The sequence below is a fragment of the Stegodyphus dumicola genome, chromosome 3 (assembly GCF_044657685.1).
Source record: "Stegodyphus dumicola isolate Sdum_Otavi_A_Nest chromosome 3, ASM4465768v1".
NCBI lineage: Eukaryota > Metazoa > Arthropoda > Arachnida > Araneae > Eresidae > Stegodyphus > Stegodyphus dumicola.
Genome location: NC_140770.1, coordinates 152039097 through 152100502, shown reverse-complemented (window position 1 = coordinate 152100502; position 61406 = coordinate 152039097). Strand labels below are relative to the sequence as shown.

Genomic DNA, 61406 nt, shown 5'->3' with positions numbered 1-61406 from the left:
CCGGGAAAAGAACATTGGCATGCTGCGAAAAGAATACTTCGATATCTAAAGGGAACACAAGATCAAGGATTAATTTATACGAAAACAGGAAAACCACTCATCGCCTTTGTGGATGCAGATTGGGCATCAAATGTCGATGATAGAAAATGCTACACCGGTTTTGTATATATATTAAGTGGTTCAGCTATAACCTGGGAATCACGAAAACAACGCAGTGTAGCTCTATCTGCAACGGAGGCGGAATATATGGCTCTGTCTGAGGCCGCCAAAGAAACCGTCTACCTACGTCGTTTCCTGAAGGAGCTGGGTTACAACATAGAGCACCCAACAACAATATACTGCGACAATCAAGGGGCTCAGAAAATTACGAAGAACTCTGTGTTTCACTGCCGTACAAAGCACATAGACATTCGCCATCATTTTGTGCGTGAAGTGTATGAACGCGGTGAATTAGATGTGAAGTACATACCTACCAGTGAAATGGGAGCTGATGTGTTAAACATCAAAACTGTTGTACAATTATAGGATTGAATACTGTTTAATACGAGGGCCATCCAGGAAGTAGATTACGTTTCTGTCTGTGTCCGCTAGGGGCGGGGCTAGCGCGGCCATCTTGGGGTCAGAGCGTTGCGCAGCTCAGTCTGCATCTAGCCGTGCTAGTGAGAGGTTCGTGCTGTGCTCCGTTCAGATATTGTGACGGTTTGAAATGTCTGCGTTAATTGAAAATCCCGCGAGCTGCGAGGTGCGCTCAGTAATAAGGTTTCTGACTGCAAAAAACTGTAAACCGATAGAAATCTATCGGCAGCTTCGTGAAGTGTATGGGGACAACATTATCACTGAAGGTGGAGTGCGTCAGTGGGTCATAAGATTTCAAAATGGCCGAACCAATGTTCACGACGAAGATCGAAGTGGGAGACCCAGCATAGTGACCGCCGAACTTCTCGAAAAAGTCGATGCTAAAGTCCGTGAAAATCGAAATTTCACAATAACGGAACTTTCTTTGAGTTTTCCACAAATTTCGCGAAGTTTGTTGCACGAAATCATCAGCGAAAAGCTTGGTTACCACAAGTTTTGTGCAAGATGGATTCCAAAAATCTTGACAGAGGACCACAAAAATCAGCGAATGGCTGCAGCGTTGAACTTTTTGGACGCTTACCATAAGGATGGTGACTCTTTACTCGATCGCATCGTTACTGGTGACGAAACATGGGTGAAACATGTGAACTGTGAAACGAAATTGCAATCAATGCAGTGGGGGCACACAAGTTCTCCCCAAAAACCCAAGAAATGCATGCAAACAATGTCGGCAAGGAAGATGATGGCGACTGTTTTTTGGGACAGAAAAGGTGTAATTTTGGTGGACTTCCTGGAAAGAGGCACTACAATAAACTCTCAAAGGTATTGCCAAACTCTCCAAAAACTCAGAAGAGCAATTCAAAACAAGCGCAGAGGAATGTTGAGCTCTAAGATCTTGTTGATTCACGACAACGCCCGGCCCCACACGGCAAATGTCACTCGTAAAGTTCTTGAATCTTTTAAGTGGGAGTTGTTTCCTCATCCGCCGTACAGTCCCGACCTGGCACCGAGCGACTTCCACCTATTCCCAGCAATGAAGAAGTGGCTGGCTATGCAGCGTTTTGATGACGACGCACAGCTGCAAGAAGAGGTAACGAAGTGGTTGAAGGCGCAGGCGGCCGAATTTTTCGACGAAGGAATTTCCAAGCTCGTACATCGCTACGATAAATGCCTTAATTTGTATGGTGACTATGTAGAAAAGTAGTATTTGAGTGTGGCTTTCATCTGTATATAATAAAATTTGTTTCCTATACTTTGTTTATTTTTTTATTCCAAAACGTAATCTACTTTCTGGATAGCCCTCGTATGTATTTTGTTTTACTTTTCAGGAATGGGAGAATCAACGTCGAAAGGGGGTATGTTGGCAACCGCCGTCGATTTCCCTAGCGCATGCGCGTGATAAGCAAGTTCTCTGCCGCGTAATACTTATATTTAGTTACATGTAGTTAGCCAAAGTCAATGGTGAGTATTGCATGTAAGAGAGAAGTGCAAAGCGCTGTGTAATATTATGTTTCTACTCTGCTGTTCAACGTCTTCATAGTTAAATTAAATGTTTGTTATGTAGACGTCATTTTTATTCTTCAGAAAGTCAGACAGGATACTCTTCAGGCAGGATAATTTGAGATTCAGAATAGTGTTCTTACCTTCCACAGTCATCAAAATATTCCTTAGTTATTCGAGATCTGTATCATGATTTCTTAAAGTTGATATTCGAAAATGAGGATTTAGAAAAAAAAAAAAAAAGAAAAAGAAAAAAAAAAACTTTATTCAATATAGCGCACTTTTTATGGTCGATGTCAGAAATTAGAATTAACGTTAAGCTTTCATCTTCATTTCATGCTTTACTAAGCATTCTGTGTTAAAAATTAAGAAGTTCTTTCAGAAACTCATGCAGGATATATATAATTTGAGGAACAGAATTCTGTTCCTCAGCTTAAACATTCATCGAAATATTCCTGTCATTCAAGATCTGTATTATGATTTCCTAAAATTTATAGTCGAAAATAATGATTCAGATAAAGAAAACGCAATCAAAAAACGATTTTTTTTAAATATGGCCTTGCGTTGACTTAAACAAATTTTTCATCTTGTAGGGTTTATATTTATTTTAACTAACATTTATTTTAAGTTTAAACTATCTTTCCTGTCAAGCCTTACTTTCCCCTGGAACTGCCAATGCCAGAATATGTAAATTTTAGTAGAACGCGCAAGCATTCAAATTATCAGCGGAAGTATTCTGATTTAAATAGAAGGAAACAAGTTCGGTGTGTGATATTCTTACTTCACGAGCGCGGAGGTAGTGAGCGAGAAATTGAAGAACCCCGCGTTTCGGCCTATGTGCTTGGCGGGAAGTAGTGTTAATCGTTCAAGCGAGCTTCAAGTCTGCTGAATTAGCAGCGGTGTTGTAAAACGCGGTGAGTTAGTTATTTTAGAGAGCCTCGTAGTTGGAGTCTTGAATTTAAGTTCTTTTCAGGTTATTATTTTTATTTGACCGCCGAGTTGGTGCCGTTTGTAAGCGTCAAGAGCACGCAATTGTAATTTATTACGTTGAATAAAAAGGGACTTAAACCCTTTACAAGACTCTGTGTTTTATCCTGTTTTCACAGTGACCCCTTGGTTGCGTGCAAGTTGGAGGCACACAACGTTACATTGGCGCCCGAACACTTATCGAACTGAAATGGCCGAAAATTGGATGGAAGCCGCTGGACAACACCAAGAAATGACAAGCCAGTTAGAAGGATTTGGATACCTGGTCCAGACTTTGAGAGCATGAATCAAGCCAAACGTCCATTTCGACGGAAAAAATTCGGTGGCGGTATTTCTAGAAGGTCTGGAAAAACACTTTCAGCTCTACCCTGTGCCTGAAAGACAAAAAGTTGCCATCGCCACATCAACACTAAGAGGACAGGCCGCGCTATGGTGGAAAAACATAGGCAAATTTTTATTAGGGGAATTTGGAAGCCAGACATATATTTCAAAAAATCGTTAGTAAAGGCCTTCCCCATAGTGAAAGATCGCGCACGGCTGGAAGCCGAGCTATATAGTTTCTATCAACGGGATACAGCAGAATTGACGGACTTTATTCTACGAAAAATCAAGCTAACGGATATGCTGTATGGAAAGAAACCCGATGCGGAGATTATTGAAATAATATTACCAAGATTGTTACCCGCTGTTCAAGACTACTTTGAAATTAGAAACCCAAGCACATTGCAGGAACTCTTCGAATTGGCGGTGAAGTTTCAAAATCGCAGAATAGCGGAAAAAGCGAGAGGGGAAACATATTCTCAAAGTACCCGAAGGAAATCTTCAAAGGAGGAAACCAGAAATGGAAATCGCTCTTATGGGGGAAAACGCTATCAAGCTAACGCATCGAAACTCGAAGGTCAAGGCCCAAAAAGAAAATTTGAAAATAAACATCCGCGTACCCAGAAGACACAGATTGAAAGGAAAGCTTTAAACGAATAGAGGGGCCTGTGAAAGGGAGGGTCCAGACCCCGGAAGTTTTAAAAAAACCCTCAAATAGACATTTAAATACGGTCATCGTAAAAAACTCACAGCTACCAATTATACAAGTCCTGGTTGGCGATGTACCAGTAGAAGCCCTCATCGATACAGGAGCAGAAGGAAATTTTATGAGTGAAAATTTCTTCAAAAAGAATTTTTATAGGGTACGATTATTTAAAACCAAAAATACGGAAATTATAGCGGCGCAAGGAAAAACATGTCACTGCATCGGGAAATTATCATTAAACTTACAGGTAAAAGAGGAAAGTCTCAAAGTATTAATTTTTGTGGTGAAAGATCTGCAACATTCTCTTATTTTAGGTATGGAGTTTTTAAGGGCCGTGAGGGCCAAATTAAATTTTGAAGATAGTTCCGTGGTGTTGGAGATGGAACAGAGGGTGGTGGAACCTGTGGAGACACCGCAATTGGACCTTAGCCATCTGAATGACCATGAAAGTAAAGCAATACAGCAAGTGGTGAGTAATTTTTCTCATTTGTTTTCAGAAAAACCAGGAAACTGCCAAATAGTAACGCATAAGATTCAATTAAATGCCGAAAAACCTTGTAGGACTAAACCTTATCGCTATGACAAACAAAAAGATGTAATCATCGAGGAACATATTCAGGAGATGTTAAAGAATAAAATAATAACGCCCATAAATAGTGAGTACGCGAGTCCAGTCGTAGTATGTAGGAAAAAGAACGAGTTTCCTCCTTCGGATAAAAGGGCTTGGAGGTTTGCTATTGATTACAGAAAACTAAATAGTATTACCAAATTTCCAGTTTACCCTTTGCCGGTTATATATAGACGAGATCATTAGACAGATCAAATCGACAAGATATATGTCTACTTTGGACTTAACGTCTGGCTACTATCAAATAGCTATGAGACCCGAAGATATACATAAAACCGCGTTTATAACAAAATCGGGCACTTATGCATTTTTACGCATGCCTTTTGGGTTGTGTGGGGCCCCATCAACATTCCAGAGAGCTATGGACATTGTTCTAAAGCCTGTCCTAGGAAAATCAACTTTAATTTATCTAGATGATATAAGTATAACGAGTAGTACGTTGGAACAACACATTAATGATATAGAACAAGTTTTTAAATTATTAAAATAGGCCGGTCTTACAATTAACGCCTCAAAATGCAAGTTCGCAACTAAAGAACTTAAATATCTCGGTTATAAAATTTCGCAAAAGGTTATAGAAACGCAAGATTCAAAAATAAAAGCTATTAAGAATTTCCCACCGCCCAACACCGCGAAGAAACTTTCTTCTTTCTTTGGATTATGTTCTTACTATCGATCTTTCATAAAAGATTTCGCTAATATTGTTGAACCACTCTTAGTAATCAAAAGAAAAAGGGCTAAATTTACGTGGACAGCGGAAGCTAACACAGCTTTTGAAAGATTAAAAGAAGCGCTTATTAATGCCCCTGTTTTAAAATTCCCGGAGGGGGACGAAAACCTGGAAATTGCAGCAGATGCGTCAGACTATGCGGTGGGTGTGGTTCTTATGCAAAATAACCATCCGCTGGCATTTTTTAGTAAAACGTTGAATCAGACACAAAGGAATTATACAGCTGCAGAAAGAGAAACATTAGCCGTATTAATGGCTGTACACAAATTTCGAGTTTATTTCGGCAAATCGCCAGTAACAGTCTTTTCGGATCATGCGGCTGTTGGTAGACTTTACTCGGGGAAAAACCTAACGCCCAGGTTAATAAGATGGGCTTTAAAACTCCAAGAATATAATATAACAATAAAATATAAACCGGGTAAGGAAAACAATGTAGCTGACGCACTTTCTCGTATAAAACTGGACGATGAAGGAAATGAACTTAAATGCGCTGTGTTGACTTCAAAAATTTTAGATTCTAGAGATACGGTTATTACTGAACTCAAAGCTGATCCTGAATTTGGAAATATCTATGCTTATTTGAAAGACCCCGAAAGCTTTGAGCACACAGATATCGATGCGATAAGAAATAGAGCAAAAAACTATGAAATAATAGATAATTTATTATTCTATATGAAAACAACAAACGAAAATCTTGAGTATAAGCCAGTCATCCCAGCCTCGCTTCGATTAAGCATTTTGAAGGAGTTGCACGAAGCAAAAACAGCGGGCCACCTAGGGGTCAGAAAGACTTTAAAAAGGGTACGCGAGGCGGTATATTTCCCGCAATTATACAAAATAATAACGGCGTATGTCAGGTCCTGCAATCAATGTCAGTTAATAAATGATATTAATTACAGCCCGGCCGGGTACTTAAATAGCATTCGCGCTACATTTTCGAATGAAATTTTAGGCATAGATCTTCTTGGTCCCTTCCCCCAGAGCGAGTTAAATAAAAATCGTTTTCTTTTAGTAATAGTAGATCATTTTTCAAAATGGATAGAAATTGTTCCTCTTAAACGCGCGTCAGCCAAAACAGTCGCAGATGCATTCTTACACAGATACATTTTAAAATACGGTGCACCGATAAAAGTCATTAGCGATAACGGAAAACAATTCATTAGTCAAGTATTTGAAAACATATGCAATGGACTTGGCATACGCCATATCAAAATGGTTCCGTATAGACCACAGGCTAACATAGCAGAAAGAGTTAATAAAAACATAGTAAAAATAATTCGCAGTTACGTGAGCACACATCACAAGCGCTGGGATGGCTACATAAATGAATTAGCTTATGCTTTAAGAACGGCACATCATGATACTACGGGAAAAACTCCAGCAGAATTATTTTTAGGCAGAAAGTTAATTACGCCTTTAGATAAATTATTCTTTGTGCAACAAAGAGAGCAGGAATTTAGACAAAAGGACGTGCAAAAACTAATTGATCAGGCGCTTAAAACCTCGGATACGGCAAGAAATAGGCAGAAAATTTATTATGATAAAAAACGCCGTGAAGCAGATTTTAAAGTTGGGGATAAAGTATTGAAACGGAAATTTTCTTTATCAAGTGCCCCAGACAATTTTATGGCAAAGCTAGCTCCAAAGTTTGAAGGCCCCTATGTAATTCAGGAAATCAAAGGAGTAGTCTTATATCTTAAAAATGAGAGAGGGGAAATCTGTAAAGCAAGTCCCGACCAGGTGAAAAAATACTATAATCCAAATGATTTTGAAATCCTTAAAAGTTTCCTGCAGGACTCAAGTCTAAACGAAATAGAAGGTCCAGAGACAACAACTATTCCACCACCCAAGAAACAGAGAACTGAAGAGAGACCTAGCACTTCTACAACCCGGACGTCGGTATCAAAAAGAAAAAATAATTTTCAAACTCCAGCGTTTAAGAAAAACAAAAATACAGATGCACCGGGTAAAGAAACCGTGGTAAAGAGAAAAACACCACCTACAAAGGATTGCAGGAAAAATTATACATCAAGGAGAACGCGCACACGGCCACAGAGTCAGGTGCCAGCAAGGCCGCCGTTCCGGAAATTGAAACGGCAACAGGAGGCACAAAAATACGAGGAACAGAAGAAATTCAAGAAGGACTCCAGACCGGAGGACGTCAAGACCAGCCGTCCCAGGGAGAAACGGAAATGCCAACAACCAGACGATTACTCCGCCAAGAGGCCAGCATGTAGAGGACGCAAAAGAAAAAGTCAGGTGGACGACACTCGGAGGGCAGTAAGGAGAAGATTAACATCCATGAAACCGCTAACTTGGGACCAATTCTGCCAAAAACGAATGACTGAGTTTCAAGCATCGAAAACTCATAGATAAGTTAAAACCTTCTATAATTTTTTTTTTTCTCTTTTGTTCCGAAATGTTATGCATAAGTACGAAGTTCTATGTTTTGACGAAAGTCAATATGTCTCGGTTGAGACTTAGTTTTGTTTTACTTTATTTAGCTAAGGCAAAAGTATTATTTTCATTAAGTGTAAAAGCTAAAAACAAGCATTTTCTGTTGGTCTAAAGACTAATTCTGTTATGTTAAAGCCAAAATTTGGCCGAAGATAAAAATAACTTCGTATTCTTGTATTAATAAGAATTTTACTTTCAGTGCCGCCAGCTTGGCGAAAATGAGTAAAGTAAAAATTTATTTTCTCTTATTCATTTTATGGTAAATTGTAAAAAGCATATGTATTAAAATTTTGTAAATGTATGTAAATACTTGAATGTTATGTAAAAGTAGAATTTAGTCTAGAAGCATAAAATTGTAGATGCTAAAAGTGAATGCTTAAAAGCAATGAAGTCAAAATTTAAGTATTAAATTGTAGATAAAGTCATGCTTTAGAGCGAAAGCCTGCATGTTTAAAGATGAATGAGGGGGAAGTTAGAATGAATGTGTTTTGTAGGGTTCTCCACCTACATTTGAATTTTTTAAGACTATTAAAGTAGCTCATGGAGGTGTAGAATGTCGAGTAAGGTGTGTCTATTTGGTCGTTGAATTCTAACAAATCATGGTGGTTAGGGGAAGTGTTGTAAGACTAAAACACGAATATTCCCGGTTGACACCACACATGGTGGAGAGCCAGGGTAAAGTTAAATTAATGCTTGAAAAATTGAATGAATGTGAAGTAAGCAATAACTAAGAAAAACGAATCGTTAAAAACAAAAATTTATTGTGTCAAGAATGTGTAAATTATAATGTATGTAGAAAGATACTGATACTTATTCCTTCCAGATGCTGGAAGGAAAGACCAAGATTGATTGATGAAGTCCAGGAAAAGTTGCTGTAAGAAGAGAGCTTTATAACGATCAACAGAATTTTAGTATACAATTGATTACATAAGATTTTTTTTTGTGTAAACGAGGTTCTCGCCAGTTAGTTCAGAATTAGAGAAACTTACAACAGGTCGTTTGTAGGACCTGCTTCCAAGTTTTCCAAATTCTGGTAGCGGCAAATGTAGGGTTTATATTTATTTTAACTAACATTTATTTTAAGTTTAAACTATCCTTCCTGTCAAGCCTTACTTTCCCCTGGAACTGCCAATGCCAGAATATGTAAATTTTAGTAGAACGCGCAAGCATTCAAATTATCAGCGGAAGTATTCTGATTTAAATAGAAGGAAACAAGTTCGGTGTGTGATATTCTTACTTCACGAGCGCGGAGGTAGTGAGCGAGAAATTGAAGAACCCCGCGTTTCGGCCTATGTGCTTGGCGGGAAGTAGTGTTAATCGTTCAAGCGAGCTTCAAGTATGCTGAATTAGCAGCGGTGTTGTAAAACGCGGTGAGGTAGTTATTTTAGAGAGCCTCGTAGTTAGAGTCTTGTCTTTAAGTTCTTTTCAGGTTATTATTTTTATTTGACCGCCGAGTTGGCGCCGTCTGTAAGCGTCAAGAGCACGCAATTGTAATTTATTACGTTGAATAAAAAGGGACTTAAACCCTTTACAAGACTCTGTGTTTTATCCTGTTTTCACAGTCACCCATTGGTTGCGTGCAAGTTGGAGGCACACAACGTTACAATCTATTTTTGCAAAATTGAAAGGAATTATTATTAAAAATTACATGCAATAACAAGTGCATGGAAGCATTTGAGAGTCTGTTGGAATGGAGACCGTTGCCATGCGAGAGTTATATGCAACGTTAGTCCTAACCCACGGTCTTAAGACTGTTTACAAAAAATTCTGCCCCATATTTTAAGAAAAATCTGTTACTGAAAACATATATCTAGGATCAATATTTAAGGAAATACAGTCTGATTGTATCGTAATTGTGAATATATGTCTAGGTTAATAAAAGAAATAATGCTTGGAGACAATGTAATTGAAAGCATACTTCTGTTATCAATATTTACGAAAGTAAAGACCGGAGGGATTATAATTGCCATTATGCATCATGAAGAGAACAAGATAGCGATTGAAGATGTTCGTACGAATCATCTAAGACGATCTTTCTTTTCATGCAACCCAAAACTTATCAGATTTATTAACACATTAACTTTTTTTCTTTCTTTTTCTTGTAAAGAGGTTTTCGGACATGCTGCTTAAGACTTTGGAGCATTTAAGATGATCTGGAGAAGAGGTTTTTCCTTTTCTTTATTTAAAAATGTATATATGTAAAAATACACGAGTCTGAGAGAGAGTAGAATGATTTTTCTTCTTTTTTGTTTTTTACTTCCTTGTACCAAGTAAAGGAAGCAGTGTAATCGCAAAAACATTCAGGCATCATTTACACCGAAATATATAAAAAAAAAAAAAAAAAAAAAAAAAAAAAAAAATTTTTTTTGCTTGATTTCTATACGTACGGAAAGAATAAAGGGTTCTTTTTCTCTAAACGATTTGTAAAATTCATTTAAAATAGATTCAGAAAGGAATTTTTTATGACGTCTATACCTACGTGCGGGCGTATGTAGTATGTATGTATGAATCTCGCATACCTCAAAAACGATTAACCGTAGAATATTGAAATTTTGTATGTGGGACTGCTATAAAATCTAGTTGAACCTTAATTTGAACCCTGAGCAATTATCGCCTTGGATTTGTGTGGAGGGTAGTAATTACCGCATCTGATACTAAATGACCTATTGGTGATGAATGAATAAATAAGGATTAACATCTGTGATGTTGAGAGGGAGAATTTTATATACGATTCCGTTATGCCAGACGCGGGCAAAAGCTTTGGCAATGCCTAGCATAAGAAACGCCGTCGTTTGATTTTATGAATTGCAGCACTTATGAAATTCACTATCTGACCAGCTGCATGGATGTGGAAAGCCCCTTTCGAAAACCGTACTGCTGCTCAGGCAACGTGGTTAGTACTGAATCCAGGCGTTTGTAAATGATATTTTCGAAGATTTTGCCTAGCGTTGGTAGTAGGCTTATCGGACGGTGGTTTTCTACCCGAGTATAATCTTTTCCTGGTTTGGAGATGAGCGTATTTCCGTGCTTTTGGGAAATGGCGATGATACTAAGATACTAAGTTTGTATGCTGTGTTTCTATTACACTGTGGTAGTACTTCCCAGTAGCAAAGAGAGAACTCCCGAAGGAAATGATAATGATAACATATATCTAGGATCAATATTTAAGGAAATACAGTCTGATTATATCGTAATTGTGAATATATGTCTAGGTTAATAAAAGAAATAAAGCTTGGAGACAATGTAATTGAAAGCATACTTCTGTTATCAATATTTACGAAAGTAAAGACCGGAGGGATTATAATTGCCATTATGCATCATGTAGAGAACAAGATAGCGATTGAAGATGTTCGTACGAATCATCTAAGACGATTTTTCTTTTCATGCAACCCAAAATTTACCAGATTTATTAACACATTATTTTTTTTCTTTCTTTTTCTTGTAAAGAGGTTTGTAAAGAACTCAAGTGGATCCTGTAGCAGAGGTATGCAGGATTAAGCAAAAAGAGAAAAGAGAAGGAAAATGCTGAACTGGTCGCCCTCTGATGGCGGTAGAAGTGAAGATGAGCAGTGGAAAAGATGAGAAAGCTTCTTGAAAGTGCATGTGGAAACTGAAGTCGCTTGGGTGTCGTGGAAAGTAAGCCCAAAATCGAGATTTAGGGTTAGTTGGGGTTGAACGTGGTGCCATCTGGTGCTGGTTTCTGGAACTGATCTTGAAATTGAGATTTAGGGTTAGCTGTGGGCCTAACTTGTCGCCATCTGGTGTTGGTTTCTGGAGCTGAACTATTTTGCTTTAGCGAAGTTGTTTATCAACATGGCTGCCTGGAATCTAAGTTTGAACTTGTCTGCTGGTGTTTTTGCTGCCTGTATTTTTCCGATAATGGAGATAGTATTTTTTAGAAACTTTGCCATGTTCTCATCTTGAAGCCAGGCTATTGCTTCTTGTATGTCATTCGGTGGAGGTGAAATTTTATTTTGCAGTTTCTGACTGTAGGAAATCTTCCGAAGATTTTGCTTTTCTGGGTTGGTATCATTTTTTGTCATTTCAGGGAAGTTGATATCACGAAGTTCTGGAGCTTTTGGCTCTGGTCTTTGAGTTTTCTTTTCGAAACATCGTCGATATTCGCTACATGCACCATAGCTACTAACATGTTCTGAATTACAAAAAATGCACTTGGGTTTTTCATCCTTTTTCAATTGACATTGATTATTGCGATGGTTTTTGCCGCATTTTCAGCACCGCATTTACTGTACCAGAGCGGTTACAGTAAGATTGTGAATGTCCCCACTCTTGACAGCGATAACATTGTATCGGTGTCCGCCGATAACATCGCGGCAAAATCATCGAGGGCGAAAACACTGCGGAGAAAACAACGCAAGGCGAAAACGTCGTGCTACAAAACATCGTGGGAGAAAACATCGCAAACAGAAAACGTCGCAGTTCTAAAACATCGTGGTACAAAATATCGTCGTCGAAAATAAAGCGGTTCAAAAACTTCGCAGTTCAAAAACATCGTCGTCGAAAATATCGCGGTAAAAAATAAAGTATCGACAAATCATCGCAAAACTATAACATCGCAGACCTGCTTTTTTCAGGCTTTAATAATTGTAAATGGATATTCCCATAATGATTTGTGAGCGCGAGATGGAAAGAAAGATAATTTTTACTTTCATATTTTTTATTAACTAATAAACTTTTGCTGAAAAAGTAAGAAGGAAACTTAAGAATAAACTGAAGCAGAACAAGAAATAATTTTCATTATAAGAGTATTAGATTGACAAAAAGTGAAGAAAATAATCTCATAATTAGCAATTTTTTTATAGATAAGGTCATGCAATTACGTAGCTTCCTTTTTTTCTAAACCTTTTTAGATTATACTTTTAATGAAAAATTACCAGCAAAAACTTTACAAAAAATGATTTATTAATGATCTTTGTTAGTTAACTATGCCAGTTTAAAATTCTATCAAGTACTATAAGTTGCCTTAATTTTCTATGCTTAAATTTCCTTACTTTTTCAGCAAAAATTTATTAGTTAATAAAAAATATGAAAGTAAAGATTATCCTTCTTTCCATCTTGCGCTCACAAAGCATTATGGAAATATCCATTTACAATTATTAAAGCCTGAAATAAGCATGTATGCGATGTTATCGTCATGCGATGATTTGTAGATACTTTATTTTTTACCAGGATATTTTCGACAAAGATGTTTTTAAACTACGAAATTTTTGAACCGCTTTATTTTGGACGACGATATTTTGTATCACGATGTTTTAGAACTGTCATGTTTTCTCTTAGCGATATTTTCTCCCACGATGTTTCTATCACGATGTTTTCGGCTTACGTTGTTTACTCCGCGACGTTTTCGTCCGCGATGTTTTTGCCGCGATATTTTCGGCTGTAACCATTGTATCGATCTTTTACGAGGTGAAAACTTTTCGATGGTTACGTTGAAGCTGAAGACGTTGTTAAGGTTATGAATGAAATTCTAGCAGGAATATGGGCAGCTTAGTGATTTCTCCTTTATTGTTTCGGGTGAACTGCTCGACTTTTTTAATAGGGTACTTTCTGTTTTCCAGGTCTTGTAGGATAGCTGCTTCCTTTATTGATGATGGGAGTCCTTTAGGAATTACGCGTGCAGGCTTTTCATTATGTGGTTGAAAAGAATGGAACTTTGCTTTTTGTTTCAGTAGAACTTGGCAAGTGGCTTTGTAGTCTACCATCGTTTTTGTGTAGACGAAGATTGACTGAGCTCTTAGTGCGGATTTTTTGATACGAACGTGATTATGCAGGGTTTCTACTGTGGCATCAGTACTTCCCTGCAACCTCAGATGTTTCCAGGATGGGCATGGTGATGAGGTTTACATGAGTAGATGCCAAGATGGGATATCTGGATTCAAAAGAAAGAAAATGGCCCTAAAACATGGCTTGGGGAAGTAAAGGATCTGCTGGTAGATCTTGGAGGGAATTTCAGAGGTACATATTAGTGGCTAGGATGAATATACCCAAGTTCTCATAGGCGGTGTCATAGATGAGAGAGGTACGCTGAGTATTCTATTTAAAATTTAATAACAATATTCCAAGTGGCAGGAAAAATGCAGATTTAGTTTCAAAACGTCGTAATAATATAGTTCGAGAAAACAGTAGAAGTTGAAAAGACCAGTACTTGCAAAAGTAGTTAATCACTGAATATCGAACTGACGATCTGCAGGTCTATGCTCTATCCTTTCGGTACTCTGTTGATGTTCGATGCTTGCGAAAATATGAAGTGACTAAGAAGCAGATGAGGAACTTGCGTGGGGAAAGCGTCCAAAGTCCGACGGGGGATGAGATAGTTTTAGCTGTTTTGACTTAACATATTAAAGACATGAGCTGCGAAGGGCCGAGCAAAGTAGTCATAATCGATTATTACATAGTTTAGGAAGTGATAAAAATCAGCAAAGTGGTTATGGATGGCTGTTTGGTAGAAACTTTCGTTCACTTTGTTGAGGTAGGTCTTAACGTAGTCGATGTTCAGATCTCTATGAAGATTTTTGTTCCTCATGAAGTAAGGTGCTCCAATAACTAGTCATAATTTATTTTGGATGGTTTGCAATTTTTTAATTTCGTTCCGTTTTGCATTTGCCCAGACAGGCGAGGTATATGAAAAGATGGGACGGATGATGGTGGTATAAATACGCTTTATCCTGGTCATGCTGAGTTCTGAGTTTTTTGAGAGTAGAAAATAAAGTTTCAACATGATAGCATAGATTTTTCCCCTGGTAGTACTGATGTGCGTTGACTAAGTGAAGGATCTATTAAAGGTGACTCCCAGATATTTGGCAGTGGTTACGGAAGGAACTTGTTCTCCGAAGAGATAAACAGAGTTATTAATAGTATCCCTGCGCTTCTATCTTCTGATGAGGAGGATCTAGAACTTATCAGGATTTATGTGTGTTCTCCACATCTGACACCAATTTTCTACTTCTGTCGTTTTTCGTTGTAATTGAAGGATTGCGTTATCCGATTTTCTTGATTTTTGGATGAGCGCAGTGTCATCTGCTTAGCATGCGAGCAGGAAATTGTGATAACTGGAGAACTTAGGAAAGTCGTGCACATAAATTAAGTAGTATATCGGATCTAATATGCTTCCTTGAGGAATTCCAGTAAGTATGGGATGAGGTTCAGAGCTGATATCACCTTGCCTTATCAGGTTCAATGTTCCGTCTTAATTTCTTTGGGAACATGCAAGGACCTGACTCGGAACAGAGAGCTTACTAAAGCTATGTTCAATAACTGTGGTAAGTAGACAGGATACACAAGAAGGGTATACAAAACCCTTTATTTTTCTCTCTTTACAATAATTTCCGTACTTCGGAATACAAAGACCCACTACTTGTGGTCTAAACGTAAGAATATAAAAATATAACTAAACTCTAATTTAACTTTGAAATAATAAACGTGGAAGATTGGCCTTATATTAACAGGAAGCCGTATGTAGTACAGAGAACTGTTAACACTACAATACGTTTAAAATTATCACGAGGATTAAACCTCTGGCCTGGAAGGCAACCAGCAACTGAGTAAAACTTCTAAGGTATACGGCCTGCTTCGACTAACTCCTTCCTCTCTCTCGCTTGGCAAAAAGCCACAACTTAAGTACTTGGCGTTCGCCAGACAAATTTTGCATAAATAAGTTAACGCTTTAAATTCTGGCCGGAAGTAGAAAATAAGAAGTGATAGTAAAGATTTAAAATAAAATAAACGTTAGTAAAACTTAAGATCCTTACATACTTCCCGCTAGAGTTAATTAGTTTGAAACTGAGGTCTAAAACGACCTTGTTGAAAACTTTTAGCTCTAGAATCTAACGCGAGGCCAATCTTTTACAAACATTTCTCGCTAGAAACTAGAAATTTAAAAAAAAGAAATTTGTTCTTACGATAGCAGCTCCAAGGACACCCAATTTTTCATCTGTACTGCATCTAAACAGGAGCTTCTATTCAAATCTGGTTCCTTCAAGAGATCTGGAAGGAAAACTAGTTTAATGAAATGTTACACAATGAAATGGCAAGTAACATGCATATTTATATTTCTCTTAAGATTCTTATTTCATTCATGACTATTTTAATTATCTCTCCCCGTGCTCTCTGACATGTGTTGTAAAAGAGCACCAAACACGAATGTGTTTATGTATACGTGTTCAACACTTCCTCCTACAATCAAAACACTAACGTGTTAAAATTCAACATACCAAGACCTCGTAACACACCCTAACTTCAACTCTAAACCCTGAGGTACTATTCTGAAAGTGGCTAACTCTGAAGTGTAGCGTCAGAGAGCCTAACTACATTCATTCAACCTTTAACACATATTCACCATGATTTGGTCTTTTTACAGTCACACGAATAATAAAAAAAAATTTTAACATTACTGTCACTTTTACCATATCACGGTATTTCTTAACATTTAAAAATAACAGTTCACATTGTATATAAGAACATATTAACATGCCGTTAATTTTACGCATTTGAAAACATACATTAGTAGTACATTGTTAACTTCTATTCTTTTCAAAGCAAGTGCCAATTCTTCTACATTGAAATACTACATTTCAAAAAGTCTTTCAGACTAAAACTTCTTTCTTGCCAGAATGTTTTAAATAAAATTTATACAATAACTTTTACAATATTTAAGTATTTACACATCGCTATTATACATCAACTTTAGTTTTACGCGCGAGTAATTGAAAAACATAATACCAAAATCGGTAACAACTCATTTCTCGCCTTTTTGGCGATAAAGGTAGACCTCGCATGAGGTAAAACTTCTTGAAATCTGCCACTTGCAGTAAGAATGAAAGATTAACTTAAGTTTGCAAAGTAACATAAAATTTTACTTCTCTTTGTGATATTCGGACATTCTTTTCTGAGCCCAGTCCTGGAAGGTAGCACAGATTCTCCTTTGATTTATCCTCCTTCTTGTGCGGGCTCGCCCTTCAGTGCCTTCCTCTAGAAGCTTTCTTTTTTCTCCAGTTCGGTCACCCTTGAATACCTTCTTTTTCGCCTCTGCCTGTGGTCTTGGCCGTTTGATGGCAGCTGGTCTTGGCGGAACCGGGAAACTTCTTTCGCGTTCCTGCTTGGACCTCGTTGCTGGCCGTTCAAATTTTCCTTGTAACTTTTCCTCCGCCGCTGGTGGCCCTTCCGCAGTTCGGCGACATTCGCTGCGGAGAGTCCTGTCGGATGAGTAGATCTTCCGTTTTAGAGCCGGGTTATAGTTGCCGTCATTTCTCCTGGCTCTCTTTGCATACGTCGTCCTTCTCCCTTCTTCATTCTGGGGGTGTTCGTGAGCTCTCTTTTCTGGACGGTGGAACGGCTTCTTTTTCTTGTTACCTTCAATTTTCCAACGGGGAAACTTTCTTTTCAATTGCTCCTGCCTCCTAATGGCTTGTCCTTGTGCTTGACGTTGTTCCACCTCTGGAGCTTGTGCCTGCCGCGTTTGCCGTGCCGGATCCAGCAAAAGATCTTTGAAAATTTGCATTTTATTACGATGATAGTAGGGTTTTATTTGATCAATGTTTGCGGAGCATGTTCACCATTTCTGGCTTTTAACACCACTACAACGTGAGTTATTTTTTCTATGACATATGGTCCTTCAAATCGTGGAAAAAATTTGGCAGTTTTATCTTCTGGTGCTGAAGAAAGTGAATGCTTAATTTTTAACACTTCATCCCCTACTTTATAAGTTACTGCCCGTCGTTTCATATCATAATAAAGCCTTTGTTTTCTCTGTGCTACTTCAGTATTCTTTTTTGCTTCTTTAATTAATTTTTGTATATCACCCATTTTAAATTCTGGGGCTCTTTGTTGCACATAAAATAATTTATCTAACGGCGTTATAATCTTTCTGCCTAAAAATAATTCAGCAGGAGTTTTGCCCGTTGTATCATGTTTTGCGGTCCTAAGGGCGAAAGCAAATTCATTGACATAGTTATCCCAGCTTTTATGAAAATTTTTAACATAACTACGGATAATTTTCACTATATTTCTATTGACCCGTTCCGCTATATTTGATTGCGGCCGATGCGGGACCATTTTTAAATGACGTATGCCCAGTTTTTGGCACATGTCTTCAAATACATTACTTACAAATTGAGGACCATTATCCGATATAACTTTTAGGGGCGCCCCGTATTTTAAAATATATTTATTTAAAATAGAATCATTAACTAATTTCGCGGAGGCTCGTTTTAAGGGAACAATTTCGGTCCACTTACTAAAATGATCAACCATAACAAGGAGATACCGACTTTTATTTAACTGACTTTTTGGGAAAGGGCCCAATAAATCGATGCCAATTATTTCATTTGGAAATTCGGATTTAATACTATTTAGAAACCCGGCCGGGCGGAAATTAATATAATTAACTGCTTGACATGTTGGGCAGGACTGGGCATACGCCCTTGTTAACTTTTGCAGTTCAGGAAAATAGACTGCCTCGCGTACGCGTTGGATAGTTTTTCGAATACTAGCATGAGAAGCTAAAGGGCTGTCACGGAGCTCCTGCAGGATATTTAATCTAAGCCTAGCTGGGATAACAGGTCGAAATTCGTTGTTGGAATTCGTAGTTTTTGTATAAAATAATAGACCATCTATTAGTTCGTAATGGGCCGCCCTATTTCTTATCGCCACAATATCTTGGTGGCTAAAATTTTCAGGATCCTTTAAATACTCATAAATGCTTCCAAACTCAGGATCCTTACCCAGTTCGGTTATTACAGTTTCTCGGTAATTTATTGTGCATGCTGTGAGCATTGCCACCTTTACAGTATTACCTTCTTCATCTGTTTTAATTCTGGATAGGGCATCTGCTACGATATTTTCCTTTCCGAGGGTATGCTTGATTACCAGATTATATTCTTGTAGCTTGAGTGCCCATCTTATTAACCTTGGGGATAAGTTTTTCCCTGAGCACAATCTAGTTACCGCCGCATGATCAGAGTACACTGTTATTGGCGCTTTCCAAATTAGACTCGGAACTTTTGCACTGCTAACAGAACTGCAAGTGCCTCTCTCTCGGTCGCGGAATAGTTTCTTTGTGTTTGATTTAAAGTTCGGCTAAAAAATGCCACGGGCTGTTGATTTTGCGAAAGTACCGCTCCTACCGCATAATCCGAAGCATCCGCTGAAATTTCTAAATTCTCATCCTTTTCAGGAAATTTCAACACAGGGGCTTGAGTGAATGCTTGTTTAATTTTTCGAACGCACTATTGGCTTCAGCCGTCCACGAGAATCTTGCCTTTTTCCTTTTTAATTTTAACAATTGTTCAGCAATAGCTGCAAAATCTTTTATAAAGGATCTATAATATGAACAAAGTCCTAGAAAAGAAGAGAGCTAGAGAGCTTCTTCGCCGTGTTTGGAGTCGGATACTTTTGTACAGCGATTATTTTTGATTCGTCTGTCTCGATTCCTTTCTGAGATATTTTGTAACCTAAATATTTTAATTCAGGGGCTTCAAATTTGCACTTTTCGACATTAACTTTTAGACCGGCCTCATTTAATAAAGAAAACACCTGTCTTAAATCCTGTACATGTTGGTCTAGATTATCACTAGTAATAATGATATCGTCTAAATAGATAAATGTGGACTTTCCAAGAACAGGCCTTAACACTATGTCCATACATCGCTGAAATGTTGCCGGTGCCCCTGAGAGGCCAAACGGCATACGTATAAATGCATAAGTGCCAGACTTGGTTATAAAAGCAGTCTTAGGCACGTCCTCAGGCCTAACCCCTATTTTAAAATAACCAGTCGTTAAGTCTAAAGTCGTCATATATTTGGTGGATGTTATGTTCCTTAGAATTTCTTCCATAATAGGTAACGGATATACCGGATATTTAGTCATGGAGTTTAATTTACGATAATTACGGTAGTCAATCGCGAATCGCCACCTTTTTGGATGTGTCAATGGATAGTCATTATTTTTCTTACATAAAACCACCGGGCTAGCATAACTACTTGAGATGGTCGTTATGATCTTTTTACGTAGCATATCGGTGATATGCCATTCTATAATTTTTTCCTTATTCTTATCATGCCGGTATGCTTTGTGGCGAACTGGCATTGAATCTCCGGTGTCAATACTATGGTTAGTAACTTGAGTAAATCCTGAAATATCACTAAATAACGAAGCAAATTCACTTACCACTTGTCGGATTCTTCGTTGCTCGTCATTAGGCAGGTGGTCAAGGTTTAACATCGGCGGTTCAGCCTTTTCTTCACGAACTGGTTTCATTGTCAGCCTAAGGGACGCTTCATTAAAATCTAGCGTTGCTTGTGCCTCTGAAAGAAAATCTATTCCTAAAATAATATGTGCTTGCAGATTCTTTACTATGAAAAACATAACCTTTACTTGTTCGTCCTTGATACGGACATACAGCGGTAATTTACCTATACATTTACATCTTTCTCCTTGCGCAGCTAACACTGTCGTATTTTCCGAATTATATGTACGATATTTACGAAAATACTTCCTAAAAAAATCTTCTGCCACACAGGAACACTGCGCGCCTGTATCCAGGAGTGCGGTGGCTGGGATATTATTCACCAACACTTCAATCTTCGGAAGAGTCAAATTTTTCACCATTACTGTATTTAACTTGAAGGAAGAGGGGTTTTCGTGGCCTTCGGATTTCCGCACCCTCCCGTCAGCAGAAATCCGTTTTAGTTTAAATTATTTTTCATTTCCGTGCTTTCCTTCTTTTTCCACTAGCCTTGAGACTTTTTTTTCTGGATTGCTATTGAACTGTCGACGGTCGCCGGCTGTTTTTGAATGCTCGGGTTTCCTTGTCCACTGATTCGCTTTGTGTCCGTAGCCGTGTGCTTGAGTTTGCTGTAGTCTTGGCGCACCAAATTGGTTTCGCTGTTGATATTGGCGTCTTCTTTCAATGTCCGCCGTTCTTCTACTTTCAAACTGGATTGCTAGCTCAAATAACTTTTCCAGTGTAGTCGGATTTCTTAATTCAATAAAGTCTTGCACTTGGGGCAGTAACCTCGGCAAAATCACTTGAATTATCTCAGGATCCGGACGGTTTCCATACAAGAGTTTGAAGACGTGAATTTTTCTTAAAATAAAGCTTGAGAGATTTTCGATTCTTTGCTGATATATACTGAAAAGTTCCGTTTGTAATTTCGCACGATCCCTTACAACAGGGAAGGCTTTTAGTAGGGCAGTCTTGAAATTTTCGTAAGTATAGGTGGGACTTCCTGCTTGACCCAAGAGACTTCTGCCTATACATTTGAACCAATTAAGCGCTTGGCCCCTCAAAGCGCTGGTAGCTAAGGTAACTTTTTGAAATTCGTGCACGGGGTAGAGCATGAAGTGATCATCCAATTTTTCCAAAAAACTGGTTACCGGTGAGTTTCCATTAAATGTTGCTTCTGGTTTCATCGAAGCGCGCATGGTCTGGACGATGTAACCAAATCCTTCCAGGGCGGCAGCTGGCATTTCTGGATTCTGAGCCGCTTCTGCAGGCAGCACAGGTTCTTCTTGAAACTCGGCCATGGTTATTCTTCTTCGTTGGGCGCCACTATCAGGTTCAATGTTACGTCTTACTTTCTTTGGGAACATGCAAGGACCTGACTCGGAACAGAGAGCTTACTAAAGCTATGTTCAATAACTGTGGTAAGTAGACAGGATACACAAGAAGGGTATACAAAACCCTTTATTTTTCTCTCTTTACAATAATTTCCGTACTTCGGAATACAAAGACCCACTACTTGTGGTCTAAACGTAAGAATATAAAAATATAACTAAACTCTAATTTAACTTTGAAATAATAAACGTGGAAGATTGGCCTTATATTAACAGGAAGCCGTATGTAGTACAGAGAACTGTTAACACTACAATACGTTTAAAAATTATCACGAGGATTAAACCTCTGGCCTGGAAGGCAACCAGCAACTGAGTAAAACTTCTAAGGTAAGCGGCCTGCTTCGACTAACTCCTTCCTCTCTCTCTCGCTTGGCAAAAAGCCACAACTTAAGTACTTGGCGTTCGCCAGACAAATTTTGCATAAATAAGTTAACGCTTTAAATTCTGGCTGGAAGTAGAAAATAAGAAGTGATAGTAAATATTTAAAATAAAATAAACGTTAGTAAAACTTAAGATTACAGCCTCACTGAAAAACTACGATGTTCCAGCAAAGACACAGTAATGAGTGTCAGTTCACGAGGAATTTGACGTTTGATGAGCTTGTAAAGCAAATCTTCATGCCAGATGCGGTCAAAAGCTTTTGCCACTTCCAACATGAGGAGTGCAACACTGAGTTTGTTTCGCGAGGCAGAGCCAATAAACTCAGAAATCCTGATTAACTAATGCGTCGCAGAAAGACCCTTCTTGAAGCTGTATTGCTCATTCGGGATATATCCTAGATGTAGTAATTGTCTGTTATAGATGAGACGTTCGAGAATCTTTCACAGTTGAGGAAAGGAGGCTTGTCAATAACTTGATGATTTGTCCGATGTTTTTTTTTCGGGAGGGGGGGCTTGGGAATGAGAAAGATATCAACGTGCTTCCAGACTGATCGAAAATTCTAGTTAGTAAGACAGGCGTTGTAGATGCTCACAAACTTGCAGATAGCACTGTGTGGGATGTTTTTCAGCAGTTTATTTGTAATTATATCGTTTAAGGAGGCTTTCCTGCTTTTAGAGTGCTTTATAATTTCACAGACTTCTCTGGGAGTAGCAAGTTTAATGATGTTGTGCGAAGTAGGAGTTGTAATCCAGTCGTTAACGTGACCAGTAATGGCGGCGATCGAGCCTTGATCGGAAGGAGTATCGTTCGGGACGAACTGTTCGGATAAGTGACTTGCGAAAACATCAGCTTTTTCTTGATTTGTGAAGGCAAAGCCATCTTGCTTTTTGATTGGCGGTATGTTGTGAGATAGTTCCAGAATGAACCGTCTTCTAGATATAAATTTTAATTTTTGCATTCCAAGTTTCAGTGCGATGATCTAGAATTTTTATTTTGATAAGTCTCGTTAATCTATTAATTTCAGCTTTTAATACAGAGTTCTAGGGGCAATTAAATTGTTTCCCGGTCCTATTTCTCAGGGTGGTGATTGATCTGATGTGTGAGGGAAGGGTGCCGTGAGTGTAGGGGTCGATCTTCTCTGTGCTGGCCTGAAGCAGGAAATCATTCAATTTTTCTGATAATTTTTTCGTAGCCGTGTCAATATCCTCTGGAGTCCTAAGGTTCCCAATATTAATTGATGATGTCAATGCAATATTATAGAAAAGCTTCAAATCTGTTATTTTCCTTGGGCGAGTAAAATTAGGTTTGTTAACACCTAGTACAGGTACGTGATTCGAAGATATATCTGTAATCACTTCCATAAAGAAGGGAAGATCGAAGTTTGCAATAAAAAGTCCAATATATCAGGGCGTCTGTTGAAGGTGTTTGGACGATAAGTCGACTGATCTGGTACAAACATATAAATAGGTTCGTTTTCCACGTAATGATGAATTACATTCCCATTTGCGTTATTGTGGTTGCATCCTCAGTCGACGTGCTCCGAGTTGAAGTCGCCTCCAATAATTGTGGGAGTTTGATTACTGAGATAGTATTGCAGGTCTTCTTCTGTGATGCAATTGTCAGGGGGATTATAAATTGCGCAGAATTTAACTTTGCCTAGTTTATGAATATTTACATTTGTACATACGATTTCAAAGCCTTTTGAATTGTCCGCGGACATAAGTCCAGAGCACAGAGACCGCTTGACATATATAACAACACCTCCACCACAGTGTCGGAGCCGATCATATCTGTAAGTGTGATAATTTGCTGTTTTCAGGTTGTGTCTAGGCACAGCATGAGTTTCAGTGACTAGACAACTATCTAAGTCATGCTGGTTAAGGAAGTGATGAAATTCGTACATTTTTGTTGTAAGATTTTGGGCGTTCCAAAGTCCAATGGAGATAGGAGCAAATGTGGTTGAACTATTCATGTTGGAAATGGGAAGGCATATATTCGAATCGACTATTCCGGAATCTCCGTTCTTCTCTCAGCTTCAAGAGCACTGCTACTCCCCGTTGATGTCTCGGCTGCCATATTTTTCATTACACTTTGTACCACATTGGGTACGGTGGTCTGCCACTTCGTTGACGATTCTCGAAATTCCTCAAAACGTCGTAATAAATTCTGTATCCCATTCAATGAAATAGGGCTTTTTAACATCTTTAGTCCTTTCTCCGTGTGAAACTTTTGCAATGTAACAGTTGCGGATTCACCATTCTTGTAGAACAATTTAACCACCAACGCCTGATCTGGTAAAGAAAGCATGCTGTCGGCTTCGAATGACGGATTCGTTTTCAGCCAAGTGTTTCATTGATAGCCTGATTTGCATAAAACATTTCAGTATGACGTGTGAGCGCCCTCTGTTGTTTACTTTTGGAAACATATTTTTTTTACATGGAAAAAATACAATGTCTTTCTGACCATATTGGCGCAAACAGAAAATTTTTCTGTACATTCTTTTATTACGAATTTTTGAACTTTGTGCGAATTTATGACGCACCCGGTATTTTACAGCATGTAGTAAGTCACCCATCCTAGGTAGTGGATAAGAGTCTGACATTGTAACAGCATTCAGTTCTCGGTAATTGATGCAAATTCGAACTTTTCCGCATAGTTTGGGCACAAAACTAACATTCTTCTACTACTTTCTTTTCCAGAAGATCATCAATCTCCTTCTTTAAAATATCCTTCTTGGCCGGAGACATCCGGTATGGGGGTACTGAAACTAGAGGATTATTCCCTAAATTTATATGGTGTTCAATATAGAGAGTTCCTTCTTCCCTAGTTCTAACATAGTCTCGTATTTCGTTGATAGACCATTGAGTTTTTTCCTTTGGTTTTCAGTTAAATGTTTTCCTTTCATTTTCTCTTCTGGAGATCATCGGCGAGAGTAACATTTATACTGGTTTTCCCAAATTCTATTCCTTTTTCTCTCAAAAGACAATGTAACGTATTTCTCTCGCTAAAGTATGGCTGGTTCCAGTATCAGTACATACAGTTCCGATTGATCAGTTTATTTTTATTCTCAGAAGAATCGTTTGGGGTTCCTTGACAGAGAATGTCCGAATACAGCATCATTTCCCGCAACCATAGCAGAGGATTATATCTGTAATTTTTGGGAACATCTCATTGTTGAAACTTAACGGGTTCCTTACTAACGTTTTTATTTTGTACATGTGTATCTTCTTCAAACAGATCTAATTTATCCGAGAGCGGAAGTGGATTGTTCTTCTAACTCCAATTATCCAAAAAACGTTCTCTATAATCTGGAGGGGATTTCTTCTTAATTTGATCTGCCGGAGTCAAATTATTTAACTGCTCAATTTTCGTGTCTTTTGATTCTGTAAGCCACCCATCGAAATAGTTTTGTAAGTCAAAAGGAAAGTCTTTCTAGGTATTTTCTGTAGTTTCCTATGTTGGGTAAATAGTTCTCGAAATTTCTCAGCACTCAATTTGAAGCACTTTTAGAGAATTTATTTAATTTTCTGCTAATCCTGAGTGTCATCAGAAGATTCTTTTGCCAATACTTTTGTAACATCGTTTGGCAGAAGACCAACAAGGTAGGTTATTCGTTTTGAAATTGGTATCTTTAGAAGGGTTGACTGCTTCTCAAACAAGTCCAGAAATAAACTCATATCGGCTGTTTCAAGATCAAAATTATTAACTAACTTGTCCAGTACTAACTTAGGCATTTCTGTGTCTACCGAAAAAGACATCATTGCAGATTCCGCTCTGCTAAGAATAATACTAGACTGTAATTTAAATTTTTGCAATTCAAACAACCGTCCATTTTCTTTCTCTTTGTCTCAGCACGCTTTCCTATTTCCATTTTTTTCCTATAAGTTATTATACGGTTCAAACATTTTTTCGTAAACTCTGCTTCGTATGTAGGACTAGTGATTATAGCTTCTCTTATTTCAAGAATCTTAAAATTTTCATCTATCACTATGTCAGGACTGCTGTTTCTTCTAACTTCCTTGAGAAACATTACCGGAGTCCTCAGTAGGAACAGGGAGCTTACTCAAACTATGTTCGTTTGTGCGTAGAAGAACAACACCAATAAGAAGGGTTAACTTTATCCTTTATTTCTCCCAGCGTACAGCCGCTCTCGCATTTCGGGATACAGAGACCAGCACTTGGTCTAAAACGTAGAAAATAAGAAATAAACTAACTAAATAAAAAGTAAACTTAAATGTTTTACAGAGACTATTAAATCGAATATTGGCATTTTGACACTACGCATGTAGTGAGCGAAATGCATTTACTACAAAACGTCTTAGTATATCAGCAAGAACTAAGTTCTGGCGTTAAAGGCAGACATGAACTGACTGAAAAGCACAGGCGTGGCAAGGCAGCAAGAAATCTCTCGCCTCTCTTGGCTAAAAGCCATTTTTTAAATACCTTGCATTTTGCAGCTCATTAACATAAGATTTCTTCTCGTGCTCATTCTGTCCGGAAATGGAAAATAAGAAAGGATAGCAAAGTTTTAAAATAAAGTAAACGTTAGTAAAACTTAAAAATCCTCACAACTACACCTACTATTTCCACTAATCCAGCTAAATCCTCTTTCTTCCCTTTCTCTAAATAAGCCATGCTTAAAAGAAACGTACACCTAAAATATTTAGTATGCCAACATATTGTTACGTTTTTTTTCTGATACCAGTTGTCGCGTTTTTCTTCTCCCTTCACGTTCGTACGTACGAGGTTTGTGTGGATTTGGAGTGAATAACGAGGGCACATGATGAAGCATTGAAACACACTTTATTTAGCCAATATTAATCAGGACAGCTCAAAAGTCACGTTTCACAGTCTTCGAAGATCTACTATACACTCGCTGGAACAATCAGCGACACAGCCTTCATGTTATCAGGCTATAACGGTGGAGACAGCTTCACTGCAAAGCACCAGAGTACACCTCCCGACTCTGCTCGGTCGTTCTCGGAACTCCACGTACTCTCGAGAAACCCCACGCTACAACTCGCTATGCACTGGATAACACAGAGCACAGCTCCCGACATTTCGGTTCAGTCGTTCCCGGAACTTAACACACTCTCTTGACGATGCACTAACCGCGATACATTAAGAAACTCTTCGATGCACTCGACGACCCACTCGGCAGTCGCTGGCCGGCTGTCAACTCGATCGTTTCCGCACGGACTAACTAGATGAGACACACTAACTCGCCCTCTCGACGAGGCACTCTCATTGACTGCGGACCAGCAGGGTTTATACAGCTTTCGGCTTGTGTTCGAGAACATTTTGTGCTAAACCGGTAAGAATTCGTTCCAGAAGGTTCTACATCCGTCCATGGCATATAACCAATTTTGTCGCCAAATGTCGTGAAATGAGCCCCCATAGCACAAAACATTCTCAGGATGTCCTATTTACGTGGCAATATCCCGGGACATACTTAGGATGCCCTAAGGATGTTGATTCTCAGATGTCCTGAGGAGATCGTAATTTAACATCCTGAGGATATCCTATTTAAGTCGCTGTGTCCCGGGATATGACAGGATGTCCTGAAGATGTTGATTCTCAGATGTCCTGAGCAGTTCAGCAATTTCACATCCTGAGGACATTCATTCTGCATTGTCCGAAGGACTTTCGTTGTCAAACATTTTGAGAATATTTGTTCTCAAATTTACCAGTTTTAATTTTTTGACATTGCACATCTGAAACTTGCACATTATTTTATTTTTCATATGTATTTTACTAAGTTGTTTCTAAATGCTGCACATTAAAAATATTGATATGATTGATGATTTATTCTTGTTATTTTGTTATTAATTTTAACTGCTATTTTTCTGACATTTTTAAAAATTTATTTAGTCCTGGAAAAGATTTTTTTCAATGGATTAGCATTTTCTAGAATATTTGCAAAATTCTAAATAACATATATTTTTTTTTATAAAAAAATGTATAAATTACATGTATAATTACTTACAGATTACAAACTCTACTACAAATATATGTAAAATTAGATATATATATATTTAATTACGGAAACGAAATTTTTTTTTTAAAATTTGGGTATAGAGACATTAGGTATTTTTTTGGAAGCAGGAAACATGAAAAATTAGCAACTGCCTTCGCCGGGAATCGAAGGACGGACCTTTGGAATACCGGCCCAGTGTGCAGAACCTCTACACCACGAAGACACGCTAAGTGTAGTGGTGGTGTATTTAATTATGGCAAAGCACACTAGGGCTATCTGCCTAAGGGGAGGGATGCCTTCGTGGAGGACTTTCTAAGGGAATCTGGCTCGTATACACGTTACACATGGGGAAAACCACGAAAACACCCATGCAGCCAGCCCGTTCGCGGGATTCGAACCTCGGACCGAACTACCAGTGTTCAGCGACTTTACCGCTCGGCCGCTGGTGGGCCGAAGACACGCTAGGAAAGCGGGAGAAATACCTTATATTACTTCCCTTTTTAAAGGGCGACTTTTTTTTAAGGGGATCCAATCACTAAATCCTGGGTGTGGATATACCTCATCCATTTTTAGTTCGGGCGCCACTGTAGAGACATTAGGATTTTTTGGGGAAGCTGTAGAGATGAAAAATTAGCAACCGCCTTCGCCGTGAATCGAACCACGGACCTCTGAAATACCAGCCCAGCGTGCAGAACCATTACACCACGAAGGCACGCTAGGAAAGCGGGAGAAATACCTCATGAGGAAAATTTTTTTCCTCTAATTACAGGACAGAAAATGTTTTTCAATCGCGCGATCTGTTATTGATATTGAATTACAGTCGTGCGAAAATTTCGCAGGAAAGATAATTCTCTGATGACTATCCAAGATTCTAGAAACTTTGGTCTTATATAGAGATGGTCGTCTTATAGAAATAATGTTTAATATCAATATTTATTTATAATCTCAGAACTATTGGTCATTTTCAGAAGTGGTCGTTTGAGAGGCGATATTCTATATATTTATTTACTGATACTCTCAGATTCCAAAATTTGTTTATATTCTCAGAAATATTGGATGGAAGGTGGTCGTCCCATACATGGAAAATTTTAATTTCATTAAAAATGAATTCGGCATTATTTAACTATTTCCCTATTAATTAATTAATTAGATAAAGAAAAAATTATGAAATAGTACTGTTTATTACGGAATAATGTAGGAAGTTCTGCAGAACTATATTCTTTCGCGTCATTGCACATTGTATCCGGCAAACTACTAGTTCCTCGTATTCTTCCGCAAATCCGTAAACATCTGTCTGATTTGAAACGAAATCCAAAATGGCTGCGCCATGAGGTTAACTTGTATGGATACTTTTTGTTGCATGAAAGGTAAGTCCAGTTGCAATACTTGTATGTTTACTTTTTTTGCTTTTCGAATTTATGTCATTTTGACAGTTAAATGTTTCACAGCTATATAAATTGTTACCATTCTGTCGTGAATTACGTGTATCTCAATGGCTGGCTGTCTTTTCAAATATCTAATTTGCCCTGCTATCCAAATGTTTATGACTGAATTTTTTTTTAGTCTAGTTTATGCATTCAGTTTCAAAATAATATGTGTGATCAGATTTCTTATTATTTTACTGCAGCAATAAATTTATGTTAAATAGTTTGAACAATTGTATAAAAATAAGATTTTGCATTGTTTTGTCCAAAATATGTATGGTTGAAACATTATCTTAATCTAGTTTGTAATTCAAGTTTTTTTGGGGGTACTCTTCTGTTATCGGGACCAGAATCGGAAATGTATGAACCTGTGTTTGTAAGTATGTGCATAGATGTGTATATGTAGACACACACACATACAAATATACAAGCATACATAAATACATTTCTGAACCCGGTCCTAATAACAGAACAGTACCTTTGTTTTAATCTTTTTTGAATATTTTATAAAAGGATTAAGCATTTTTCAAACTGCATATCATTTTAAAATTCGACTTGCAGGAAGACAAAATATGGTCATTCAATCAAATGCTTATGATTGCTTTTAACATTTTCTCATAAATATTGTTGGCATTTTTATTGTATTTTAGATACTTTAGTTATGTAAAGTGAACATGAGAATATTAGGAAAGCTGAAGAATATGAATAGCTACCATAATACATGTATTTTTTCATCGAGCTCATTGTTTTAGAAACCAATGCACCATTATTATATGCTGGCTTATTTTATAGTTATATGCAGTTTAATTTTATGTTTATGTTACTGTAGTATTGTCATTATAATAAAAGTATTGATAATTTTTGTTGAATCTTGCAAGTTGCCTAACATTCAGAATTATTACTACCGAATTTTACTGATAGGTTTTTTTGAGTTGACATAATCTGTCTGATAAATAAAATAAACTGGTGTTTAAATTATATGCATTCTCTTAATGTTTCATTGAAAGTGAGATGGAAATATAAATGCTATCCAGAAAAGTGAATTCTTTTTGCCTGAAATAACAAACTATACTAAATGATTAATGTTTATATCATTTTAGAAATGTCAATATTAAAGTTTCTCCCCCTTCTCTTCTTTGATTTTGAAATAATTTATAATAAAATAATATATGCATAAGTGTAATTAATTAAAGTGTCATTCAATAATATAATTTATTTTTACTGATATTTTTATATTTCTTATCTGGGTTTTCTTTTGGTGTTAGAAGGAGGAAAAGACTGTAATGTTTTAATTAAGGAAATAATTAAAACATTACAGTTATTTAAATAACACAATTACAGTAATGTCTATTGAAGCAATCAATACTGTGTGATTGCCAGCGATTGAATAATGTTAAAATGCATTGTTCATAAGGAAATTTGCTTATCTTTGTGTTATAGTTTTTATTTTGACACAAGCTGAAATTTGAATTATTGGAAGCACTTTGAAAACCCGAATTATTTCCTGAATCATTAATCAGGCCAATATATAACATACAAATTTTCATACAAAATTATTTCTTTGAGCATATTATAAAGAGCTGATTTAATTTTATTATTTGCACAAATTTTAGACAAAAGTAGCATGTAACAGTTAAAGATTTATTGAAGCCTACTTGTTACTTGTGGTAACAAAGAAGTGTGAAAGATATTGTCACATTAGCGAACATGACGATCATTGATGCTTAGTTTAGTAATTTAATAATATATTGAGAAATGCTGGGAACTTTCAGAAGTAGATATTTCGGAAATGATGGGTTTCATAAGAATTTTATTATTTATTCTTTAGTTAAAAATGGATTTTAGATGTTCATGTGAAAGAATTCTGTTTAATTATATGTGAAAGAATTGTTAAAGTTTGGCATTTAAAAAATGAATTAAATAATATGCAATTATCTTTTTATTATACATATATTACTATATATTTCTAATGCACTATGTAAATGTCAGTGCTAAACAATTGAGATACTATTGTCAGGACAATCTTATACATGAAAAATTCTGATACTTTCTTATCATCTGCCCTCACAGCTTCAACTTATGCTAAAAAATATGTGAATATTGACCCAATATATATTTTTTTGTGTGTGTGCATCCTAAAATTTCTTGTTTCTTATAAAGTGCTTATTTGAATTACTACTTGTGAACAAAGCAGTAGATATGAACCATAAACTAACCATTTTGCCAATTTTCACAGTTTTGCAGACAGTCAGAAAGCACCAAAATTTGTAATAATGTTAAGTTTAAATGATGTTCTATACTTTTGTGTTAATTTTTCTATTCTATTAATTCTATTATTGTGTTATCAAACTTTCTGTAGGAATTTCAACTGGTTAAGATGTTATTACCATGTGGAGAAGAATTTGGTTTTCAAGCTAGAAAAATTTGCAGCTGAAAGATTTTGTAGAAGGTCAGTCAAACTGGTTTTAGTTAATTATAATTTAATTTTGGGTGAAGAATTCTCAAATTTATTTATCATAAGTGTCTAAAAGGTCTAAATTAAATTCTGTTTGTTTTTGAAATTTTTCATGACATTTATTCTTTGATTATTATTATTATTATTTAAATTTACTAACTTATGTCCAGGCACATAATGTTGCATTTAATGCCATACCTTAAATATTGTAAAATGTTAAAATAATACATTTCACTTAAAAATGTGGTTGTGACAGTAAGTTTTCTGTTACATTTAATCATATCTATAAACATTGGTATACATCATTTTTCAATAATCTGTATATTATTTTGTACATTTCTTTTACAACCAAGATCTGGCATATGACTTGCTTTTCAAACTGATAACATGGTGTAAATAATGTAATCTAATGGTTAAAGTTTACTATGGAACGGGCCAAATTTAATAAATTATTCTTTGATAGAAATTTATTCATGCGTTCAGTGTGTCTCATCTCTTTAAATTGCTAAAGTAAATTTTATGTACTTGCATTTAGGAATTTTGACTGTATTAGTAATTTTGTTTCAGTTATTATAACATGCAAGGGAAAAAATTCATACATAGCTCCGTATTTAAAATTAGTTAATTAAAGTCCTTAATAAAGAGGGACGTTTTGTTGTTTTTAATGTTGATAGAGTTTAATTCAAAAATATGGCACATTAAGGGTTACTTTTTAACCTAATTTAAAATTTTCATTATTTTAACATGTCCAATAATTGTTATTTTAACTCCGATATTGTAATAATATCAAAATTCCTTACTTTTTGATAGGTAATCCAAATGTAAAACAACAAAAGAAAAAATTAAAATCTAGAAGTATATTTATTTCATACCTCTTAACAAATAAAAACAACACAAGCACTTTTTACTGTCTATCTGCATAGTGTGGCATGTCCCATAAGACTGAGATTTGTATAGTCAAATCCGTGTTTCAGTTAAAGGAAATGCATGCACAGTCTTCTGATTTTCACTTCGATTAAGGATTCTGTATATACTAGCATAAGAAATACTATATTAGTTAATGCAGTGTTATACATCAATATTTATAGACAATTATTGTGGCTATGTTTATTATAATTTTGTTCACTGTAATGGCTGGAGTGCCTAAACCATCATGCTGTGTAAACAAAACTCAAATCTTCACTCTGCATAGTGCTCCACTAGTGTTTAAACCACTGAAATGGTGATTATGGTAGAACATCTTTGGTAAAAATTTACTGTAACCCTTTGCGAATCGTTTTTTTTTATATCAAGATCGTCACCCGAGAGGATCGGCACCAATTTCAAGGTGGCCGCTACACAAAACCAAAATAAGAAGTCAAAGACATACACAAACTCTGTGTCCATGTACACATCGACCTATTAAAACAGAGAACTGCACAAACTGGGCATTGTGCACTGCCTTAACTTTGTCCATGTACACATTGATCTATTTTCACTTTAAGAAAATCAGAAAGTTAAAAATATCATATTTACCAGAAAAAATTCGCCACTGTCTTAACACACAGACACCCAAAAATACACAAACAGAGAGGAATAAGTTACCAAAAATACATATTTCCTAACATAAAAACATTAAACAATAAATCTTTTAACAAAAATTAACACACATAGACGAAAAATAAATGAAACATCATTTTTTTAACATACCTTTTTTTTTCACATGCATGTGTTTAGGCTTCCCACCACCGTCCTCCAGGTAAGCAATTCAATTAAATTTTTTGTCTCTTAGTCACCTCAGACATACTCAAACGATGGTACCCACACCAAAATAATAGCATGTTCAAAATACAAGACCATACCACTTCCGTGCAACCAGACACAGCAATTGAAAAGAATGCTAAGAACCAAAAACCTGGGTCCATACAAAAGGTTTACTATTACAAAAAGTAGCCCAAAACTAAATTTATCACAACATGTTGGCAATATTTGCAGAAATAACTCCTTTTTATTGACAAAAAAAAGTTTTTTTTTCCAAAGGCTACTTTCGCCAACATTATCAACATTAGGATTACCGAAAAACTTATTTGACGCGATGGGCTTCCACATTTCACAAACAACCAATACCACTTTGCGATTTTTTTTCAGACAGAAACCAAGGTGTACCATACAGTAAAGATTAGCCACATCTTCATTTACTACTGTTACAAGTACTTCTTTGGTAGATTTCTGCGGTTAAATTCAAAAGTTTAAAATTGCATTAACATGATCAGATTTTATTTTCTGCACGTAGCTAACAATTACTTATGTGTTGTCAGATAAATGTTACCAGATGCAGTTAATTATTTTTTACTTGCCAATCTCATGAGACAAGTTTTTTTTTGCTCCTGCAAGGCAACTTTACTTTGTGTTGCAAAATAAATTCATTCTCACTCTTTTTGGACTTGCCTACACATTAAATTTAAAATAGTTTTATGATTAGGTAAGATGTGATTATCATAATTTTGTTTCTCTCTTTATCTTGGCAACTTTATATATTGATTCAGTATCCAGGTTACCTACCAGTGGCTGATTGATAAAACTGCTCCATATGTTCAGTCGGTGGTTTGAGTTTATTTTCTGACATAAAAAAAAGTTTTAAAAGGCATCCCCCATGTTTATTTTACTATAATCGAAAAATCAAATAATTGCTACTCTGTTTGTAGGTACTAAATGTTAAAATATTTTAAATGCTTCCTTTAATTTGCATTCTAATAGTCATTTGTTTAAATTTAATTATGAATTATATTCACATATAGTAATTGTGAGTGTTTTTTTTTTTTTTTTTTTTGTTTTTTTTTTGTTTTTTTTTTTTAATTTTTTTTTATTTTAGGTGCTGTGAAAGGCAATGACAGAGATCCAGTTTATCAAGAGTTCTTATATACATAAGAATACATGGATATAAGATTGTTTTCCAGGAATTCAAATAAAATGTGATAAATTGGATTAATAAAACCTATTTTTAAAAGTGTTTTTCCTCTGTTAATCATAATATAGTGCCATAAATTTCTGAATGTGTTTATTTTTCATCCAAATAAATAGGTTTACAAAAATTTGTCATATTAATAGATATTGCAGGATTTAGCATTATTATAAATATTTATTATAGCAGATTTAGCTGAACTACTTTTTTAGTCTCTCTGCAGATGAAGTCACAAAGGTAAGTGGTTAGATATTTTTCTGCATTCCCCATTAAGTAATTTTATCTGGTAAATTACCATTACTTATATACTAAAGGTGAAAAAATAAGCTTTCCTTGAAAATACTAAACAAAAAATTGGTATACGTAAAAAAGTTCTTAAATTGCCACATATGTGAAACTGAAAATGTTATATATGAAATAGTTCATAAATATTTTCACTATTTTTTAACTATAATTCACTGCATTTGTTATATATAATCATAGTTTAAGGTAGCAGTGCTTTTTCTCACTGTGATTTCTCATGTATTTTGATTCATAAATCCACGTATTTTGATTTCTCTTTTGAGACCGAATAAAAAATGAACTAAACATTCTCGTTGACATTGAGAGTTGAATAAAAGCTCACCTCAAAATAAAATGAATTAATAAATTTATGGAAAATTTTACATAGCATATATTGAGCAGAAAGAGTAAACTGAATATACTTAATGGAATTAATAATTGGTGGAGCTGATTGCAGAATAAAATGCCTTAATTGGCATAGTAAACAGTAGATCTTTTAGAGTTTTTCTATGTTGTGTAAAATGTAGATTTAAATTTTTGATATTGATTGTCATATGAATGGCAATTACTGTTTTATTTTGCTCTGAAATGAATGGTTAGTAATAAAATTCTGGATGAGGCAACCTTTAACATGCACTAGAATTTACAAAGTTTAATTTGGTGCTGATTTCAAGTGGTAAATTTCATTTTACTGAATTTTGCATAAAATAATACCAATGAACCATTGCAAATTATTTTCAGAACTTTTTTTTAATCTAATAGGGCTATTAGTCTTGAAATGTGACTTCATATCGTCAATCGTAAACTTGTTTCGCTTTTCATTCAAATCTTGCCATTTGGCAAAATTTAACATATTTACCTTTAAAATCTAATATATTATTGACTAATAAGCCAAGCTATTTAAAAGCATTACACACAGTTCTTAACAATGCTTTTTTTAATTTTTAGTCTGATTGATTTAAAATGCATTTAATTCATGATATATCTAATTGAAAACATTTAATATTTTTACATAATTACATGATATATTTCTTCATTTTTCAAATATATAGAAGATATATAACTTTCTGGTGTCAGTATCTTATAAAATGTTTTGCTATTTCCACTGCCCCATCTGTATTGATAATTTATGCATTCATAAACTTTTAGCCTTTTTGTGTGACTGCTAAAATCTGAGGCCTTTCAGATTTTTTTTTTTAATTGTGTGAGCAGAAAGATAGAATTTTAGAATAGCTTCTTGAGTTACCTTTTGAATGATATAAAGAATTGTTAACATAATGTCAAATTTTTACAACTAAATATTAAATATATAAAAAAGCCTGCAGCATTCTCATGTTATGAAAACATATTTATTCTGAGGCTAGGAATTGATTTAGTTTTAAAAATACAATTTATTCCTTTTAACAATTTCCTATCAGTGTCATGAAATAAAAAATGTCATGAAATATAAATTCCTTACATGTTTTAAAGATGATTCATTTATGTAAAGATTATTAAATGGCTAATTTTATTATTGAATTTTTAATACAAATTAACTGAAATTAGAAACTGATTTTGTAAAATAATTTAATTATGAATAATTTAATTTGGGGGCTATTGGATGTTTAAAAATGATCAAAAGATTTTTGATATCTTAAAAATAAAAGCAAAATTTTCAGTTTTAATATTTTGTATTAATAATTCATTTTAATTTCCTTGCTCAGTTTTAATATATTCACAAATTCAGATTTAAAAAGAAAATTAGTTGTATAAATATTTTCAACATTTCTTATTTTTCCATAGTAACCATAGGAGAAGGATTTGAGACTATCTGTGTAAAATAAGTAGGTTTTAGATCATCACACCTTCACATACTTTCACTGGAATTTTCCTCTGTATATATACTGGGATGTGACACTAAGCAGTTGAGAGAATGTATTTAAGAGGTTAAAGGGATATTGTAACTAGTGTTTCAAATCCTGATAACATCCCATACGCTGTCGGTGGGACGTAAATAGGATTTCCTAAGGATATACTGGGATGTGACATTAAGCGCTCAGGAGGATGAGTTTAGGAGGAAATTGGGATATTACGGGATGTCCTGAGGATGTAGTAAGTAGGACTTTAAAATCCTAATAACATCCCATACGCTGTCGATGGGACATAGATAGGATGTTTTTAGGATATAATGGGATGTGCTTAGGAGGTTTGTGGGATGTCCTGAGGATGTAGTAAGTAGGAGTTCATATCCTAATAACATCCCGCACGCTGTCGATGAGACTTGGTTAGGATGTCCTGAGGATATCCCGGGATGTGACATTAAGCACTCGGGAGGAGGTTCGCGGGATGTCCTGAGGATGTACGCATATCCCGCGAGCAACATCCTTGGGATATCCCAAGGATGTTTTTGTGCTATGTGGGGCGATTTCTCGCCAAATATGGCAACCATGCCTTCCCTTGCCATTTTATGGCAACCCTAAAACTGCTTTGCGGGGAAGCCATCTTACCGCGCCTGGACATTTCGTAACACTGCCCCCCTCCCAAGGACTGCACGTCCCGGGCAGTACAGCCCTTGGTCAGAAGCCAAATTCGATACAAATAAAACATTTTAAAACATGCAGATAACATAACTAAAGAAACAAACATTTACATTACATACAAACGTTGCACAGAAACTAGGTAAGAAAACTCATGCTCAAGAATTATGAGTACCCCTAAAAATGAGAAGCAAATATTTACACTATGTACAATTAATATACACAAATTAAGCACATCATAATTTTAAATTATAGAAATTAAAGTTCCGAATGAATTTCTGTCTCAGTCTTTTCATGAAGTTATACCCGTGTCAAATACATTTCCACTGCAGTTCTCAGATGCATTTCTGTTTTGCATATCATAATCTGAAGATATAGTCCTTTCAGACTTTTCATCCAAAGGAAGATTTGAAACAGTTTGTTCACCACTCTGTAGTTTATTCGCATCATGTATACATTTCACCTCGGTATTTTCAGCCACTGGTACATGCTGATTTTCCTCCTTTTCCTGGGAACCAGTTTCGATGTTTGCTCCAGGGTCGCGAATAGAATCCGTTCCTTTACAAGCAAAAGTATCCGGGTTTAGAATCAAGTCCTTGTCTGTAAAACCTGCACTATGAGACGCACACATAGTTTGCGAAGTGGTCGAATTTTTTTGCAATATTGGAGCACTCTGCGTAAGTTGTACATCAGCTTCTCCCATCTCTGCATCACATGCACTTTCAAATGGTTCAATACTTGCTACTTGCTAACTGCGACTTCACTATCAGTTTCGTTGAACTTACTTGTCGCATTTTCACTTTCTTCCACTTCCACTTCAGGCACTTGAGAATCAGGAACTTTATTTACATGAAAATTATTTCTTCACCTCTTTCAGAAGCTTTACAAGCCACTTCGTTTATTTCTTCATCTTTACAAACAGTATTATGACTGTCTTCCAGTTCAACTTCGGACACCTGAGGATCATAAGCGTCTTCCCCGTTTTTTTCTTCATCTTTTTGTTATGTTTCTTTAATCTCGTTAGACAGTTCATGCTTTATTTCTTGATCTTTCTCATAAACTTCATCAGCTACTTCATTCATTTCTCCATCCTTCGAATCTTCAGACGCCACTTCTGTCATTTCCACATCTTCTTTTATGGCTGCAGTTTCTTCTGTAAGCTCCACTTTCATCTGTAAGAGTTGCCCTCGCGATTTTTCTTAGCCGACATTTATTTCTTCTCGTCAGGCTTTCTTCCCTTCCAGTCCGGCTTCCATCTCTTTCAGTGCGGCTTTGATCTCAGCTCTCATCTCTTCATATCCAGCTTTTATCTCGGCTAAGAAGTCCATCAAAGTCTTCGTTCCCTCCGCCATGGCTTTCCTCTGCAGGCGGAGTCACTGGCATTCACTCGCAAACCCCACTTCTGACACCAGTACGTGTTTTTTTGTCTGACACCAGTTGTGTTTTTCTTCTCCCTTCACGTTCGTACGTATGGGGTTCGTGTAGATTTGGAGTGAATAACGAGAGCACTTGATGAAGTATCGAAACACTTTTTATTTAGCCAATATTAATCAGGACAGCTCCAAAGTCACGTTTTACAGTCGTCGAAGATCTACTATACACTCGCTGGAACAATCAGCGACACAGCCTTCAGGTTATCAGGCTATAACGGTGGAGACAGCTTCACTGCAAAGCACCAGAGTACACCTCCCGACTCTGCTCGGTCGTTCTCGGAACTCCACGTACTCTCGAGACACCCCACGCTACAACTCGCTATGCACTGGACGACACAGAGCACAGCTCCCGACTCTTCGGTTCAGTCGTTCCCGGAACTTAACACACTCTCTTGACGATGCACTAACCGCGATACATTAAGAGACTCTTCGATGCACTCGATGACCCACTCGGCACTCGCTGGCCGGCTGTCAACTCGATCATCTCTGCACGGACTAACTAGATGAGACACACTAACTCGCCTTCTCGACGAGGCACTCTTATTGACTGCGGGCCAGCAGGGTTTATACAGCTTTCGGCTTGTGTTCGAGAACATTCTAGGCTAAACCGGTAAGAATTCGTTCCAGAAGGTTCTCCATCAGTCCATAGCATATCGCCTATTTTTTCGCCAAATGGGCGATTTTTCGCCAAATGTGGCAACCCCAAAACTGCTTTGCGGGGTAGCCATCTTACCGCGACTGGACATTTCGTAACAATATGTAAAAATTATTATTAAATATTTAAAATATGTTTATATGGGTTTAGTGCACATCAAACATATATAATCAATTAAAAACGTAAAACGAATGATAACTCGTTTTGCATTACTTTCTATTGATTTTCTGAAATAATATATAAAATACACAGTATCGTTCTCAGAACATAAAAGTGTTTTAGAATACTTTCAATAATTTGCATTGGTACAAAACATAGCAACCTGGGACTATATATTTCTATACCTTTTCTGTTGTTTTGGTTTGTCAGATTTAAAGCAAGATTATGAGTTGTTTAAAATGTGTTTATTACAGTTGATATTTATTTCCAGTGTATCCTATCGAAATGTGAATAAAACAAAATACTTGAACTTTATATGAAATATTCATTCAAATATGTTTTTCTTAATTGCCGAAGTAGCGGATGCTACCATAAAATTCCTCTTTGAAACTGCAGCAATACTTCATAAGTTATCTTTCGGCACTAGGAACTGGTATGCAACAGAACTCATACGATATGATCAGATTGATCTCACTTCATATAAAATAATTCAAACTCAATAGAACATTTAACTGACTTGGATGATCAGCAAAAACGAAATTAGGTCAGAGTGACCAGAATTCTTCTTATATTTATTTGATTCTGATGATCAGTGAAAACGAAATTAGGTCAAGGCGATCAGAATTCTTAACTTTTCTTTCAGTTCTGAATTTACTTAACTGCAAATCAACAAACATTAATGTTTGTTTACCTTAAATGTATCCATGGACTGTCTGACATCATCACTTTTGATGATCCATATTGAGAGTTTGGGTCCCATGTTAGGCGCAGTTTTATAACAGGAAAGTACATTTACCTGCTCAAAAAATAAACACTCCACAAAATGATGTTAAAAATATTTTATTTTAAACAAGAGATAAAAAGAATTACAAGCATAATATTTGCAGCTCAGTTGGATTGCATAAGGCTATGTCATGACGCTTCAGAAGAATACTGCGCAATCGTCTTTTTGCTGCCCGCCAACGGAGGAACAGTATAAATTCAAACCTTAGAGAGGAGGAGAGCAAAATACCTACAGCGAGTTCAATATGATGGTAGAAAAGCTAATAGAGCTTTTGATTTGTTACAGTATGATATAAAAATTAAACATAATATAATGACAGATTCATACTAAAAAAAGGAAATTATTTCAAGATTTCAAAACAAATAGACCATTTTTTAAGATAATGTATAGGGAGTATTGTCCTTATATAATTAAAAGGAATTGAATTTTGTATATAATTTTATATTAAAACTCGTATTACTTGCAAGTATGTTAAAACAGATCGCATGCAAAGATTTGCTCTGTAACTTAAGTTATGGTATCTTTTTAAACGTTTGCCATTTAAAGAACCAGATCGTTCGTTAACATGTACATTTCAACAAAAACATCGGATTAAATATTTTGAATAGTATATGACATGTTTTTGCACACAATTTTAAACAAATATATTACTACTCTTGACATTAAATTTAACTTATCAGAATAGCTATCTATGGACAAGTTCCGTTATTATTGTATATTGTCCCAAATTGTAGAGACATTAGGTTATTTGGAAGCAGATGTGAAAAATGAGCAATGCCCTCGCCGGGACTCGAACCACGGACCTCTCGAACACGCGTCGAGCGTGCTGACCACTACACCACGAAGGCATGCTAAAAAGGCGAGAGAAATACCTTATAACCTTCAAATTTCCAGGAACCCAAACGAATAGCTACTAATCGATAGAAAAACCACAGCTAATTTAATTGATCTCCTTCGCTTATAAAACTGTGAATGGCAAACGACTGATTGTTCGGAGCCAGAATATCCTATTTGTGCCTATCAGAGCTTTTCTTAATTCATCCATTTAACGTATTTTGGACCGTGGCCTTATCATTCAGCTATGTAGTGCTTCAATAAAACGAATTCGACTGAAATTTCCCTATCCCTCGGTCAGGGCAGGATGAATACTTTAAGAGATCCTAAGTACTTAGAAGATTTTTGTGTCCCCACATATACATTCAAGCCAATTTTTTTATCCATATTTCAACTCTCGGTCTTGGTTTAGTTGCCCCATGCATTTTATGGTAAGATGGCAATGGGAAATTTTTGTGCTCTGAGTTTTTAAGTAGCTTTTCGTAGTGCTTAAGTGATTCGGGGACTTGGGGAATCGCGGTGATTAAGGATTCTCCCTTTTTCTGACACCTTAAGTCTTTCCTTAATATGCTTAATGGTTAATTTAGTTCCTCCAGAGTCCCTGTGCATGTGGTACCTTATACCTAGTTTTCTAGATTCAGACTCTTCTCTTTGAAACAGATATACTAGTATGTTCACAGAGAGTTATAAAAAAGGTTCATGAAATAGCATTACCGGACATTAACAGATTTTGAATGAAAACAAAGTGATAACTACAGGCTGAAGAAAAAGCAAAGAAAGCGTTGGTCGTGCTTGTAATTGTGTTAAAAGAATTTGATATTCTTGATAATTGCAGCCAAAGAAAAACAACATTTAAACTCGGAATTTCACAAAAAGCACTGTGCAATTCAGTTTAAAGAAGGAATTATAATCAATGAAGAACGAATAAGAACACAAATGTCTTGAGGAAGCGCAAAAAAGACAGAAAATCGGGTTACTGACACTGCTCTTCTAGAATGCTCTCCAGTAATAAAACTAAAAAATGTTTCTATTTTTAGAGTTTAGGAAAAGGCAGATGATATTGTGGCTGATAACTAAACAAAAGTTGTTTTACTTGGGCTGCTAAATGACTATACAAATCACAAATTTATAATACAGAAAAAACTGGACTGAGTTACAGAAATTTATCAGAACACACATTAATATTGTTACGAAATGTACAGGCGCGGTAAGATGGCTTCCCCGCAAAGCAGTTTTAGGGTTGCCATGAAATCGCAAAGGAGGCAGGGTTGCCATATTTGGTGAGAAATTGCCCATTTGGAGACATTTAGCGAGAAAATTAGCGATATGCCATGGACGGATGGAGAACCTTTTGGAACGAATTCATACTGGTTTAGCCCAGAATGTTCTCGAACACAAGCCGAAACTATATAAACCCTGCTGGTCCGCAGTCAGTTAGTGTGTGTGTGCCTCGTAGAGTGTCTCACCTAGTTAGTCCGTGCGGAGACGATCGAGTTGACAGCCGGCCAGCGAATGCCGAGTGATTCGTCGAATGCACCGATGGAGTCTCTTAGTGTATCGCGGTTAGTGCATCGTCGAGAGAGCGTGTTGAGTTCCAGTAACGACTGAACCGAAGAGTCGGGAGCTGTACACTTGTGTCGTCGAGTGCATCGAGAGTTGTAGCGTGGAGAGTCTCGAGAGTACGTGGAGTTCCGAGAACGACCAAGCAGAGTCGCGAGCTGTACTCCGGTGCTTTGCGGTGAAGCTGTCTCCACCGTTATTCCCTGACAGTGTGAAGGCTGTGTCGCTGAACGTGTCAGCTTGTTTATAACAGTTCGAGGACTATAAATATGACTTCTGTCCTGATTAATAGCTGTCCTGATTAATATTGGCTAAATGTCCTGATTAATATCCTGATTAATATTGGCTGTCCTGATTAATACTGGAGGAGCTGTCCTGATTAATATTGGCTAAATAAAGTGTGTTTCGATACTTCATCAAATGTCGTCGTTGTTCACTCCAAATCTACGAACCCCGTACGAACGTAAAGGAAGAAAATAACGTAACAACTGGTGTAAGAAGAAGATAACATAACAATATTTAGAAACGAAACAGCAGCGAATTTAAGAAACTGAAGAAATGAGTTACACGGATATGGAATATGAAATTGCTTGCTTATGTAACCCAAGAGAAAGCCTTAATAAGCTAGGTAGTTCTGAAGGCACATGACTTTGATGAACTATAAACTGAAACACTGAAAACTTTCAAGAAATATAAATCAGAGATTTTAATTAAAAACTCTGAAAACGATAATTTTCGCCCTCATTTTCCGAATAGCAAGTCTCGCAAGCTGAAGATGAAAATCTGATTTATTTCGAAAGTTGTTGCCACTGCTCGCTTTCAAACCCTAGAGCTTGTTAATAAATTTTTTTTAAAGTTTTACGATGAAATAAAAATAGCATCGCCAAAAATTAAATACATTGTTTTCGATTCCAAAAATTCGTGAGAAGCCATTTCTAAAATTCCCATCTTCGTACGACTTTAATCAGCTGATATATTAATTAAAAACTCCGAAAAAACTAATTTTTGCACTCATTTTTCCGAGTGGCAACAGTCTCGCGGGTTGGAGTTAAAAATGCTTTATTTCGAAAAGTGTTGCTATTGTTCGCTTTCAAATCGTAGAGTTTGTTAATAAAAAATTTGTAAGTTTTACAAAATCTATACATATAAAGAAGAATACCAGGTTATTTGTTTGTTCGCGTTATTGCTATCTGATCAATTATGATAATTTTTTTGGTACATTTAATTGACAAAATTGAATATAGGTGAAATATTGGGTGGAACTTGAACTTTTACGACCATTTGATTACAAAGACGAAAATCATTAAGAACTGCGTGCCATTGCTGCTGATATAATGAGAAAGAATTAGCATAGTTTTCTATCGAATTTTTTTATGTGGGGACCATATCGCATCAGACTGAAAAATGTATGACTATGAATCGTATTTTTTGCATCATTATTAGAGAAGGATTACAGCCGTATCGTTCTCTCTGTTTTTAGATGCATTACTCTCAATCTAACGTAACTGGCATCGGGTACTTTCTGCTAGTAAATAATAAATAAATGAGAGCGGTTGAGTATATAGGCTGCTAGGTTCTCATATATCGGGGAAGTTTTTTATGACCACCTTGCACACAGCGAGCTGAGAGTCCTTTCCTATGGTTTGATGGTAGGGAAAGAGGATGGGAAACACGTGTACCCGTCCTTAGGAGGTATTCTCCTTTAAAAGTTGGGACAGAACTAGGAAAAGTCGAATTATCACCTATGAAATGTTCGAAGGTAAAACTAAAGACAAATGCAATCCTGTGCTCCCTGCCACAATAAAATTTGTGAACTCGATTTAATGACTGACAAAACCAGTGAAATAAGCTACAAGATCAAAAGTTTTTTTTTTTTTAGTTATTTGTTCATGAAAAGCATGAAGTTTTTTTTCAACTATTAAAATTAAGGAAATTTAGTGAGCAACGTTCAAATGAAGGAAAATTTAGCTTGAGGAAACTTTCTTATTACTTATAACTGAGTGATACAGCTACAGTAGACATCATAAGGAATAAAGTTTTCGAAAAAATGTTTAATGCTATACATAAAATAAAGTAACAAATCAATTGGAACATTTGAGGGAGGATGTAATAGCTGATATTTGACTATCTCCTCTTTTGATGGGATAAATAAACTTGCAGAGACATTACGTATTTTTGGAAGCAGGCAAGATGAAAAATTAGCAACTCCTTCGCCGGGAATCGAACCGCGGACCTCTCAATTACGCGCTGAGCATGCAGACCACTACACCACGAAGGCTCGCTAAGAAGGCGGGAGAAATACGTTATATATTCCCCCTTTTAAAGGGTGACTGGGGTTATTAGGGGACCCAATCGCCAAATCCTGGGTGAGGAGAATGATCATTCAACACCCTTTTAGTTCGGGCGCCACTATAGAGACAATAGGTTTATTTGTTGGGAGGAAAGATGAAAAATATGCAAAGCCTTCGCCGGGAGTCGAACCACGGACCTCCCAATTACGCGCTGAGCGTGCAGACCACTACACCACGAAGGCTCGATAAGACGTCAGGAGAAATACCTTCTAAACTTTATCAAAGCTCTGTTGTTCTTGAAGTAGTTCCTGTTGCAGTTTTTCGGGTTAGCAGAATACCTATATAATTATGGTTTGATTTTGCATCAACATGCTCAATGTATTCTTTCGGAAATATAAAATATCACTTACCGCGAAAACAATGTAAATGAGATCCCTGCATTTCTAATATTGCTGTTCGAAAACGTACACTGAGGGGGGAGGGTAAAGGACAATTATATATCTTCCGTTCTACTGGTCTGATTGACGAAATTCAAATTCCGTTTTTCATGTCTCAAAAACGAGATTTAGGATTAGACTTATATACAGCATTGTTCTAATATGATATTTGACAAAAAATCGGACTTTTTTCGAAATGACATGCCAATGTTTTTTCCATATTTCAAGTCTACGACTCAAATTATGCCTAAATATTAAATTTTGTAAAATTTAGTGCGGAACTTAAAAATTTATCTTGTCGCAAATTGCGCCGAGAATAATTCACTTGGCGAACTTCTTAATTTATAGCAACCTATGTTCCTTTCCTTTTTACTTCCTTGTACGAAGTAAAAAGGAAGTATTGTAATCGCGAAAAGTTTCAGGCAGCATATTTCAACGAAAATACCCATTTTGACCGCTTTCGAATGCAATTTAACGATGTATTTGCGTGATATCTGTACGTAAGGACAGAATAAAAGACTCTTTTCCTCCAAAAAAATTATAAAACTGCTTTAAAATGAATTCTGAAGAGAATTTTTCGTGACGTCTGTACGAACGTATGTACGTACGTATCTCGCATAACTCAAAAACGAGTAGCCTCAGAACGTTGAAATTTTGTATATAGGACTACTATAACATTGTAGTTGTGCACCTCGTATTTTGGAATAGTGTAGTAGTTTTGGAACAGAATAGTGTAGTAGAATTATCAACAATTTAGAAACATAAGTAGAAATTATGCCTAATGTGGCTCGACTTTGTTTAAATTTGAAACTCTTGTCTGTATAGTGAACTAAGTGAGTTGCTGCTCCAACTTCAGTGTCGCTCTGCCCAATGAGACCAAAAGTATAAAATCTGATGCATCGAAAATGTTGTCTTTGCGCATGTTGGCTGAATTGCGTGTTTTTTCCATAGTTTTGTTGAAATTCCGCGTTCGGCAAAGGTTTACGTGCTCCTTTCTCCTAATAAACTTAAATAAAACAGTTTTGCATCTAATATTCCAAAGCGTCATATTGTAGAGACAATAGGTATATTTTTGGAAGCAGACAAGATGAAAAATGAGCCGGGAATCAAACCACGGATCTCTGGAATACCGGCCCAGCGTGCAGACCACTACACCACAAAGGCACGCTAGGAAAGCGGGAGAAATATTTATAATGTTTATTTTTCAAAATCCGTAGAACAACAACAACGATCAGATGGTTGCCGCTCTTACAATGACAAACTATGAAGGAAAGTTAACAACTGACGCTAGGTTCTAACAATACTCCCACCTTTTGACTGATGACATATACTTAATCAATCAAAACAAAATATAAAAAATACCGTCTACACAAATACCAAGGCTAAATAGTAAACAAAAAGAAAATTAAGTTCTTAAATTTCTACATTTAAATAACTTAAGTAGTGTTCAGATTAGAAATCTAGATGGAATTTTAATTTGTCGTCCATTTCTAGTCACGACAGTTTTAATGTCATCTGATTAATAGAGAGCTAATTTAGAAACTAAACTGTGTTCACCCTGCCTTTCAGTTCTATTTGTCTCATATGTCTCCAAAGATGAAGGTATTTCGAGAGGGAATATTCTCTGGATTAGGTGAACTGATTCTCCTGACATCGTGTTGACACGAACTACTCGAATGTTACCGTCTTTTCCTGGAGTTAGCTCAATCACTTTTGCTAGAAGCCACAGCTCTTTGTGTTTGTCATCACACTCGATAAGAACTATATCCCCGGTTTTTATCTGTTGAGAAATCGGCATTGTAGATGAACGTTGCACTAGCAGGCCAAGATATTCATTTCTAAATCTCTTTCTCAAGAGTAAATTCTGTAGATGTCTCAGTCTCTTGTTGAAATCAACTTTATCAAGGTTATCCAAGTCAAGAACTCCAAAGACTGGAATTTCACCTAAAACCAAGGACGGTGTCAAAGGTATGAGGTCATCAGAGTCCTCTGACACATAAGTGAGTGGTCTGGCATTCATATTTGTTTTGTATTCGCACGGCACACTCATCAGTTCTTCATAAGTCAGATAAGACTGGCCTAGGGCTCGAAGCAAAAGCTTCTTAATCATTTGCACAACCCTTTCCCAAAAGCCACCCTACCATGGTGGACTGAACTTCCAATCGATCTTGTTTGTGGCGGCTCTTATCTCGATGGTATTCCAATTAATCGATCTCAAGAGATTATTGGATCCGATAAAACTGCCTCGCTTGTCCCTATAAATTATCGATGTGCTCTCTCGACGAGCTATAAATCTTCTAAGGCCAAGTAAAAATCTTTGAGTTGAAAGAGACAAAATTACGAGTAGTTAAAAATGAACCGCCCTGAAAACAGCATAGGTGAAAAGTAAATTCCAAACTATTCTTTTATCCTTCAAAATTAATGGGCCAGATAAATCAACTCCGGCAATCTCTAAAACACGAGCATCTCTAACTCTACAGCAGTCTTTTTAATTCATGCACTTTTTGGAGGAATAACAACAAAGAAAGAAATTGAACGTTAGAATCCTAAAAGATGATTTTTCTAGCCTATTAATCTTGTCGGAACAGTCGAAGATTTGTGGACCACTAGCCAGCTTAGAGCCTGGACACCATGGATAGAAGAACTAAGGCAGAAAAATATCCATACATCTGATGTAGAAAGAACTAAGGCAGAAAAATATCCATACATCTGATGTAGAAAGAACTAAGGCAGAAAAATATCCATACATCTGATGTAGAAAGAACGGAATTCAAAATACAAGTTCTGAATTGAGCTGACGTCGCAGGTGCACTGTTAACTGAATGAATTCAGAAAATAGAAAATGGACTGACTGTTGTAGAATCACTACTTGGATGGACAACCATGGGAAAGATTACGTTTTCCCAGAACGAAAATTTCCTTTTACGTCATCAACAATAACGTCCATGTTGACTCACAGCAGTGACATAGAAAACTTAAGCTAGAAGCACTGGAAATTAGAGATGCTAAAAATAAAATTGATTCAGAGTTAGAAGAAGCAATGTAGGATCACTTTCACAAGACTCTGAAGAGGGTGGACGATTGATACGAAGTCAGTTTATCTGACAATAAAGCAGGTTTACCAGGTAACAGAGAAGTTGCTGAAAAACCATTGATTTCCACGACATTGAATTGATACCTGGATTGTTTCTTGAATTTAGGCAAGTAAAAATAGAGATTACCTCAGATATTATAAGAGCTTTTCTTCCAATATCTGTTCAGAGAAATGATCGTGATTTCCTAAGATTCTTGGGGTGGAAAAACTCGGAACAAAAGGAAATAAGAAAATTTCGCCATTGCAGAGTTGTCTTCAGACTAAAATGTAGCCCGTTTCTTTTAGGAGCAGTGATTAACTCTCATTTAGACCAATGTGAACTCTCTTTGAAGAAAATGACTACAAAAATGAAAATTTTCTTTTATGTTGACAACTGTGTCACTTCCGTGAATTCGAATGAAGAAGCAGAATCCTTTATTACAAAATTAACTCAGTTAATGGTAAGTGCTACCTTTGATTTAAGAGAGTGGAAACAAACAGAACTGAGCAGTGGAAAATCTACAATGGGCAAACCATTGAAAGTACTTGGTCTTCTGTGGGATAAATATGAAGATTCGTTGTTTTGTGATATCCCTAATATCGATTTGATTGATCTTGCAGTGACAAAACAAAATGTACTATCAATTATGCAGAGAGTTTTTGACTCAATAGGTTTCACCTGCCCTTTTATGCTCCTTCCAAAGTTATACTTGTAAAAGAGCTGAGAAACTCAACTGAATTGGGATGCAAAGCTACCTGGAGATATAAACGAAAATTCTTGAAGTGGGTCCAAAAATTTGCCTTTGTTATCATCTATGAAGATTCCCAAACTAGTTCTATTCCCAGACTATGAAAGAAAAATAACAACTGAGGCTTGGTTCTAACAATATGCGATGATAACCGACATGCTTTACGGTTATAAATGGGGGAGGATGAAAAGTCTCTGGAGTGTTTATTTTAAAGTAACAGACCATAAATGTACGTTAGTCGGAACATATTTTTGAAGGAAGAATATTTTTTTAAAAAACGATATATGTCTGTAATGATATTTATATTATCTTAATTAAAAAGGAACAACGGCGATAAAAAATACATTTTTTTGCGACAAAAATGCATAATTTACTCTTACAGATTTTTTGAAAGGAATTAAATACGCTTATAATGATAATTATATTGACTTAATATGATAATAATATAATATATATTATATTGTTATATTGACTAAATAAAAAAATCACTTGTGTTTAATGAAGATGATAAATTAATGCCACATATTTTGAAAGCATTGAATAGTTGCTATAATGATAAATACATTCTGTAAAATAAAAAGTGAAAAAAATGATACAAAAAATAAATTTTGTGTAATGAAAGCATAAAAACTCTTCCTGCATATTTTTCAAAAGAAACGATTAATGTTTCAAATGAATATTGTGTCTTAATTTCAAATGATAGTTGCATTTATTTAAATTATGACCTAAAAAAAGAGAAATATCTATAAATTGTTTGGTATAAAAGTTCATTAAATACTCATAAGTATCTTCTGAAAGAAATGTATAATCCGTATGAAGATAATTGTACAGAGACAATAAAAGACAGCAATAATAATACAATATGAATTGTGTAGTTTAAAAGTGCATAATGTTTTTCACCCATATTTTGAAATTGAATTAAAATGAATGAATTAAAATTAATAATATCAAACCTCGACCTTCAACAGAGTACTTTAGATTTTGAAAAAAGACCAGAGAATTTACTCAAAGAATGATAAACAACCAGGAATGAAAATCTTAATAACAAATACCGAACCCATTTCCAGATTCCTGTATTCTTCTGGGTGTCACTTGAGCTCCCATTTCAACGGAAAGCGAGAAAAAGTTATTTTCACGCAATCTGGTTTTGGTTTTATTTCATCTCAAGTTCGTATATAATTTAAATTTCTACCATTTTTCCCAGCCACTACCCTATTCAAATTCTTTCCTCCTCCCCTTTATTTCCCGACGTTGAACAAGGGGAAAAATTAAACAAACAAACAAGAGCACAAAATTCTTTTCCTTTGAAGCAATTATCCTTCAGTAGGCTGCCCATATTTTCGTTGCACCACAAAAATTTTGCTACCACGCCTTTAAGAATTCATAAGCTCTTACGCTCATCTTACAAAATATGTGAGCCTAAAGGAGAAAAAGAAAACAATTTGTTTTCAAAAATGCTTGTTTTCCTTTGAAAGAAGAATTTCGACTTGTTGTTTGTTCTTGAAACTACGACAAACAAAATGTCTGTTTTCATTTACTTTACGCTTTTATTATTTTTTAAATGAAAAATGAAATTTTTTGCTAACATCAAAAGCATCTCCCTTCCCTTCCGATAACAGCATTTTTACGGCTGCATTGCAGTTGATTGTTTTCCGATGCGTGCCAATTACAAAACAGGTATCTTCCACTTTAGGAAATATGGGGACAATCATTAATTGCAGGACCGGTTCGAGGCATTCTTGGCATATCGGCTGAAAGGAATTCCAAATATAACTTACCGTGTTTAAACATTCCATTCTTCTGCCCGCCCCTCCCGCTCCCACCGACCCAAATATTATTTATTTACTTATTTATTTATATTTTAATTTAAAAATTTTAAAATTTGATAATTTAAAGGAAAATTTTGGAAATCTTAAGATCATCCTTAAAAGATCAATGACATATGCCATTAGTTTTTTTTATTTTCTTTTACGAAGTAAAGGAAGTATTATGATCGCGAAATATTTCGGGTGCCCTTATTTCAAGGGAAATATCGAAATTAACCGTTCCCGAATCCATTTGGACGATTTTTTTTGGGGGGGTGACGTCTCTACGCATGGACAGAATAAAAGAACCATTGTTTCTGAAACTGATTCGAAAATGAATTCAAAAGATATTTTTTTCTTGACGACTGTACGTAGGTACATAGGTGCTTCGTTTGAGATGGCATGCAGTTTATAATATACTTTAATTTTATTTACTTAATGTTTTAGGTCATTAATAAGTGTTATTAGTTTTGTTTCTTGGAAGTGGCAATAGAACAACTTCCAGAATTAACAAATTATGTGTGTGTATAAGTAGGGGGCTTCCTGAAAAAAAAAATGTTTTGTTATTAACATGCGTGATTTAGCTACTTAAGATCCAAACCTATTTTCAACAATAAATTAATACTTTAGAATATGTTTATTAGTCTCTAGAGTGCGTGATACGCTGGTAGCGTAATATTTTATTTTGATGCGTAAACGAATATTTTCTGGTTTCCTAGGCGGAACACAAGAGGCCTTTGTTTTGAATTCTAAACTATAAAAATCTGATGTGTACACCATATGACTTCATGGAATGGAATATTAAATTAAACGCACTTTATTTATTTTTAAATTACAATATTACTCAAAATTCTGGCATAATGCTATTGTCTTTTCGCCCCAGTTAAGTGACAAAAGTTGAAGAACTGACTTTAAACTTTCCTTACAATAACCCAATTCCCAAAAATGAATATCTATCACCTTAGTTAAAGGATATAACCGTTATGTAGTCCAAATTTGGAATAATTAATATAGGTAATACTTGATTAGAAATTGATTACAGAAACACACGCGCATAAGTTTAGAGACAGAGTAATCGACCCAACATACATATTATTCACTGGTGTGTTCCTGCGATCAGCAGTACTCAAGTAGTACATACAGAAGGTGTTCACACATTTTTGTAACCATTTTCATTTTAACAATTGAATTTAAATATTAATTTTAAAACACAAACGTGATTGGCTTCTAATTGAAATTAGGCTTCATTTTCCTCTGCAGCATTAAAAAAATATATATATATATTTTTTAAATATCCCTGAAAAGTAAACAATGAATCGAAGGCTATATTTTTACGCTGCCCGAAGATAAATACTCTTACTCAATTATTAATAAAAGATATGGAAAACATGGTTTTAATATTTATACAAATAAAATAAGTTATATAATTAATATGAAAAGAAAGAAACGTCAAAGATTACATCTGACTGCGGAAAAGGCAAAAGATGCATACCCAACAAAGGTGCGTACAGCTCTTATTAAATTTAAAGTCGCATCTCATGTATTAATGAAAAATCCAGCCCACAAAGAGCTATCGCAAAATCTTTAAATACTGTGAACAAAATTATAAAATCTGATGTAAAGCTAATCATAACAGGTACAGGTTGAAATGTAATAGGACACTCAGTTTTCCTATAAGTAAATCGATATAGCCCTATTACACTTCCATATTTATTAATTTTGACTGTAATAAACAAACAACTATTTACAGTGAGTGTCTTAGCACTTACAAACTTTGAAGTCATTTCATGAATTTTGGTAGCACAAGTTTTGTAATGGGAGCAAAATATAGCTATTTGGTAACAATTTGGTAGTATATACATAAACATTCGAAATAATGTCTCATAAATGTTGATTAGTAGTACATAGTAGCATAGTATATAATGAATAGATGTGAGAGCTAATCATAACAAAAAAACATGATGTTCATCGCCTAACGCCGAAACACGTTCTCAGCGTAAGACTATGTTGTAACTATGTATTCTCATTATTATTATTCATTATTATTATCTTTCAATGTAATATTCAGAGTTTGCTGAATTATCAGCGGTATTTTAGAACGCGGTGAAGTTAGTTACGTTTAGAGAGCCTCGTAGTTAGTCACTTGTTATTATTCATTTTTTAGTTTCTTATTTTTATTTTACCGCCGGGTCGGCGTAGTTTGTGAGCGTCAAGAGCACGCATCTGTAATTTCTAAAGTTGAATAAAAAGGGATTTAAACCCTTCTCAAGACTTTGTATACTTTCCAGTTCATACCAGTCACCACTATTGTTGCGTGCAGGTTGGAAGCGCGCAACATTACATTGGCGCCCGAACACTTGTCGAACTGAAATGGCCGAAAATTGGATGGAAGCTGCTGGACAACAACAAGAAATGCCAAGCCAATTGGAAGGATTTGGATACCTGGTCCAGACGATGAGAGCGTCAATCAAGCCAAACGTCAATTTCGACGGAAAAAATTCGGTGGTGATATTTCTAGAAAGCATCGAAAATCACTTCCAGCTCTACCCTGTGCCTGAAAGACAAAAAGTTGCCATCGCCACATCTGCACTAAGAGGACAGGCCTCGCTATAGTGGAAGAATATAGGCAAATTTTTATTAGGGGAATTCGGAGGCCAGACATATACATTTCAAAATTTCAAAAAATCGTTATTAAAGGCCTTCCCCATAGTGAAAGATCGAGCAAAGCTAGAAGCCGAACTGTATAGTTTTTATCAACGGGATATAGAAGAGTTGACAGACTTTATTCTGCGAAAATTTAAACTGACGGATATGCTGTATTGAAAGAAACCCGACGCGGAGATTATTGAAATAATCTTACCAAGATTGCTACCTGCTGCTCAATATTACTTCGAAATTAGAAACCCAAGCACATTGCAGGAGCTCTTCGAATTGGCGGTCAAGTTCCAAAACCGCAGAATAGCGGAAAAAGCTAGAGGGGCATCGTATTCTAAAAGTATCCGAAGACAATCTTCAAATGAGCAGACCAGAAATGCAAACCGCTATTATGGGGGAAAGTGCTATCAAGCTAACTCATCGAAGCTCGAAGGTCAAGGCCCAAAAAGGAAATTTGAAAACAACCGTCCGCGTACCCAGAAGGCAGAAGTAGAAAGGAAAGCTTTAAACGAGTAGAAGGCCTGTGAAAGCGAGGGTCCAGACCCCGGAAGTTTTGAAAAAAAAAACTCAAGAAGATACTTAAATACGGTCATCGTAAAAAACTCACAATTACCAATTATACAAGTCTTGGTTGGCAATGTACCAGTAGAAGCCCTCATCGATACAGGAGCAGAAGGTAATTTTATGAGTGATATTTTTTTTAAGAAGAATTTTAATAGGTTACGATTATTTAAAAATAAAAACACAGAAATCATAGCAGCGCAAGGAAAAACATGTCAATGCATCGGGAAATAATCATTAAACATATAGGTGAAAGATGAAAGCCTCAAAGCATTAATTTTTGTAGTAAAAAATCTGCAAAATCCACTTATTTTAGGTATGGAGTTTTTAAGGGCCGCGAGGGCCAAACTGAATTTTCAAGACAGTTCTATTGTGCTGGAGATGGACCGCAGGGTGGTGGAACCAGTGGAACAACCGCAAGTCGACCTTAGCCATTTGAATGACCATCAAGTCAAGCCATCCAGCAAGTGGTGAGTACTTTTTCAAACTTGTTTTCAGAACGGCCTGGTAGTTGTCAAATAGTTACGCATGAGATACAGTTAACTGCCGACAAACCCTGTAGGACTAAACCTTAGCGCTATGATAAACAGAAAGAGCAAATCATAGAAGAACACATTCAGGAAATGTTAAGAACCAAATAATAACGCCCATAAATAGTGAGTACGCGAGTCCAGTCGTACTATGTAGTAAAAAGAACGAGTTTCCTCCTTCGGATAAAAGGGCTTCGAGTTTTGCTATCGATTACAGAAAACTTAATAGTGTTTCTAAATTCCCAGTTTACCCTTTGCCGGTTATAGAGGAAATTATTAGAAAGATTAAATCTAAAAGATACATGACTACGTTGGACTTAACATCTGGCTACTATCAAATAGCTATGAGACCCGAAGACATACATAAAACAGCGTTTATAATAAAATCGGGCACTTATGCATTTTTACGCATGCCCTTTGGGTTGTGTGGGGCCCCGTCAACATTCCAGAGAGCTATGGACATTGTTCTAAAGCCTGTCCTAGGAAAATCGACTTTAATCTATCTAGATGATATAATTATAACGAGTAGTACGTTGGAACAACATATTAAAGATCTAGAAGAAGTGTTTAAATTATTAAAAGAGGTCGGTCTTACAATTAACGCCTCAAAATGCAAGTTCGCAACTAAAGAACTTAAATATCTGGGTTATAAAATTTCGCAAAAGGGTATAGAAACTCAAGATTCAAAAATAAAAACCATCAAGAATTTCCCACCTCCCAACACCGCCAAGAAACTTTCTTCTTTCCTTGGGTTATGTTCTTACTATCGGTCATTCATAAAAGATTTCGATAATATCGTTGAACCACTGTTAGTAATTAAAAGAAAGAAAAGTAAATTTACGTGGACAGCGGAAGCAAATACCGCATTTGAAAGATTAAAAGAAGCGCTCATCAGTGCCCCTGTTTTGAAATTCCCGGAGGGGGACGAAAACCTGGAAGTTGCAGCAGATGCGACGGGCTATGCGGTGGGTGCGGTTCTTATGCAAAATAGCCATCCTTTGGCATTTTTTAGTAAAACGTTGAATCACACACAAAGGAATTATACACCTACAGAGAGAGAAACATTAACCGTATTAATGGCTGTACACAAATTTCGAGTTTATTTCGGCAAAGCGCCAGTAACAGTCTTTTCGGATCATGCGGCTGTTGGTAGACTTTACTCGGGGAAAAACCCAGGTTAATAAGATGGGCTTTAAAACTCCAAGAATATAATCTAATAATAAAATATAAACCGGGTAAGGAAAACAATGTAGCTGACGCACTTTCTCCTATAAAACTGGACGATGAAGGTAATGAACTCAAATGTGCTTGCTGTGTTGACTTCAAAAATTTTAGAGTCTAGAGATACAATTATCGCTGAACTGAAAGCTAATCCTGAATTTGGAAGTATCTATGCATATTTGAAAGACCCCGAAAGCTTTGAGCACACAGATATCGATGCGATAAGAAATAGAGCAGAAAACTATGAAATAATAGATAATTTATTATTTTACGAAAACAACAAACGAAAATCTCGAGTACAAACCAGTCATCCCAGCCTCGCTTCGATTAAGCATTTTGAAGGAATTACACGACGCGAAAACAGCGGGTCATTTAGGGGTCAGAAAGACTTTAAAAAGGGTACGCGAGGCGGTATATTTCCCGCAATTATACAAAATAGTAACTGCGTATGTCAGGTCCTGCAATCAATGTTAGTTAATAAATGATATTAATTACAGCCCGGCCGGGTAATTAAATAGCATTCGCGCTACATTTCCGAATGAAATTTTAGGCATAGATCTTCTTGGTCCTTTCCCCCAGAGTGAGTTAAATAAAAATCGTTTTCTTTTAGTAATTGTAGATCATTTTTCAAAATGGACAGAAATTGTTCCACATAAACGCGCGTCAGCCAAAACAGTCGCAGATGCATTCTTACACAGATACATTTTAAAATACGGTGCACCGATAAAAGTCATAAACGATAACGGTAAACAATTCGTTAGCCAAATATTTGAAAATATTTGCACAGGACTTGGCATACGCCATATCAAAATGGTTCCGTATAGACCACAGGCAAACATAGCAGAAAGAGTTAATAAAAATATTGTAAAAATAATTCGAAGTTATGTTAGCACACATCACAAGCGCTGGGATGGCTACATAAATGAGTTAGCTTATGCTTTAAGAACGGCAAATCACGATACTACGGGAAAACTCCAGCAGAATTATTTTTAGGACGGAAGTTAATTACGCCATTAGATAAATTATTTTTTGTGCAACAAAGAGAGGAAGAATTTAAACAAAAAGACGTGCAAAAACTCATTGACCAGGCGGTTAAAAGTTCGGATACGGCAAGAAATAGACAAAAATTATGCTACGATAGAAAATGCCGTGAAGCAGATTTTAAAGTTGGGGATAAAGTGTTGAAGCGGAAATTTTCTTTATCAAGTGCCCCAGACAATTTTACTGCAAAGTTAGCTCCAAAATTTGAGGGCCCCTATGTAATTCAGGAAATCAAAGGAGTCGTATTTTACCTTAAGAACGAGAGAGGGGAAATCTGTAAAGCATGTCCCGAGCAAGGGAAAAAATATTATAATCAAAATGATTTTGAAATTCTTAAAAGTTTCTTGCAGGACTGAAGCGTAAAAGAAGTAGAAGGTCCAGAAGTAACGTCACCCGCTCCACTACCCAAGAAGCAGAGAACTGAAGAGAAACCTAGCCCTGCTACAAGTCATGCGACGGTACCGAAAAGAAGAAATGAAAACGTTCAAACTCCAGCATTTAAGAAATACAAGAAAGCAACTCCGCCGCGTAAAGAAGCTTTGGTAAAGAGGAAAAGAACACTGACAACGTATCGCAGTAGAAATTCTACGTCGAGGAAAACGCTTCCAGGGCCAGAGTGTCAGGTGCAAACAAGGCCGCCGTTCCCGAGAACAAAAAGACAGCAGGAGGAACGAAAAGACCACTACCAACAGAAGGAATTCAAGCATGATTCTAGACTGGAGGACGCGAAGACCAGCCGTCCAGGGGCAAAACGGAAAAGACTGCAACCCGACGACTTCCACTCCAAGAGGCCAAGCATGCAGAGGGCGAAAAAGAAATATCAACATGGACGACACGCGAAGGACACAAAGGAGACGACTGACGTCGATGAATTCCATATCGTGGGAGCAGTTGTGCCAGAAGAGGATGTCGGAGTTCCAATCATCGAAAACTCAAAGATAAGTTAAAATCTTCTATAAAATTTTTTTCTTTTGTTCCGGAATGTTATGCGTAAATACGAAGTTCTATGTTTTGACGGAAGTCAATGTGTCTCGGTTGAGACTTAGTTTTGTTTTACTTTATTTAGCTAAGGCAAAAGTATTATTTTCTTTAAGTATAAAATCTAAGAACAAGCAGTTTCTGTTGGTCGAAAGACTAATTCTGTTATGTTAAAGCCAAAATTTGGCCGAAGATAAAAAGTAACTGCGTATTCTTGTATTAATAAGAACTTTAGTTTCAGTGCCGCCAGCTTGGCGAAGAATAAGTAAAGTAAAAATTTATTTTTCTCTTATTCATTTTATGGTAAATTGTAAAAATCATATGTATTAGAATTTTGTAAATATACGTAAATACTTGAAAGTTATGTAAAAGTACAATTTAGTCTAGAAGCATAAAATTTTAGATGCTAAAAGTAAATGCTCCAAAGCAATGAATTCAAATTTAAGTATTAAACTGTAGATAAAATCATGCTTTAGAGCGAAAGCCTGCATGTCTAAAGATGAATGAGGGGAAATTTAGAATGAATGTGTTTTGTAGGGTTCTCCACCTACACTTGAAATTTAAGAATGTTAAAATAGCTCATCGAGTTTTAGAATGTCGAGTAAGGTGTGTCTATTTGGTCGTTGAATTCTAACAAATCATTGTGGTTAGGGGAAGTGTTGCAATACTAAAACACGGATATTCCCGTTTGACACCACACATGGTGTAGAGCCAGGGTAAAGTTAAATTCATGTTTGAATATTTGAATGAATGTGAATTAAGCAGTAACTAAGGAAAATAAATCGTTCAAAAGCAAAAACTTATTCAGTGTCAAGAAAGTGTAAATTATAATGTATTTAGAAATATACTGATACTTATTCCTTCCAGATGCTGGAAGGAAGAGAACAGATTGATTGCTGATGTCCAGGAAAGGTTGCTGTAAGAAGAGAGGGTTAAATAAGTATCTACAGAAATTTATTCTACCTTTTGTGAGATAAGATTTTTTTTGTGTAAACGAGGCTCTTAAACTTTAGTTCAGAATTGTGGAAACTTTTCAACAGGTCGTTTCTAGGACCTGCTTCCAAGTTTACCAAATTCTGGCAGCGTCAAATGCAGGGTTTATATTTATTTTAACTATCATTTATTTTAAGATTAAACTATCTTTCCTGTCAAGCCTTACTTTCCCCTGGAATTGCCAATGCCAGAGTATGTAAATTTTAGTAGAACGCGCAAAGTATTCAGAATAGTCAGCGGAAGTATTCTGAGTTAAATAGAAGGGAAACGAGTTCGAAAGTGTGCTTTCTTGCTTCACGAGCGTGGAGGTGGCTAGTTAGAAATTGAAGAACCACGCGTTTCGGCCTGTGTGCTTGCCTCGGTAGATATCTAAATCTTTCAATGTAATATCCAGAAATTTGCTGAATTGTCAGCGGTATCTTAGAACGCGGTGAGGTTAGTTACGTTTTAGAAAGCCTCGTAGGTAGTCACTTGTTATTATTCATTGTTTAGTTTCTTATTTTTATTTTACCGCCGGGTCGGCGTAGTTTGTGAGCGTCAAGAGCACGCATCTGTAATTTCTAAAGTTGAATAAAAAGGGATTTAAACCCTTCTCAAGACTGTATACTTTCCACTTCATAGCAGTCACCACTATTGTTGCGTGCAGGTTGGAAGCGCGCAACATTACAACTGTATTAAGTTTCATCAGGATAAGGCACCAAGCCATACCTGTAAATCTACTGCTCTATTTTTGGAAAAAATTAAAAATGAAACATGAATTGAAGCTATTCCCTTTAAATGCATTCCATTCAAGTCCCCTGATGTGTCTACTATAGATTACTGTGCGTTTGGACTTTTGAAACAAGTTCTTTTTAAGTGGCATTCCAAAACATTGGATGGACTCCGGAAGATTGTGAAGGAGGAGTGGAATAAAATCAACCTTGATATTATAAAAAAAAAAAAGGACTTTTATCTTGGAATCCAAGATGTAATATGATAGTTCGACAAAAGGGCTATCATACTGAACATACTAGAAAATAAAATTCTAAGGTTTGTTTATATATAAACCATTGCAAATTCATAACAAAATTATGTAAACACCCTCCGTAGTTATTTAGCCACATAGTTGAAAGTTTGTGATGCATGAAAATTACGCCATCGCATGCAACCCTTTTCTCTGCGCTACCAACTGTATCGAAGACGCCACATAGTTGAAAGTTTATTTAGCCACATAGTTGAAAGTTTGTGATGCATGAAAATTACGCCATCGCATGCAACCCTTTTCTCTGCGCTACCAACTGTATCGAAGACGCTAACTTGAATAAAGATGAATTCATTGATCTGACAAAGCAATTACTGCGGCTGGATTTTAATTCAAAATGCTTCGGTGAATTTTGGTGTTCACTGCAAAAAGCCTATTCGCTAAATGAACATTAGAAACTTTAATTCTTTGCGATCAGTGCTATTCTGCTGGATATTTAGCATAACACACTTGTCACGTGATCTCATGCTGAAGTAAAGTTCAGCGTTTCATCCAAGATAAACAGCAATAGGTAAAGGTAAAGGTAAAAGTATGGGGGACACCAGCGATGTACCATACGTGAAGTGGTAATGCCTTTCCATACTAACTCTTTGGAAAAAAAAAGAGGGGGTTGAATTGCAAGTTTTTACAAGCATTTGCATAGACTGAAACTTTCCAAAAGGCCTAGATTTTGCCCATTATGGTACATCGTGCAATCTCACCGTATGCCCCGCATCCAGTATTTATTAAAAATAATGATGTAGGGCATAAGTAGATTACAAAATAGTCGGAATACAATTTGAGATTCACAAGATAAATTGAACATCTCATTTGGTGCAACAAAAATAGGAGATAAACATAATTAATAAACAGATAAACATAATGAGATAATTATAATTAGTACTGGCAACACAATGTTAAAATGAATTGTAATAATAATGCTAAAGAGGTGGGTATCCATGGGTTATTTCAGATATATTGGTTTATTGCAGTTATTATAAAGTTCACGAGCGAAGCCGTTTTGTCTATAATCACAGCATGTAAAAGTTCACTAAGTTTAAACAGTATGTGGACTTACACTTGATAGAGATCTAGGCCGTAGGAAGACAGTCTTTGCATAATTTTTTGAAACTT

The 61406-nt window shown here is 36.1% G+C and overlaps 1 long non-coding RNA gene and 1 other non-coding gene across 2 annotated transcripts; one reads left to right on the top strand and one right to left on the bottom strand.

Moving 5' to 3' along the window:
* Positions 1-29185: 29185 nt before the first annotated feature.
* LOC146998134 (uncharacterized) lies at positions 29186-34757 on the top strand. The gene is made up of 3 exons (XR_015040022.1): positions 29186-29262; positions 31679-31768; positions 34626-34757. It is a non-coding gene; the product is annotated as an uncharacterized LOC146998134 (long non-coding RNA).
* A 6562-nt stretch (positions 34758-41319) lies between these two features.
* TRNAT-CGU (transfer RNA threonine (anticodon CGU)) lies at positions 41320-41392 on the bottom strand. The gene has a single exon. It is a non-coding gene; the product is annotated as a tRNA-Thr (tRNA).
* Positions 41393-61406: the final 20014 nt, after the last annotated feature.